This window comes from Ovis canadensis, chromosome 5 (genome assembly GCF_042477335.2).
Source record: "Ovis canadensis isolate MfBH-ARS-UI-01 breed Bighorn chromosome 5, ARS-UI_OviCan_v2, whole genome shotgun sequence".
Lineage (NCBI taxonomy): Eukaryota > Metazoa > Chordata > Mammalia > Artiodactyla > Bovidae > Ovis > Ovis canadensis.
In genome coordinates, this window is record NC_091249.1 from 108,927,357 (window position 1) to 108,979,495 (window position 52,139).

Below are 52,139 nucleotides of genomic sequence, written 5' to 3' on the forward strand. Positions count from 1 at the left end.
GCTGGGACAGTTGCGGCCCTGAACGCCTTTGAGCGCATCTTTCGGGGATGGCTGCCTGCACTTACCTGAAAACGGTCTTTTATCCATTTTGGCGGGCGGGGGTGAGGTGGTGTTTAAAGTGAGAGGATAAATCCCCGCCCCTACTCGTTAATGGCCAGAGTAGAAATTCTCACAGACCTTTAAGTCTTCTAAGTAATGGGAAGCCAAGCAATACTCATTTACTTCAATTCGTTGGTTTTATCATTTGGAAGCACAAAATCTTCCTTTCAGAATAAGGTATATAACAAGCTCAGAATCACTGGCTTCTTTTGCAACAATGTTTCTTGTTTGAAAGTGTGTCATCAGTTATTTAGATAATCTTTCCCTGGAAAATGCCAGAAGCACCAAAAATTTTCACTTGGCTATTAAAAGTTCGAAATGTGGGTAGAGTCACCCATCGGCACACCTGGGGCTTTGGTTCCAGGAGCCCCACAAACACCAAGACCCTGCAGTGCTCAAGTCCCTGCTATGAAATGGTATCACAAAGACCACAGTCAGCCCCCAGGAGCTGCAGGCTTCGTGTCCATGCATTCACCCACCTGTGTATCATTCGTGATTCAAAGTCAGGTTTGCTTAATTTGTGTCCTACTTCAGCAATGCAAGACTGTTTTTACTGCTGCAGCCTTCTGTTGTTACTCTTAGTAAATGTTGTGTAAGACTTACTAAAGCTCTAAATTTTTGAAAATGCGTCTATCAGTTACTGACTTAAAATTCTACCATTATGCTCATTTAATTTTCTGCTGAAGCTGAATTTTTGAAAAACTATAAAATGCTTTCATGATAAAATGTACCACCTTGTATTTTGCATAGACCCTGGGTCTTTGTGGTATTAGAAACCTTTTTTTTCTTTGTTTAGATTTTTAAACCCATGTTATAGATTCTGACATCATTTTATTTGAAGTTGTACAGAGACAGAATAATTCCATGAAGTGCTTTCAACAGAATTTTAGAGATCCTTTTGAAAAGAAGTGAGAGGCAGAGAAGAGGAAGTGGTTTTAAGCCCGGAAGTTGGCAGGTGTTCAGCGTGATACCATCTAGCCTGGACAAATGCAGAGCTGTGTTCAGGGGAGGAAATTCAACGGCAGAAAGCGAGGAGGAGATTCAGGGACATCGCATTTGTCAGGAGGCCATTTATCATTTCATTTATCCTGAATTCTCCCCACCTGCAACACAGGCAGCACTAGAAAATAATTTTTAAGGCATCTGGGTGTTTGAAATAGTGTCCAGCTAGCTTCATTTGCTGAGTTTTCACCTTGTGGCCCTGTAGAAGGGACAGTCTGGACACAGGTCTAGGGAGAAAGCTGAGGATGTCTGAAGGTAACAACAAAAGGCAAATAAAAATTTGATGATAATGTGGGACCTGGAATAAACGTTGCATAATATCCTTAACAATTCAGCAACATGGGAGCATTTGTTACCTTTCATTTGCCTCAAGGGCAGCACTTTACTATAACCCAACAGAATCACTGATTATTGTTATTAAGGTAGCTGATACATGTCAACAAGTTTAAAGTTTATTTTATAAAACATTTATAAACTGTCTTCCACATTACCTCAAATTGATTCCAGTAGACAATGTATGCTTGCATGCTAAGTCGCTTCAGTCGTGTCTGATTCTGTGCAACCCCATGGACAGCAAGCAGCCCACCAGGCTCCTCTGTCCACAGGATTCCCCAGGCAAGAATACTGGAGTGGGTTGCCATTTCCTTCTCCAAAGAGACAATAATCCTGTGTAATAATTAGTAAAGTATTCATGCCTCTAATTTGGAAAAGAAATGATTTATTTTCAGAAGATGGCTTTAAGTCCAATTCTCTTGATTCTAGGTCCAGTTTGTAATTAAAAACTTGGGTCACTATGATTCTAAATCTATTGGGGATACCCTAAGGGGATAGAAATAGCTGTGATTTTCATGAGAAAGATTTCCGTTAAAATTAATTTAAAAAAAAAACTTTGAGCATTTTGAAAAATAAGTGTTTCACCTTTTTGGAAACTTCGACTCACTCACTCTTGCCCGTTTGTTGAGGGCCTCCGCGGTGCGCGATGCTCTGAGAGGTGCTGGAGAAGGGTGCAGGCATAGTGCTTGGCCCCAGGCTTCTTCAGGAGTTGATAGTTTAAGGAAGGACGTGAAGAACAAGCGTCAGAGTGTGAAGTAAGGGCCAATGGAACTGACTCAAGAGGTGCCTGCAGTTAGGGACTGGAATGGAAGGGGGGTGTCACTTCCAAGGTGACTTCCTGGAGGAGGCATTTGCCTGACAGTGAGAAGTTTACACAGGGGACATTGAGAAAGACGAATTGCTCACAGTGGCAGCCTCAGTAAAGGTGAGGGAACACTGGGTTCGCACAGAAATGGAAAGTTCCCTGGTTTGCCTGAAACAAGGGGCACACATAGGGCAATCTAGAAAGAAAAAACAAAAAGTATTGCAAATGCGCTCACCTGTCCAGCAGATATTTATATGTGTTTCCTGAAGGTCTCATACACCAGGCTCTGCTCTAGGCTCCAGGTGTTAGGAGGCAAGCAGAGCAGACAAACTCCCTGCCAGCAAGGAGCGCTTGTTCTAGAGGCATGCTGCGGCCAAGCTGTGCTCCATCGTGTCTGACTCTTTGCGACTCCTCTGTCCATGGGATTTACCAGGGAAGAATTCTGGAGTGGGGTGCATTTCCTCCTCCAGGGGATCTTACTGACCCGGGGACTGAACCAAGGTCTCCCGCGTCTCTGGCATTGGAGGTGGATTCTTTCCCCCTGAGCCACCTGGGGAGCCCAAGTTCTAGTGGGGAGACAAATAAAACGAATAAATCAATACATAGTTACTCAGGAATTGATAAATGCTAAGGAATAAAAGAGCAAGCTGATGGATACATGCTGGATGGCGGCAGGGGTGGACTGAAGACTGCTACTCTGTTTGGAGCCAAAAAGGAGAGTCTCTGAGCAAGAGACAGATCAGAAGACCAGAAGGAAGTGGCATGTGAATTCTGTGCAGCAAACACCCAAAGCTTATTCCCTTATCAGGAAATAAAAGGATTAGAAACCCTTTTTGGTGAGAAATAGTTTTAAATGGCAACCCACTCCAGTGTTCTTGCCTGGAGAATCCCAGGGACAGAGGGGCCTGGTGGGCTGCCATCTATGGGGTCGCACAGAGTCGGACACGACTGAAGCAACTTAGCAGCAGTAGCAGCAGTAGTTTTAAATAATACACTATGAAGTCACCTGGACCCTACTCATCTTCCTCTTCTGGAACTCAGTAGCTCAATCTGACAGCCTCTTCTCTCCATTCTCAGTCATCACTTCCATTCTCACGGGTAGGGGGTAGTTCTGAGTGCACACAGACACACATGACTGGGCTGGCTCTTGTATAAAGTCACAGAACCACTCCCAGCTTGCTACACTTCCTCATTCCCCCCACCGCTCCCCCACTGCAAAATGAAATTTCCAAGAACTGGCACCAAGGGCCAGTTTACCCCAGTCTTCCCTGTGGTTCAGATGGTAAAGAATTTGCCTGCAATGAAGGAGACCCAGGTTCGATCCCTGGGTCGGGAAGATCCCCTGGAGCAGGGAATGGCAACCCATTCCAGTAATCTTGCCTGGAGAATCCCACAGACAAAGGAGCCTGGTGGGCTACAGTCCATGGGGTCGCAGAGTCAGGCACGACTCAGTGACTAACACTTACCCCAGTCACCTGTTTCCATCCTCTGCCCTGCCCCGCGGTACCCCTTTAACCACAGGAAATTCCACTCTGAGGGATTCCATTCAGGCCTGCGCCTCTGGCCCTAAGTATAGGCCACCTCCTTGGTTTTGCTCTTTCTGCTTTATTAGGGTTGGAATGATAAAATATAAAAAGAGGAAAGAAATGAAGGCTTGAGAGCTAAGTAGGATTTAACTATGGCAGGATGTGAACGTCAAACCAAAGCACAGGTTACATATAGGGATGCACCTCAGAGAAGGCATGAAAACCAGTGTGTGAAGGAGGCCTAAGGACAACAGGAGCCAAGCCGGTTACATTTCACGTGAGAAAACGTGTGTGTGTGTGTGTGTGTGTGTGTGTGTGTGTGTGTGGCCCTCTAACGTACTAGGATCTAAACAAAATCCCAGACGAGCCTTGTACGAGGTCCTGCGGCCTTTAGGCTGCCAGTGGGTCACGCACGGTCTCTACATGGGAACTGCCTCTGTGTGTAAACAGGGGAAGAAACCATGGAAAGGTTTGGAGCAGGGGCATGGCGTGATCAAGTGAGTGCGTGAGTGTGAGTGAGTGAGGGTTGCTCAGCCATGTCCAGCTTTTTGTGACCCCAAGGATGGGAGCCCACCTGGCTCCTCTGTCCATGGAATTCTCCAGGCAAGAAGACTGGAGTGGGTTGCCATTTCCTTCTCCACATGGCATGATCAAGCAGTGTCTGAAATAATCTGCTGCCGGGCACCGTATGGGTGGACTGCAAGGACATGTCTCTAGAAGCAGCAAATCTTGTTTGAAGGCCGTGGTGAGGAGTGATGAAGACATGATCTGCTTTCACGATTGTGGAGAACAATTTTTTTATGTTGGATACAAACAGATTAAGAAGGAAGAATCAACAGAACTTGGTAGCAAACCAAAGCGAAGCTGAATCAAAACAGCGATGTGGTCCAAATCATGGACAGCAGCGGAAGACGTGAAGCAGATGAAGCTGAAGCTAAATCAAAAGGCTCCGGTCCTTTTACTTTGGCAAAAGAAAACAACGTGTGAGTTGTTCGCAGAACATCCGTGCCAAGGCCGTCCATCGGGCTGCTGGAATTACAGCAGCAGAGGAGAGACTGGGAGAGAGAAAGGTGGGATGGCTGAGGCTAAGTGAGAAAACTCCTTAATGAACATATTCTCTTAGGGAAAGAGTAAAGTGGGACAAGAGCAGAGAACAGAGGCTTTTTCTCTGTGGAAGGCCCATACACAGGGTGGAAAGGAAGAGAAGTGAAAGATGGAGAGACGTAAAGGTGGGACACAGACCCTTTATGCCCAGGAGGCAGGCAGTTTACAGACGGAGGGAACGGGGTCTAGCACCTCTGTTAAAGGCCATTAAACCTGGCTGGGAGCTATCCTTTCCAAGTGGCTGGACCAAAGTCAGATTTGTTATCTTTTCCAAGTGGGTGGACAAAGGTCAGAGTTCACGGTAATATGGTATGGAGAAATTAACTGAGAACACAGAGTGAGTCCGGCTCTCCTGCCCCACACTCTCACAGCCTCATACGTTATGTTCTGTAAATAGCAATATTGCTGACCTTGGTAGCAATGGGCCTGCGTGCCCCTTCGGCCACGGGCCCCTTTTGTCTCTCTTAGTATATCAACGTTCTTTGAAGACTCGCTGTTGCTGCTGCTACTGCTGCTGCCCGGAGAAAATAAACATGTGTGCAGACCCCACAGCTCCCGAGTCTTCTTCCAACTTCCCCGTCACGCCTTATCTACCCTGGGTTCAGTGAACAGTGGAAGTGGCAAGACATATGGACACACCACGGGGAGGAATTCAATATCGTGTCTTAAAATAACCCAGCATCAAAACAAAACAAAACTAGGTTCTGAAGGTTTTTTACCTGGGGACACGGGGGTGGGGAAGATGAAACAGCAGGAGCCGCAGCCACTGGGATATTGGAGTCCTACCTGGCCTTGCCTGGTCTGGCTTTTACTTTGAAGCTGCTTGTTCATTGCAGTTATGCAAATTTCGGAATCCTGCCTGAACAGAAAGTGAAAGCAGAAATAAGGTCCCCTCCATTCAAATTTGCAACGACGTGGATTGAGGTAACACAGCAACATTTCTCTTGAATCTGTCGTAAAAATCCTCATTTTTCAGTGAGAATAATGACCTGCACTGAAGGTATGAAACTTCTGTGTTGAGGAGCTCTTGTAATCTAAGCCAGGGATCTGGGGAACGTGGGTGTATCTGGTACTACTGTTTTAGGACGATTGTGCAGTTAGGATGAGATTTAAGAATCCATTTGACTGACTCACTCTCTTTTGGAGAGTCTCTTAGCTTTTCCCAAATGTTTGCTGCAGTTCTTGGATCTTCTACCTCCATGTATTTTGTTCAGCGCAGCAAAGCGCCATATAAGGAAAGCTTCACTGACAAATGGGCCAAGAGCTATATTTCAGCCCTGATTCTGCTTCAGACTTCCTGTTTGATTCTGGCAGACACACTCACTCTCAGTTACTTTATCTCACTGAGAACTCGTGCTAGCCAGCCTTTAAGATTCTTACCAGTTCTAAAGTTAAAGGCCACATCAATAATTATTGAGGCCTTTCTCTCTTCTCTTACCAAAAAAGAAATATATGTATATATATATACTTTTCCTTTGGTGTGTCTGCTACACGCTGGGGAGAGGCTCCATAATTTAGACCAGAGAATGTGCTCTAATAGTCACAATAATTTAATGTCTAACATTCATTACATGCTTTCTGCACGCTAGTTGCTGTGCTGTACCCAATTCTTCATGTGAATTATTTCACTTAATTCTTCCAATGTTAGTGTAAGTCATTACACTGTTTTATAGGTGAGGAAATTGATGCTAAAAAAATCAGAAAATTTGCCCAAGATCATTCAGCATAAGCACGATGACCCTAGAATTGGAACCCTTGCACTCTGATTCCCAGGCCTGGGACCTAACAAACAAGTTATTTCATTTTTCAAATCATCAGAAATTCAAGCTAATTGACCAGTTATGGTTTTATGTATCAGAGGCCCTTGGAACATCGGGATTTGGTAGCAATAATTTAATGCTTGTCTAAAAAAAGAGGGGAGAAGTGTTCTTATTCAACCATATTTAACCATTATTTTCTTTGCTTCTTCAATAATATTTGTTGATCTGGATTAATATTGCAAATTGCAGTAACTCTTTAGACAATTAATTCAAGAGAATATGTTACTGATTTGAAAAAAGGAAATGGAAAGAGAGCCATTCTTGGATTTAAGGTGAAGTGGGGAGGAGGTAAACAGAGGCCAATGTTTTTAACGTTTGCCCACATCATTTCATGAGCGTGTCTGGACATCTGAAAGTAAGCTGCACAGGTGTCTCTATTTCATCTTAATAAGTCACGAAGAATGTTCAATATTCTTGGGATACTAGATATTAATATCTAGATACTACACATGGGGGAGAAGTTCCACAATTTAGGCCAGAGAATGTGAGTTATAATAATCACAATAATTTAATGTTTAACATTCATTACATGCTGGGCGTAATGAAGTAAATACCTAAATTATTTAGCGGTGGGTGTCAGAACTGAATACCTAAACTACAACGTACATTGTTTGTCCTTATTTTATATGTTTTGTAGTGTTACCCTTCTAATGAGAAGAAATCGCCTTAGTTTTATTTACAGAGGCAGTGAGTTCAATTTGATTTGTGTTTTCAAAGGTAGCCTGTGATGAAGACCAAAGTAACTTAACATTAGTTAATAATCTAATAATTACTTAATAATAACTTAATAATCAGTTTGAATATTATAAATCAAAGCTTATTTCCTTGGTTTTTGATACATTGGAAATAAACTGAAATAAAAACCTAGCTTGAACAGTGTTCTGTACACCAGTAACTTCACTCGCTCAGTCGTGTCCGACTCTTTGCAACCCCGTGGACTGTAGCCTGCCAGGCTCCTCTGTCCATGAGATTCTCCAGGCAGGAACACTGGAGTGGGTTGCCATTTCCTTCTCCAGGGGGTCTTCCCTGACCTGGGATCGAACCCAGGTCTCCCATATTGCAGGCAGACGCTTTAACCTCTGTGCCACCAGGGAAGTCCCAATAGAACAGGGCCATTCAGCCAACTTTATTTATCAAAAGAGGTGAAATCCAATGCCGTTAATAATAGTAATATCTAATATCCCAAGAATATTGACTATTCTTTGTGAATTATTAAGACAAAGTAGAGGCAGCTGTGCAGTTTACTCTCAGATGACCAGACGCGCTCATGAAATGATGTGGGCAAATGTTAACGTTGAGCATGCAATGAATTTACGCACCTACCATCTCTTCATTGCACAGAAATGCAGAGGGGATTCCACAGATGCAATTTTAAGGCAGAATCCTTTCATTTGAGTTCTAAAAGTGTTTATTTGTAATAACCAGATGATAGCTCACTTTCTACTTGATTTCGTGGAGATTTGGCCTCATTATGACAAAGTAGATTTTCCCCTTTCACATATATCCTTTTGTTGTTTTAAAGTTTTATTTATGAATTGAAATGTCTTTATTTTCATGCTATACATGTTTTTTTTTTTTCTTTCTAGATTAAATCTGTTTATTGAAACATATTGTTCGGATCCTGAGTGGCCTAACTGGAGCCAACACGGGGCTATGGAGGACTATGAGATTTAGCCTGAACATTTGTCTTCCGGAAAATTGATTGAGTATTCTATCCCTCTATCATGGCTAATTCATGCAGAAAATTAATATTTAATATATACATCGTATTTTACTGCTCAGCAGTCATCATGCCCCACATATGTATTTGTTCTCAGTTCACAAGTTCACCTATTGATCAGTTCAATAAGGACCCCAAGGCTTCTCCAATAGCCACCAATGGGGAAATATTTCCTTGGCATGAGCTAAGGCTCCCCACTGTGATCATTCCCCTCCACTATGACCTTCTCATTCACCCAAATCTCACCTCCCTGGACTTCGTTGCATCTGAGAAGATCGAAGTCTTGGTTCGAGATGCTACCCAGTTCATCGTCTTGCACAGCAAAGATCTTGAAATCTTAAATGCCTCTCTTCAGTCAGAGGAGGATGTGAGATACAGGAAACCAGGGGAAAGCCTAACTGTTTTGAGTTATCCTGCTCATCAGCAAATTGCCCTGCTGGTTCCAGAGAAACTTAGGGCTGACCTGAGATACTCCGTGGCTATTGACTTCCAGGCCAAGCTAGCTGATGGTTTTGAAGGCTTTTATAAAAGCACGTACAGAACTCTTGGTGGTGAAACAAGGTAAGAGGCAGCTCCAATTGTTCACTGTCTTTTGTAATACTTTCCTCATGGGTTATGTCTCTACCAGGAGCAGGCTTCAGTAGCCATTTATGAAAAGTCCAAAAAAAACCTGGAAAACTCAGAAGGAGAAGCTCTGCCATTCCTAAAGTAAGTCACAATAAAGGTGAAAAGACAGAAAGCAGAGGCATAAATTGCTAGAGGAAAAATAACCAAGAGGAGAGGCCAGTATTTGACTATGACAAGACTGACACGCTTATCTGCTAGGGGAAATGATCTGTGCAGAGAGAGCTAAAGTATGGAAGGCTTCTCAAAGGGGGTGAGCCTTGATCTGAGACCAAAAGGAAATGTGCATAAGATTTGAGTTGGAAGGGAGGAAGTGAGATCATGTACTTTGCCCAGAAACAATATAACTCAGATCCAGGAGGCAGGAACAAGTCAGTCTGGAGAAATAAGAAATATAGTCTATTCCATCAGGTCATACTGAACACATGCTATGTGCCAGGCACCATTCCAGGCACTGAGTATATAGCAGTGAGATATAGACGAGGAGTTTGGAATAATTTAGCTGAGTGGTCAGAGAAGTTCTTGCTATGGAGGAAGTATACTTAAACTGAGATCTGAACTTTTTTTTTTTTAAAGGAGACAATCCTGAAGACACCTAAGTGCACAGCGTTCCCAGGAAAGGCATCAGCAAGTGCCAAGTCTGTAAAGCAGGAGTAACTGAGAGATGAAGGCCAGCGTGAGTGAGGGAGAGATGTAGAGGAGAGAGAGGTCAGATCGTGCAGAGACTTAGAGCCTGTTGTGTTAGGCTTTGACTCAGGGACCATGGGAAGTCATTGGAGAGTTCTGATGTGACGTATGCTTTATAAAGATAACATATATGTTGATGGTAGATTATAGAGAGGAAAAGGAAGAAGCAAACTGGTCTTTCAGGAGGTCGTTGCAGTTGTTCTTGTTCGGGTCAGAAAGGATGTTGGTTTGGACTGGCTGGTAGTGCTTCCTATGAAATGATTGAATTCGGCATTTGTTCCAAAGAAGGGTAAAACAGAATTTGCTGACACTGGTTATGTAAGGCAAGAGGAATCAAGGATGCTTCACAGGGAGGGATGACTGACTTGGCTGTCCAGGGCCAGGGTCCATCTCAGGGGTGAAAAGGAATCTGGCTTTGGTGTTCTCCTCTTTTTTTCAATTGCCAATTTGAGAAACCCCAGTACGATGGCTTTGGCATACAGGGGGAAGCGGGTGTCTTTCTCATGCAACAAGAAATCCAGAAGCAGAGCCTCCCAGGTTTTCTCCAGAGTTCACTAATATTATCCAAGACCTAGACTCCTTTTAACTTTCTGCTTAGCCATCTTTGGTAGATGACTTTCCTCTTAATACAAGATGATTCCTGAACCTCTAGGCATCAAGTTCACATTCCAGGCAGGAAAAGAGGGAAATGGGAAAGAGAAAAATGCTAAAAGAAACATCCAGTTGAGTCTGACACCTTTTCCCAAGCTTTCTCATCCAATAATTTCAACTAGATCAGAACGAGTCATGTGCTCACCAAGCTGCAAGAGAATCTGGAGAAATGATTCTTTTATCCAGAGGCTTTGCCTTCCTTGGAGAAGGAAATGGCAACCCACTCCAGTACTTTTGCCTGGAAAATCCCATGGATGGCGGAGGTTGGTGCAGGCCACTGTCCATGGGGTCGCAAAGAGTCGGGCACGACTGAGCAACTTCACTCACTCACTCGTTGCCTTCCTGAACAGAATCAGGATTCTGCTGAAACTGAAGAAGGGGAATGGGTATTGGTAGGTGATTTTAGCAGCTCAGTGTCTCCTGCCAGAGTGTCTCCTCTCCCCTTCCCCCCCCCCCCCCCCCCCGCCGCCCAGGGGCTCCCTGCCTTCTGGGACTCACGCACGCACCCCACAGCCCCCAGCACTCCACTGAGGACAGCCCTTCCCCAGCCCATTCTTGCCCTCCCCTTGGGAATGTGTTCCCCTCATCATATCCTCGGTTCTCAGAGGCCTGCTCCCAGGTCTGGCACGGTATTGGATAGGAAAATTATCAACTCCTCACTGAGGCGCCACAGGACTAGTGATGATTTATTTCACTTTCTCAACTGACAAAACCTTCACTTAAAGGAAATACATTTTAAGGATATCATTTAGGGAGACGAGGGAGACCAGTTCGTTCAGTTGCTCAGTCATGTCCAACTTTGTGACCCCATGGACTGCAGCATGCCAGGCCTCCCTGTCCATCACCAGCTCCCAGAGTTTACCCAAATTCATGGCCATTGTGTTGGTGATGCCATCCAACCATCTCATCCTCTGTCATCCCCTTTTCCTCCCGCCTTCAATCTTTCCCAGCATCAGGGTCTTTCCCAGTGAGTCAGCTCTTCGCATGAGGTGGCCAAGTATTGGAGTTTCAGCTTCAACATCAGTCCTTCCAGTGAACACTCAGGACTGATCTCCTTTAGGATGGACTAGTTGGATCTCCTTGCAGTCCAAGGATCTCTCAAGAGTTTGTTCCAGCACCATGGTTCAAAAGCATCAATTCTTTGGCACTCAGCTTTTTTTATAGTCCAACTCTCACATCCATACATGACTACTGGAAAAACCATAACCTTGACTAGACGGACCTTTGTTGGCAGAGAGGGTTGTTTTTTAGAGTATCAGATTGAAAAGTAACTACGTTCCAGCGTGTCTCTCATAATTACCCGAAGGCTATTTCCAACTCGTCCCATGATTAATTTGTCAGCTTTCTTCATATTCACTTACCTAGTAGGTCTTAACGTGTAGGATGATTTGCAGGACAATGTCAATGGAATTTTATGACCTCTCTGTCTTTTTCTTATTTACACACGCATGTGCACACACACAACTTAAAATGCAAAAATAATTCAGTCAACAATAATTCTTTGAGAAGCAGGGAGTCACTACTTTACATGCTGCTGCTGCTGCTAAGTCGCTTCAGTCGTGTCGAACTCTGTGCGACCCTATAGACGGCAGCCCACCAGGCTCCTCTGTCCCTGGGGTTCTCCAGGCAAGAACACTGGGGTGGGTTGCCATTGCCTTCTCCATGCAGCACTTTACATACTTTACATGCAGCACTAAAGTTGATTGTGTAAATAGCAAAGAAAATCTTAAACTTTTGACTTTTTCAGTGTTAGGCTTTCTAAACCAAAATTTCACATTAAAAATTATTCCAGGTACTTGGGATTCCTTTAAATGTGTAGGACCTGCTACCAAATCCAAGTAACATCAAGGCCCCAGATAAGACAGTTAGATCCCCAGCCTGATTTTTCTGGTCTGAAGCAGTGAATTAAACTGAGGCAAAAAATATCCTAGCAGCTTCTTTTTATTCCCCTCCTGGTCCTTCTCACCTTTCTCTGTCCCTTGAGATTTTCTATTATGCCCTCCTCCTCCAGTGGAAGTATGCTCTCTAGGTTTGCTTCCTAATTAAAGTCTTCAGGTCCAAAGAATACATTTGTAATTATACCATTTCAAACATCTTCAAGGTGATGGGGTATAGAGGTTTGCCAGGATATCTACCTACCTGTTATAGTCTGAAAACTGGAGCTGCTTTGCTTGCAAGTGGAGAGAGCTAGAAATGTCTAAGCGGAGCTTGGGTCCTCCAGGAAGAACCTTAGCCCAGCTCCTGCCTCTAGTAGGAGGGAAGCTGAAGATGTAGTTTCCATGCAGAGCTGCCCAGGGATGAAGCTAAAGCTGGCACCTGGCCTGACTTCTTCCTCTTCCCTGTCCTGCTTCTTGCCTCTTTGGCAGCACGTTCTCGTAAATCAGGGTCTGCTTCCTGGGAACACAACCTAAGACATCACTCATCTCGCAAATATGCAAAGGGCTGATTGAGACCTGCTCGGGCTTATTGATGATGCTAAACTACTAACTTCTAGTCAATTTTGAAGTCCAGTTGGGCATATCTATTGAGAGGGAAATAGGCAGGAAGGTCAGGAGTCTCCAAATGGAGGAGATAGGCTTCAAGTGTCAGACTTTTTTTATCTCTCTCTTAAGCAGCAGGAGGAAACAAACTACAAGTGTTAGGTTTTTTTTTTTTTTTTTCCATCTCATACAAATTTAAAAGGAGGTTTCTTTTAAAATTCTGTGTTGCCATAATGACACCTGGTTCCACCTGAACTTAACTTTTCTCACGCCTTGAGCTAACCAATGCATTTTTCTCACGGAAATGTTTTTCCTAAGCTGTGTTAATGAACTATGTATTTACCCTAGCCTCTGTCTTCAAGTTGGTTCTACCTAAGACTCCGAACCAACTTGACAAACCAGTTAAGTTTTACTCATACAATTGCTCTCCTAATCTATGTCAGTGAAACCATGTATTTGCTTGGAAACCTGCCTTTCAAGATTTCATGGCCTAGGATGACTCACCTTGTGCCAATGTTATCTCCAAAATGCATGTTGTGGGTGAGGGGCCTGGAGTCACTCTGAGTTTTGACACATTTCCTTTCTCTGATTAACAGACTGCTAGTAGCCTGGTGGCCTGCCGTCTATGGGGTCGCACAGAGTCGGACACGACTAAAGCGACTTAGCAGCAGCAGCAGCAGTAGCTATATAACATCCAGCTAGAGACTAGCAGGGGGGGCACTCTTTCCGCCCCCTTCTGATGTCTATGTCAGAAGCTTTCTCTACCTCTTTTACACTTCAATAAAACTTTATTACGCAAAAACTCTGAGCATTCAAGCCTCTTCACTGGGCACAGTTTGAATTCCTCTCCTCCAGTAGGCAAGAATCCCAGCGTCTTTCACAGCTCAGCAACAACCTTTCACTATCTCAGCAATTTGTCAATACTAAGTAAAGTGAAAGAAAGTGAAGTCACTCAGTCGTGTCCGACTCTTTGTGACCCAGTAGTCTGTAGCCTACCAGGCTCCTCAGTCCATGGGATCTTCCAGGCAAGAATCCTGGAGTGGGTTGCCATTTCCTTCTCCAGGAGATCTTCCCGACCCAGGGATCAAACCTGGGTCTCCAGCATTGCAGACAGACGCTTTACCCTCTGAGCCAAAGGTAAAGTCACCTAAGTTCTCAGAGCCTCAATATCCTTATCTGCCGTAAATATGGAGACAACCATGTTGATAGAGTGCCCGGCACAGTGCGTTGTTATGATTGGCAGCTGCTAAACAAATTGTACCTTCATTTTCTTCAAAAACTAAGGGTCACGAAGGTTACAGTTTGAGAAATCAAACAGATCACTTCCAGGTTTGATAAGCTGTGTTCTGAAGATAAAATTCTTTCCCTTTCTTTTATGATTTCACTTGTGTATTCTGAGTGGAATGTGCTTCTTTTCATAGAACAATTGCAGTAACGGATTTTGAGCCAACCGAGGCACGAATGGCTTTCCCTTGCTTTGATGAACCATTGTTCAAAGCCAACTTTTCAATCAAGATAAGAAGAGAGAGCAGACATATTGCCCTCTCCAACATGCCAAAGGTATTGCCACTTTCAGAAACTTTGGGAAATTGTTCTCAAAATGAACTTTGGTTTTTGTTGTGTTTTAATATTTGCTTTCTTTTGCAGGACTTAAGCCATTAATTTGTCCTTACTCCATCTACATATTGTATAATAACTCCAATCCGTCTATATTTTAAAATCATTCTGTTTGGGCATTGTTACATAAGAAACTTTTTGTTTTAAAGAAAGTGATTTATATTTCACTTGTGTTTATATGGAAGCAGTGTTCTTTTAAATCAGTGTTACTTGGCCAGCGATGAAATTCAGAATCACCCAGAGCAGCACTTCTCAAACTTTAATGTTCAGATGAATCATCTGAAGATCTTGTTAAAATTCAGGTTCTGATTCAGTTGGCCTTGCTGTGAGGCTCAAAATTCTGCCTTCTTATTAATAGCAAGCTCCCAGGTGGTACCACTGCTGCTGATCCAGGCACCACATTTGGAGTAGTAAGGATCTAGAGAATGCTCCATTGGCCCATCCTGCAAATTCTGATCTAGGGGTCTGTGATAGAACTTAGAAATCTTTTTAAGTTCCATGAGTAGTCCTTAAAATTATTTATGAAAATTATTTGAAAATCATATGAAAAGCTACAAACTTTTTAATTGAAAGAGACCTCTGCACACTTTTATTTGGCTCACATTTATGCTCAAAATGCAGAGACTCTGAATGACACAGTACACCCTTGAGTCTTATTTGATATTTCCTCATTAATGATGTACTTGCCTTTTTGCTGTTGAACGAAATGTAAAATATTTCTCCATTGCTACCTAGAAAGTTGGATAAAAATAGAGGCCCTCCTGACAGTGCTTCAGGAGGATGAGCTCAGAAGCAGCCAGATCATCATAACCCAGCCAGTGACTCCAGCCCGTTTTCCTCTCTGCTCTCTTCAGTGACTGTCTTCTGAGGATAAAGCAGGAAATGAGTCCATAAGCTAGAAACTGAATTTCCCCCAGATTTCTGTTTAACACTGGAAAAGTTTTTGCTTTGAAATGCTTGCAGAGCAGATCAAGGGGGAAAGTAACATACTCCACATGACATATATCCCACCGTTTTTTTCATGTTCGTGCAGACAGCACTTTAATTAGCCTACTCCCTTTCAGGTAAAAAGGATTTGCTGCTTAACTCCAAGTCTTCTTTTTAATGGAATGTTCATTTAAGGGCTGTTCAGTCTGTTTCCTGGCAGCTTTTTATTACTATAATTTTTCACATGAATCATCATGGAGGATAAAGTAAAAATACAAATAGTAATGCCTTTTAATTAAAATGTGATGCAAACATAAATTGTCATTTTGTTATATTAGAATTTCAGCTTTCTGGAATGTTCAGAAATATTCAGTGTCTCATATTTAAGAAAAATAAGTGAAAAATTTTGAAATATTTTATATAATCCTTGAACTTTGCATTGCTTCAGTTGACTGGGCCAGTTTTCTGGATCATGGCTTTTTCAGGAAACACTGGCTTAACTTTCTGCTCCATACTGACGTGCCCTACCCAGGTTTCCATGGTTACCCCCCCAAAAAAGGGGTGGGGCAGGGAGAGAGAGCTGAAGTAATGCTATGATCATACTCTTCGGATAATACCTGTGGCACTTAAGATGGGTTGTGGACTGGTGAGAAGCAACACATAATAAGTTCTCAGTTGGTTTATTTCTATAAGAAAAGAATACAAGTTAAGAATACGAGAAAGTGAGGCAGTCAGCCAAGTGCTAGGAGAGGCAGTGTATATCTCTGGGGCATTCCTTTGTCCCCTTCAGTCTTTAAGGGGACAAACACCTGCGGGTGACACTTGCTATGTAAGTAGTCCTGCCAAACTTGAGAAAACCACTAAACCCTTCTCTAGCAACACGTGTGTTATACCTGGAGCTTACATCACCATCCTGGAAGAACTTACGCCAACACCGCAAACACTTCTGTTAAAGGCAATGCTGATCTACACGAGTGACTCCAGGTTCCTGAACCAAATTCAGCTTCCATGGGCTACATCTTTACCTGGGAGGAAGAGATAAATCAGAGGGAATGCCCACCTGTGTCCTCACCAGCCCTGCCACAGACCCACTTCTCCATGGCCCCACAATCTTTCCTCTTCCTCTCAGCCATCTACACTCTTGACTAAATTGTTTTGCTGCTGAGCTTGGTCAGAGGACCACAATAATAGTGTCCCCTCCTCAGGCCCTACCATAACCTCTCCTCTGCTAGGGGTATGTACCCATAGAACTGTGGTTCAATCAGACTCCTTACAAAGGAGATTGTTTTTGGACAAAATTACCTTTCAGAAAGAGGTGAAACTTAAAGCCCTATATATACTGCCACCTGTTTAGGGTACTTGGTCAGTGTTTCCTACTTTATTGGAACTTAGGAATTGAATTTTTGATAGAATTCTGTAGAATCAAATTCTGTACAATTTAATAGCACAAACATTTGTCACTGACATAGGCTAGCCAGTTTGTGATAATCCTTCAGGCTATTTTTTCTCGCCAAAGCAAACTGCAATCTTATAGAAACACACAAAATATGCTTAATAATCTGTGGTTAGCACTGCCACAACCCTGATGCCTTAAAAGGGGTTTGGAGAGGATGAGCAACAAGCCAGTTGAAAACGTTACCAATTTGAAGAAAGTGGTATTTTCAGATAACGGGATCTGTGTCCTTTCAGAATTCAGGGACATTGTACCATGGTGAAGACCATCTTTGGAACCAGCTATCCGGAGCAAATAAAGATAGAATTCAGTAATTACTCAGTGATGGATGCAGCTGACCAGTCTATAGACTTAAAACTTGCTACTTCCTCAGTAGATAGGCAGAAGCTTAAATTACTAATGACCTCCTTGGCCTGACTGCTTTCATGGCTGAATCAATGAAGCAAAGATAAAATAAGACTATGACTCAAGCTGTCACACAGCAAGGGCCAGAATGAGCAATGTCTTTGGAGTCACCCAGCCACATCGACATCTTGGTCCTACCGTGAAACTAGCCGTGTGATCTTGGGCAATCAGTTAACATTTCTGAGACTCTGTTTCTTCACCTATGAAATTATACCTGCCTCATACACACATAATAGGAGGTTTAAAAGATGATGCAAGACATCCAGCACAGTTCTGCTTCCCATTTCCTTCCACAACAGAGATTTTATTTATTATATAACAAAGGGAAGGGGACTAGTCTCTGGCACTTTTGCTTAGAAGTACAAATGTTGGATTGATGCCAGTGTTGGAGATGATTGCATTTCAAGAAAATGGAACCATCTAAGATACTTCTATGCTTTCAAGCAACAAAATAGGCATCATTTTCAGATCCCTAAAGTAGCACATTGTGTCTTTGAGGCAGTCTAGAGATAAAAGAAATAGAGGGAGGAGAAGCCACAGAATGTTGTGAAGAGTCCTCTAATCTATATGGACATCACACATCCTTCAGAGCATCAAGCTCTCCTCTAACTTACATTAGCCTACATTGTAGGCATTCTTGTAAATTACTTGTTTTCAAATACTGATTTTTTCCCTTCCTGTAGGTTAAGACAATTGAACTTGAAGGAGGCCTCTTGGAAGATCATTTTGAAACTACTGTAAAAATGAGTACCTACCTTGTAGCCTACATAGTTTGTGATTTCACCTCTGTGAGTGGTACAGCCTCATCAGGGGTCAAGGTGAGTTTGAGTTCTCATTTCATACACAGTGCAGAATAGTGTCCTGAAGGCAATGAGCTGTTCTTTAAAATTCCCCCCCTTATTATCAAAATATCATGTATACATATTATTTACAAAAATGGAGAGAGATAAAAAGTAAAATAACCTGTGAGCACTACAGGGGCTTGTCCTGGTATATTCCAAGTATTTTCTGTAAGTCTGTCAGTATACGATTGTATATAATAACAATATATACTGTATAAATCTATATATACTTTTACAAATAATATGCAATTATTTTAGCTCACCGTAATATGCTATAAAATTAAATGGCATTAAGTATTTTTCTATAATATTAATGATTGCATAGTATTGTACTCTAATGCTTAGAGGTACCATACGGATTTTTTAATCAGCATCTTATTCTAGGATATTTACATTGTTTCCAATTGTTTTCTATAATTTTATTTCCCTAATGAAAGGAGGTCTTCATTATTTTTAGAGCATTCGTTGTTTACAAAAGGTTACAATACCCAATAATTGGGGCTTCCCAGGTGGTGCAGCAGTAAAGAATCCACCTGCCAGTGCAGGAGACGCAAGAGACACGGGCTCAACTCCTGGGTTGGCAACACCCCCTGGAGGAGGAAATGGCAACCCACTCCAGTATTCTTGCCTGGAGAAGTCCATGGACAAAGGAGTCCGGCAGGGATCACAAAGAGTCAGACAGGACTGAGTGACTGAACACAAACACACACAATAATTATCTGATAAAGTTTTGTGAATATCAATGAATACATCAAAAATAAAAAAGAACTCCTTACCCTGAGGAATTGTTGCTGCTAAGTCACTTCAGTCGTGTCCAGCTCTGTGCGACCCCATAGACGGCAGCCCACCAGGCTCCTCTGTCCCTGGGATTCTCCAGGCAAGAATACTGGAGTGGTTTGCCATTTCCTTCTCCAATGCATTACAGACACAAAAATATATTCAAAGAGCCATAAAATAGTGCTTATGAAAAATAGCAATAAAACGTCGATTATAATTTCCATACATACTAACCATGGATACGCAGATATATATTATCAGCAATGTGTCTACATACATTGCTGCACACAGATATATATGTAGATAGATAGAGGTGTGTGTGAGGTCAGATTGCACTTTACTTTAGGGGACAGGGTCCTCTCAGTTTCCTTGGATTCATGCCCCAGCTCTACAATTTTCCATCTGTGAGACTTAAAGCGAGTTATTTAATCTCCATGTGTTTTCATTGCTTCATTCCTGACATGAAGAAAATAGCTTCTATTTCAGGAGGTGGTTGAGAGGACTAAGTTAGAGTTTACAAGTTTTACAAATGCACATTTAGCACAGTGCCTGGTAAGGTACTGTGGGCACTAACTTATCTTGCTTATAACATTTCTGAGGGATTTCAGTAAAATCAGAGCATGAAAGCAGATTATGAAATGAAAGCACTACTGTACTTGAAACCCAAGAAAACTGGAATCTAACTTTATTTTTTCCACTGGCTAGTAGTTACTGTGCAGGGAGAGAGTGAACCTATCTGGGCGCTGAGTTTAAAGAAAACACAGCAGAGGGTGGTTCCAACAAGTCCATGAAGGCTTTTCCGCCTAATACAACTGTGTTTTATTGAAACTCTTTTGGCGGTCATCATTTTGGAAAGCTAATTCTCAAGTGCTAGAACACGTGATCGCGATGAACTGAAGTGAGGTCTCATGATGTAAAGGGTTTATATAGCTGGAAATGTACAGACTCGCTGTGACAGAAAGTACTGGATACTGTAGTTTTCAAGAGGCACTTTTTCTTTAATACTTTACAGAACACCTTACCCCCTATTGATGACATGTTTAACGGTATCTCAATACTTTCTTGAAAAATATAGTCTCCATTTTGGGGTGAAGGTTGTTAGGAGTGGAATCATACCAAGGAGCTTGTCATTCAAAGATCATTCTTCTCCCCAAAATTCCCAGGTGTCCATCTATGCATCTCCAGACAAATGGAGTCAAACACATTATGCTTTGGAAGCATCACTGAAGCTGCTGGACTGTTATGAAAATTACTTTGATATCCACTATCCACTCCCCAAACTGGGTAGGTTCAAATTCTAGATCATTGTCTTTATTTTTAGAACTTGCTTTGATTTCATCTCTCTTTATATGTGATTAAAATGAGCACTGAGGAACTTCAGTTAGCCCAGAAAGCAGTAATTTATACCTGAGAGATGTCTTTGAGTGTAGAAAATAAAGTATTTATGAGAAGCCCAAGTACTTGGGTTCATTTTTCTATTCTTTTATCAGGTTTAATATTAAAATATCTGCATTTTATATTAGATTTAAATGGATGAATTTCTGGAGCATGTATTTCCTTCTATATCATATTCATATAAGACTAGCAATCTTTTATGAAAGTTGCCAAAGGTTTATGTAAATAGCTGAAAACTGTCCCTCCATCTGTTATCTACAGAGTGTTTGAGGCTGGAAGATAAGACTGCGGCACAGACATTTTTTAAAAAAGAGAGAGATTTGAAGGAAATAGATAATTTGAATGTGGTAGTAGTTGATCTTTATGAGAGGATACAAATAGCCCATCTTTGTTGGTTTCCATTTTCTATCTTAAAAAATAAAAATTGTGATTTCTATGATGTTGCAGAATATATAAAAACACTGACAAATTTTACAAATTATGTAGATTAATTTTTAGAGTTTCGGACAGTGACAAAACATTGCTTTCCTTTGGAACTTTACAACCCACACTTTAACCTGTCCTTCTTCCCCTTTCCTGACCAACTTCGTGCAGTTTTTCTTAGAGAATTAAAGGACTATCAGAAGACATCTCCAGGGGCTTATTCCCATAGTTCTTGAGTCTCGTGGTATCATTACAGTGCAGGTTCTATACACCCTTTAGCACAGACATGCTAAATCAGGTTACCACAGTCCATTGCTGTCCTCTACGTCAAAAATCAAGGAAAGATCAAGTAACAGCCATCAACAATCCTAAGTTGTTCTTGAAAAATGCAACCTCAAAGACCATATGAAATGAATGCATTTAAAATAAAGTTCACTGAAAGGCAGCATGCAGATTAAGAAAAAGTAGACCAGATATATTTAGCAAACAGAATTCAGCAACACATCAAAAAGCTCATACACCATGATCAAGTTGGGTTAATTCCAGGGATGCAAGGATTCTTCAATATACACAAATCAATCAATGTGATATGCCATATTAACACATTGGAAGATAAAAGCCATATGATCATCTCAATAGATGCAGAAAAGGCCTTTGACAAAATTCGACATCAATTTATGATTAAAACTCTTCAAAAAATGAGCATAGAAGGAACCTACCTCAACATAGTAAAGACCATATATGATAAGCCTACAGCAAACATTATTCTCAATGGTGAAAACCTGAAAGCACTCCCCCTAAGATCAGGAACAAGACAAGGGTGTCCACTTTTGCCACTATTATTCAACGTCATTCTGGAAGTCCTAGCTACAGCAATCAGAGAAGAAAAAGAAACAAAAGGAATCCAGATCAGAAAAGAAGAAGTAAAGCTCTCACTGTTTGCAGATGACATGATGCTGTACATAGAAAACCCTAAAGATAGCATCAGAAAACTACTAGAGCTAATCAGTGAATTTAGCAAAGTTGCAGGATACAAAATCAATACACAGAAATCACTTGTATTTCTATATACTAACAATAAAAAAGAACAGTTAAGGAATCAATCCCATTCACCATTGCAACAAAAAGAATTAAATATCTAGGAATAAACTGACCTAAGGAGATGAAAGAACTGTACACAGAAAGTTAGAAGACACTAATGAAAGAAATCAAAGGTGACATAAACAGACGGAGAGGCATTCCATGTTCCTGGGTAGGAAGAATCTATATTGTGAAAATGACGATACAACCAAATTACAGATTCAATGCAATCCCTATCAAATTACCAATGGTGTTTTCCATAGAACTAGAACAAAAATTTCACAATTCATATGGAAACTCAAAAGACCCCCAATAGCCAAAGCAATCTTGAGAAAGAAGAATGGAGCTGGGGGAATCAAGCTTCCTGACTTTAGGTTATACTACAAAACTACAGTCATTGAGACAGTATGGTACTGGCACAAAGACAGAAATATAGACCAATGGAACAAGATAGGAAGCCCAGAAATAAACCCATGCACCTATGGGTACCCTATTTTTGACAAAGGAGGCAAGAATATACAATGGGGCAAAGACAGCCTCTTCAATAAATGGTGCTGGGAAACTGGACAGCTACATGTAAAAGAATGAAATTAGAACACTTCCTAACACCATACACAAAGACAAATTCAAAATGCATTAAAGACCTAAGTGTAAGACCAGAAACTATAAAACTCTTAGAGGAAAACATAGTCAGAACACTCGATGACATAAATCAAAGCAAGATCCTCTATGACCCACCTCCTGCTGCTGCTGCCGCTAAGTCACTTCAGTCGTGTCTGACTCTGTGCAACCCCCTAGACAGCAGCCCACCAGGCTCCCCCGTCCCTGGGATTCTCCAGGCAAGAACACTGGAGTGGGTTGCCATTTCCTTCTCCAATGCACGAAAGTGAAAAGTCAAAGTGAAGTTGCTCAGTCGTGTCTGACCCTCAGCGACCCCATGGACTGCAGCCTACCAGGCTTCTCCATCCGTGGGATTTTCCAGGCAAGAGTACTGGAGTGGGGTGCCATTGCCTTCTCCGACCCACCTCCTAGAGTAATAGAAATAAAAACAAAAGTAAACAAGTGGGACTTGATTAAACTTAAAAGCTTTTGCACAGCAAATGAAACTATAAGCAAGGTGAAAAGAAAACCCTCAGAATGGGAAAAAATAGTAGCAAATGAAATAACTGACAAAGGATTAATTTCCAAAACATACAAGCAGCTCATACAACTAAAAACCAGAAAAACAAACAACCCAATCAAAAAGTGGGGTAAAGACCTAAACAGACACTTCTCCAAAGAACACAGACAGATGGCTAACAAACACATGAAAAGATGCTCAACATCGCTCATTATTAGAGAAATGCAAATCAAAACTACAATGAGAAAGCACCTCATACTGGTCAGAATGGCCCTCATCAAAAAGTCTACAAGCAATTAATGCTGGAAAGGGTGTGAAGAAAAGGGAGCACTCTCTCACTGTTAGTGGGAATGTAAATTGATACAGCCACTGTGGAAGACAGTATGGAGATTCCTTTAAAAACTAGGAATAAAACCACCGCATGACCCAGCAATCCCACTCCTAGGCATATACCCTGAGGAAACCAAAATTGAAAAAGACACACGGCCATTGTTCACTGCAGCATTGTTTACAATAGCTAGAACATGGAAACAACCTGGATGTCCATTGACAGATGAATGGAAAAAGAAGTTGTAATACACACAATGGAATATTACTCAGCCATAAAAACGGAACACATTTGAGTCCGTTCTAATGAGGTGGATGAACCTGGAACCCATTATACAGAGTTAAGTGAGTCAGAAAGAGAAAGATAAATACCGTATTCTAACACATTTATATGGAATCTAGAAAAATGGTACTGAAGAACTTATTTACAGGGCAACAATGGAGAAACAGACATAGAGAACAGACTTATGGACATGGGGAGAGGGGAAGAGAGGGTGAGATGTATGGAAAGAGTAACATGGAAACTTATATCGCCGTATGTAAAATAGATAGCCAACAGGAATTTGCCATATGTATCAGGAAACTCAAACAGGGGCTCTGTATCAACCTAGAGGGGTGGGATGGGGCGGGAGAGGGGAAGGAGGTTCAAGAGGGGGGGATACATGTATACCTATGGCTGATTCATGTTAAAGTTTGACAGAAAACAGCAAAATTCTGTAAAGCAATTTTCCTTCAATAAAAAATAAATTAAAAAAAAAGAAAGAGTAGAACAGATATAAGCATTTCTAATGGCTTTGGGAAATAATATAACTAATATAAAATCATTGATGCAAGTTAGAAAAGGAATCATTCCCATATTTGAAGTGCTAATGAATATTAATCTTGATTAGTGCTAGTTTACTTTTTGATTGCAATATACACATTTGCTTTTATCCACTAGAATTAAACAATACTAATTCGAGACAATGAAATGTCAAGCCAAGTGATTTGATTTATTTCAAATTATTATTATTTTTTTAAATTACCTGGCTTTTCATCCAAAGAACAGTATTTTTTCCAATATGACCTGGCAGAATAAAAAGAAGTCTAAGATTAAATATTAGCCAGAAGTTTTCTAATCAACATGAATTCATCGGCGAAGGGTATATATATATATATATATATATATGAATATATACACTCTCACACAGACATGATATAAATTAATATACATTAATTAAGCTCCAGGGGTCAGTGATGGAAATGGAAGCCTGGTGTGCTGCAGTCCATGTGGTCGCAAAGAATCGGACATGACTGAGCAACTGAACAGAACTGAACTGAACTGAATATACATTATACCTGAGGGGCTAAAAGATGATTAAATTTTACATTTTTTCTCTAAAATTTTGTCAAGAAGTAGAGGAAATATTAACAGTGAAAAGGAAATTGAAGTCAGAAAGAATTTATGCCTACAGTTTTTTCCCTTTACTGCCTTAGAAGGACACTTCGAGGCTGTATGTGCTTGAAATATTGACTATAGAGATGCTTCAAACGGTGTTCTCCTGAAATTCAAAGTCCCTTATTTTCTCTTTTTTATAGAAATGAGTTCATTATATGTTTTGTTGAATCCAAATATTTTAGAGATCATTTGATACCTTATATTTTCAAATTCTTTCTGTAATACTAATATAAAATACAATATGAATGTTTTTAAATGAATGATTTTCTCAGCAGTAATGCACGTAAGGTGATTTCACAGTTTAGCATTAGGAAACAATGGTTATGTCACTAGGCTACTTCACCTAGAAATGAAACTTTACCAGTAAAATTTATTCTGCTTGATGATGGATACTGATTATTTTCCACAACTACAAGACACCATATCAATGTTATGAAAAAGAGATAGTGTTTTTAGAATGTCTGCTTATATATACTGAAAGGATCGTAGCATAGTGAAGAAGGAAGCAAATCCCACTTCTGGTGTAGGAGCCGTAATGATTAAGCGTTGCTCTTATTCCTTAGATCTCGTTGCCATTCCTGACTTTGCAAGTGGAGCCATGGAAAACTGGGGCCTCGTCACGTACAGAGAGACGTCGCTGCTCTTTGACCCCAAGACATCCTCTATATCCGATAAGCTGTGGGTCACCAAGGTCATAGCCCATGAACTAGCACACCAGGTACCTGGCTCTCACGGCATTCCCTTGGTGTCGGTTCCAAAGAGCATCATGCAGAACACCCCCAGGATTCCCCAAACAATGGAAAATCATGTCATTTTATTTCCTGGGGGCACCTTAGGGATCATCAAACCGAATATTGCATGTCGAGTAGCAGAATGTTCAATCTCTAGACTATGGGTCTCATACAAGAATTTTATCACACGAGAACTGGCCACTATGTCCTCTAAAACCTTTCAAGGCACAAAGCCTCCAAATGTCTTTTAGTAAAGAAGGGTAGAGATCATACAGGTACATAGAGCACAGTACTAGAAACCCCTACAAATAGAGACTTTTATTTCCCCATACACCCTCTAGCACAGTGGCATTCCAGTCTAGGACAAAATCAAGCTCCCTTCAATTGGAGTTTGTCATTATTTGGCCATAATGAAGTATTTCAAGTCCTTGTACTCCCAGGCTACTGACCCTGAATGCACTACCTACCTCTCTAAACTTCAGTGTCCTCATCTATAAAATTATGTTCATAATAGCTCCTGCTTCCTGAATCTGTTGTGAGGATTACAGATAAGTGTGTCTGTCACACACTAGGTACCTAGTAACTGTTAGCTGGTCACAGTAGTGGCAGTGACCGCCACTGCTACCATTTCTTACAGAAGAAGATTTCCAAGGCCTGTCCATCAACCCGGTATTACATACAATTACGAAACAGTAAAATCAGCTCTTCAGATACCAGAGACTTTTTTCATTCTGTTTTATTTCTGCAAGTTCCCTGACATGCAGGGAATTATTAAAGACACCGGAAATTCTCTTTTACCATATAGGCACATATCATTCAACTGTAGAAACTGGTAAGATCTCTTATTTTTTAATTTTTAACTTTACCCTTTATCATGACCATAGTAATAAGAGGGGTTGTTTGTTTGTTTTAAGCAGCAGATGAAGAACCCGGAGCCATGCTCAGCGCCATACTTTGAGAGCATATGAACAGCTTCCTCTGGTTTAGCATCTCCCCGCTGGTTCATCTTAGGAGTTTGGATTATTAGTCACTGGAAGCTCTAAAGCACTTAACTGAGTCTGGGGATTCCTAATTTTCTACCCAGTGTTCATAGGGAAATAAGCAGAGAGCTCTCCTTTTGAGGCTCCATGCTGCCTTAAGACCTTCCTTTGAAAGCTTCTCTTTCATTAAAACGCAGAGTCCAGGGCTGAAGCAGCAGGCCCCACTGGAGTTTCTGCCTTGACTATTTTGTCTTCCCATTCACATCCATCTGGCATGTCAGTCCTCGGCGTAAAGCCCTGGCAAAGACTCTCAGTGCTCGGTTAGTCAAGGATACACAGTGTGTCATATAAGGCCCAGATAACCCTGCTCCCCGCCACCTCTCCGGTCTCTTCTCTGAATGACACCTTCAGCGTCAGCCATCCCAATCTACCTGCCATTATCTCGACAGGCCCAGGTCGTATCACATCTCTGTGCTTTTGTTCCTGCTACCTGATCGGCTTAGAGCACACTCCACTTCCAACGTTCCTGGGGACCGCTTGTAAGACTCAGGAAATGAATCACTTCCCAGTTATCCTACACACTCTCTCAGCGAAACTGACTTTTTCCTTCTGGAATCCCCTCTGCCTCTTGTACAGATATAAATCACGGGGCCAGTAACATTTTAGTGCCTGTATGTGTCCACTGGTTGACCTCTACCATCTGCATTAAGGTAGTAGCTCTATTACATACATCTTTGTATTTCTTCTATATAACAAGGTCTTTTGTTTGCTGCTTTAAAAAAAATAACCCTCTTATTACTATGGCCATTAAAAATTAAGAGATTTTGCCATGGCATAGTGCCAGGAACATAGTAGATTCTCAATAGATATTCACTGACTGAATGAATGAATAAAATACTCTTCCTGACTTGGTGAAATGACCACCATAACCAGCTTGAACTTCCTGTGTTCATCACTTCTCAAATTGAGGAAACACCCACCATTCTTTCTCACAGATGTCCTTTGGAAGATTGGCGCGCATTTTCAGTGTGATCTGAAAGCTGTAAGAAAAGGTATAGAGCTTGAGCAGTTTCTAGTAGCTATGGACCTAGTGATTTCTGTTCTATAACTATAACAAGGCTCTTCTGAATCTTAAAATCTTATTATTTAAGCTTCCAGTCCAACTGGAGACTGCACTCTTAAAATAGATAAACTAGAGGCACATTAAAACAACAAAGGCCAAATAGGTAAAATATAATAATATATAAAAAAATAATATTTAAAATGTGTTACAGATCAAATATAGGTCAAGGATAAATTTCTATTTAGCTTATCTTTTCACATTCTTTATTTATATATATTTAAAATCTCAGAATTTTATTCTCATTAGTGGCCAAATTGATCCCTAGAAGTAAACTGGGACAGAGGTCAACAACTACATTTGCTCATTAGTAATATTATGTAACAATCTGAAAGTCCTAAATGAATTCTTATCCTTTTAAGTACCTGCTACTTAATACAAAAGATGACTTCATCAAGAATATTCTGGCTTATATTTCTCCTTAGACCCTCACTGTGAGTCAGTGACAAGGTGAGATTATACTAATTGTGCAAGATGTCTGAAATAAAATGTCTCATTCTCTCCCTTAATATTAAGTCTAATATCTAGGAAATAAAGGGAGAATATAATGGAAGGTAGGGCATTGGAGGCAATGTGGACACAAAAGAAATAAGTGAAACAAGCAAAAATGTGGTGGTGAGGGGAGAAGGCAGGGAAACCAGCAGAAAGATGCTGTGCAGAGAGAAAAGGGTAGCAATGACAGAGAAGAGGCCTCAACTTCTAAAAAAGAAGTTACCATCCATCGTATTTTTTTTGCTGCAGTTAATAATTGTTTATATTTGTTTAACATTGAGTTTTTGCCTCCCAGTGGTTTGGTAACCTGGTTACAATGGAATGGTGGAATGATATTTGGCTCAATGAAGGTTTTGCAACATACATGGAACTTATCTCTCTCAATATCACATATCCAGAGCTACAGTTTGTAAGTCACAACTTTGTATCTCATACTATATGTCCTAAGAAATCATTAATTTACTATTATAATTTTTAGAAAATGCCAAAGAGAACACGGCATTGCTTTTTTGAATCTGTGGTATTTTCTTTTGTATAAACAGATTGTATTGGTTTGCTAGCATTGCCATCCACAGACTGGGTGGCTTAAGCCAGTTTATTTTCTCACTGATCTGGAGGTTGTCAAAATACTCCAAATTGCCAAAAAGAAAATGAAAATTTCAGGCATTATTCTATATTTATCTAAGAGTCTATAAGCAATATGTCTGTTAACCTAATGAATTCTAAGATGGTGCTTCCCTGGTGGCTCAAATGGTGAAGAATCCGCCTGCAATGCAGGAGACCAGGGTTGTATCGCTGGGTTGCGAAGATCCCCTGGAGAAGGGAATGGCAACCCACTGCAGTATTCTTGCCTGATGAATCCCATGGACAGGGGAGCCTGATGGGCTACGGTTCATAGGGTCGAAAAGTGTCCGACATGACTGAAGCCACTTAGCAAGCACGAGGGGGGTCTGAACAGCACATAGCAAGGTAGTGCTAACTAGTAATGGATAACGCGCTTTTTGGGGTAAATATTTGGTCCAGTACAGTTGTGGACAGACATGGATTCAAAGTCAGTGTCTCTTTTTTTTTTTTTTTGCTATGTGCTGAGTCTGTGGTTTAATCCAAAAGCTTCATGCATTCTCACTTGTAAAATGTGTACAATGCCTCTTCCTTGCAGAGTGTTGAAAGGACTGCAGCTGAGGGAACCTTTGTTTTATTTCTGTGTCCAAGGGCCTTGCTCGTGGTAAACATTCAGGCAGTGTCTGAGGAAATATCACATTGAATTGGTGAAAGGGGGCTATATAAGGGGAAAGAAACATTTTGTAAGAAATATTGTTTGAATACTTACTTCTGAGACTATCTTACTAAACCTAGCATCTTTGCTATTGCTTTGAGAGTCAAATGGCAATTGAAAAAACAAATGTTCTCTCCTGTTTAGGATGACGATTTTTCAAATACATGTTTTGAAGTAATTAAAAGAGATTCATTAAATTCATCCCATCCTATCTCCAATCAAGCAAAAACTGCTATTCAAATAAAGGAAATGTTTGATGCCGTTTCCTACAACAAGGTAGGGGATACTGTGGACCAGGTGGTAAATGCTCTGCCCTGGGAGAAATATAATGAGGCCAGTACATCAACAGTTGAAGTTGTTGGTGCCAGATTACTTCTGTGTCTCTTTTTGTTTTGTTTGTGGTTCATTTATCAGACATCACACATGTTCCACAGCATGTAAGCTTCCTTTAAAAACATATGCTACCCTTTACCTTCTTTTTCTTTGTGTTTTTATTTAGGGAGCTTGTATTTTGAATATGCTCAAGGATTTTCTGAGCGAGGACACATTCAGGAAAGGAATTATTCACTACTTAAAGAAGTTCAGCTATAGAAATGCAAAGAATGATGATTTGTGGCACAGCCTGTCAAATGTAAGTCATCAGCTGAGTTACAGGAGACTGCTGGTAAGCCTAAACAGTGACAAGCTAATTAGGAAGGCTTATAAATAGTTATAGTGTCACGCAACAGATGTTTATTACACTTGCCACACTGCCAGGGTTTAGCAGGTAGCACCTGTCTATTTCCCCTGGCACCTTGCTAACCCAAGATGCTGCACTAGCTTAGCCCCGGGGGTTCAGCATTTGACCCGCTTCTCTTTGATGTCCCTCTTCTGGTTCACCCTACATTTTGCCTTCTGTTTCCAAACCTTTCGTGACTTCGTAATTCCTTCATGTGACTCCTAATCTTCTCTTCCCAAATTTGTTTAAACTCTACTTGCTCAGTTTTATGTCCCAACCCATATTCGGTTGAGTGAGACCCTCCTTCTCCCTCGTGCAAGAAATCCTGCTCATCCCTGTCATCACGCCTTTGTTTCCGGAGCACTTGCTGCCTGAAGTGTTCTTTCTTCTTTTCAAAAACTCAGGTGCTATGCATGCTTTGCGATCCAGCTGAGGGGTCACCTCCTCCTCATAGCCAACTCCAGCACTCTTTGCCTTTCTGCTGAGTACCTAGAAGGGCACTCATGAATCTGCTCCAGTGAGTGACTTTCTCTTTTATTGGTTTCCACTGATTTAATGATAACAGTGATAATAATGAACAAAATTTGCTTAAGAGAAAGAATCATGTCAGGCCCCTAGTATTCTATTGACCCTATAATCATGGTTCAGTTCAGTTCAGTCATTCAGCCATGTCCAACTCTTTGCAACCTGTTGGATTATACAGTCGATGGAATTCTCCAGGCCAGGAGTGGGTAGGCCTTTCCCTTCTCCAGGGGATCTTCACAACCCAGGGATCAAACCCAGGTCTCCCGCGTTGCAGGTGGATTCTTTACCAGCTGAGCCACAAGGGAAGCCCTTTGTACACAAAAGTGAAGTGAAGTTGCTCAATCCTATCCAACTCTTTGGGATCCCATGGACTGTAGTCTACCAGGCTTCTCTGTCCATGGGATTTTCCAGGCAAGAATACTGGAGTGGGTTGCCATTTCCTTCTCCAGGGGATCTTCCTGACCCAGGGATCAAACCCAGGTCTCCTGCATTGTAGGCAGACGCTTTACCCTCTGAGCCACCAGGGAAGTCCCTCCTGTACACAAAAGAGGTCCTCTATTCTTTGTAAGCACTTTTGTCCCAGGGGTAATAAAAATATTATTCAATATTTGTACAGCACGTCATAGTTTTTAAAAATTCATGCACATTATCTTACTTGATTTTTCTGTGCCCTTATTAAGTCCGGATCCTTAAGGTTTAACTTAAGGTGTGATTAACTTAAGGTGTGATTTTGTGGTCAAAGAAGCAAGTGCAAGTAATTAAAATTTTACAGTAGCTCAAAACTTTTACTGATATTTCTCGAAAACCCTAAAAGGGATCAAATATAGCATCCTTCATAATACTTATAAAGAAGGTTCTTTCTTGGGGCTTCCCTGGTGCTCAATGGTAAAGCATACACCTGCCAACGCAGGAGACACAGCGTTGATCCCTGATCTGGGAAGATCCCATAAGCTGCGGAGCAACCAAGCCCACGTACCGCAATGACCGGGTGTGTACTCTCAAGCCAGGGAGCTGCAGCTGCTGCAGCCCGAGTCCCCAGAGCCTGTGTCCTGAAGCAAGAGAAGCCACCGGGGCGAGAAGCCCGCCCGCTGCAGCTCCAGAGTCGCCCCTGCTCACTGCAGCCAGGGAAAAGCCCACACAGCAGGGCAGACCCAGGGCGGCCAAGGAACAAAATTAAACTTTCAAAAAAGTCTCAAGAAAACGCTCTTTCTCCATCACCTCCTGTAGGTGATCCAGTTGCTCTCGAGCCGGTTCCCTCCCAGGTTCTCAACAAGCTTTACATTGCTGTTCTCTCCCATCCTTTTCCTTCCCTCCTCCTTTAAGGATGTGTACTTGTGTGTGTGTGTCTGTGTAGACCTTGCCTGAGCCTTTTTTTCCAAGAGGAAGAATCCATCTTTTGTGCGGTTAGTGAGTGGAAAGGGGATTAAAGGAGAGATTTGGCCAAGAATTACAGGACTGTGAACAATCCTATATTAATTTTTGTCACTTTGTGCTTACTACCATCTCAAGAAAGTAAGGTAGGCAGTCTTAACCCATTTTTTTCCAATGGATTTCCCCATTTTTTAAATGGGAAAACTAATGCTAATGGAGAGATTCGTTAAAGATCTTGTACAAGTGAGTGATGGAGCTGTTACTTAAAATCTGTCTTCTGTTCAGTCTAGTACTCGCTCTCTCAATGATATCACAACTTCTTCCCAGTTACTGTAGGAATCTCCCATCTAACCTTCCCCTAAAGGTCCTAACTTCTTAGTTGACCCCCTTCTGATGTCAAACGAAATGGTGGCACAAAAATGATAAATTTCCCCAAAAACCTAACTCAGCACAGTGTCACATAATATCAATTAAATATTTAAAAGAGTAACTTTTATGCAGTTTTAATGAATTGCTATGCTCATTATCATGTCTAGATGAATTACATTTTCATACATTTATGTTAATAAATGTTTTCACTCATGTCAAATGTTTTCACTCATTTTAAGCCAACTCTCAGAGGCCAAATGGCAGCGCTCTTTTATTTTTGTTTTCTAGAATTGTTTAGAAAGCGATTCCGCATCGGGTGGATTTTGTTATTCTGATTCCAAGAAGACAAGCAACACAGTAAGTAATAAGAGACTTGGAGGGTGAAAGAGATTTGGCTTATCTCCAGACGTGGAGTGAGTCTGTAAAGTTGTCCAGCTGTCCCTTTAAATAACTGGAGAGAAGAAAAAACTCCACAATTTTCCTTGAAACAAAGTTGACTGAAGAAGGAATGCTCAGCCCATTAAGGGGAGGGTGCTGCTCTTACTACTATATTTTTGTTGTTATAATTCAGCTTTCCCACAATCCCACCAATGGCTAAAAATATCTCAGCTCCAAATTCCTCTGAGTGGTTATTGCTGCACTGGTATCCTCAGGGCTCTGCAAAATGCCAAACCAAATATGTTAGGTTTGGAAATAGTATGAATGGCTTTCTTGAGGCCTCGTCTTTTTGTTTACTTCTGGGAAGTTATTGGAACATTTTAGGAGAGAGAGAAAAAAAATTATCATAAAAAAAAAGAAAAGGCAAACTTTTAAAAAAGCGTCACGGTAATCCCGTCAAGTACGGTTTTAAAGGAAGATTCGGCATCAGGCAGTGATCAGAAACCCGTACTAGACGCTGTTAATAAAAAGCTAGAGGTTTTGTCCTCCACTACATATACCTCTATTGATATAATACTGTTCTATTGGAATTTTTAAAAGAGACGTTTCTTCCTAAACCTCTGGATTCCATCGTTAATGAAATGGAGGGGCATTTTTGTTTTGTTTTGGGAGGCCCTTTTTTTCTTCTGTTTTGAAAGGGAGCAGAGAGGGGCCCCAGTCTCAAGCCCTTCTTCTTGGCCTTTCTTGCCCTGTATTAACCCTCAAGCTCCCAGACATGTCCCTCCTTCAGGCAACTTTCCAGGAACCCGTGGATGGGGAGGGAAGGGGCAGGTCCAGCCCAGGTTCTACATGGCCCCGCTGGGAGACTGCAGTCGGAGTTCACTCTTCCTGCCCAAGCCATGTCCCTAGCATCTGAGGAGGTCTAAGTATCTGATCTCTCTCTGGTTTCTCTCCTGTGTCTCCAGTTACCAAAGTCGCTTGTCGTTTCAGCTCGCATTTCTGCGGAAAAATGTAGAGCTCAAGGAGATGATGGCTACATGGACTCTGCAGAAGGGCATCCCCCTCGTGGTGGTTAAACGAGAAGGGCGTTCCCTCAGACTGCAGCAAGAGCGCTTCTTGTCCGGGGTTTCCAAAGAGGACCCCGAATGGGGGACTCTGCAGGAAAGGTGGTTGCTTTTTTTCCTGTCGGTCTAGATTACTTCATCTCAGTTTACTGACAGTTGCATTAGCTTTCTTTCAGCTTCTCTGGCAATTTTATGGGATGCTATTTCTGCTGCTGCTGCTGCTGCTAAGTTGTTTCAGTCATGTCCGACTCTGTGCGACCCCATAGACGGCAGCCCACCAGGCTCCCCCATCCCTGGGATTCTCCAGGCAAGAACACTAGAGCGGGCTGCCATTTCCTTCTCCAATGCTATTTCTACATAGGACTTAATAGGCTAAACCAACCTCAATAGCAGCTTTTAAGAGCTTCAGGTGACCCAGACTGCGTTGGTGAGCAGCATATTCTTGGTAATACTGCGGCCACCCTTAGGACCTCAGTTCTGATGCAGAAGGCTGTTAGTTATATTTCTAATATAATATTCCCTGACTGTATCCTAGCCTTCTTTATGCTGTGTGTGCTCAATTGCTCAGTTGTGTCCAACTCTTCACAATCCCATGGACTGTAGCCCTCCAGGCTTCTCTGTCCCTGGAATTTTCCAGGCAAGAGTACTGGGCACTAATAAGTTATGAGACGGTAGATTAGACTTCCCTGCCGCCTCAGACAGTAAAGCGTCTGCCTGCAATGCGGGAGATCCAGGTTCAGTCCCTGGGTTGGGAAGGTCTCCTGGAGAAGGAAATGGTAACCCACTCCAGTACTCTTTCTGGAAAATCCCATGGACGGAGGAGCCTGTAGGCTACAGTCCATGGCGTCGCAAAGAGTTGGACACGACTGAGTGACTTCACTTCAAGTTATGAGACTGACCCATACCTAGGAAGATAAGATATATGACAGCTATACATCTTATTAGAAAAGGCATTCCCTGTGTGTTAAGTCGGAGAAGGCAATGGCAACCCACTCCAGTACTCTTGCCTGGAAAATCCCATGGACGGAAGAGCCTGTAGGCTACAGTCCATGGCGTCACAAAGACTTGGATATGACTGAGCAACTTCACTTCACTTCAAGTTATGAGACTGACCCATACCTAGGAAGATAAGATGTATAACAGCTATACATCTTATCAGAAAAGGCATTCCCTATGTGTTAAGTCATGGGCTTCCCAGGTGGTGCAGTGGTAAAGAATCTGCCTGCCAGTGCAAGAGATGCAGGTTTGATCCCTAGATTGGGAAGATCCCCTGGAGTAGGAAATGGCAACTCACTCTGGTATTCTTACCTGGAAAATTTCATGAACAGAAGAGCCTGGTGAGTTACAGTCCATGGGATCACACAGAAGAGCCTGGCAAGCTATAGTCCATGGTGTTGCAAAGAGTCAGACATGGCTGAGCACACACACACACACACACACACACATGCACACACGCACACACACATGCACACACACGTGTTAAATTAAATAAGACCTTCAGCTCTCTTTTATTTTTCAGTAAGAGACTGTAAATATAATGTCTTAAAACATGATGTTCTTGGTAACAATAAAAGCAAATCCAATTACCCACTCTGTTATCTTGCTCACAAGCCTGTCCTAAGAAAACTTGTTAAAGGTTTTACTAAAATCAAGAAATACAACACTGTCCACCTCCCTCTGATCTCATTCAATAAGATGAATGAGATTAATTTGAAAAGAAATAATCCATGTGAATCAGTGCTGGCTCTTATGATTATTACCTTTTCTAAAATCTAACTGTCTAAAAACGGTTTTAGAATTTTTTCTGAGAGAAGCAAACTCAAGGCCTTTAACACATAGAGTATAACATTTTCCATTTTGATCTCATCAGATGTCTATTTCCATCCAACAGCAGCCCTTATGCCATTTATCTATGTACACATCCATCCATTTCTCTGTCTGCCCTTTTGAAGTCCAAACCTCAGAGAGCTTAAACAATTTGAAGCTTGGCAACACAGGCTGGAAAATTTAATGTTTGATTTATTATTGGGAAAGCAGGACTCACAATGCTGCAACTTATCAAAATGTCACAAGAGAGTTCAGTAGTGTGGATGGCTTAGAATAACAAGCATCTATCTGAAGCAGGATTGGGATTTCTCTTCTAAAACTATTGCCCTCTGATCCATGCTTATCCAAACTTATGAACTGCTACTCTTTCTCTCTTTACTCCCAGGTGGGTTTATCTGGAAAAATCTCTGTCCTTCTAGAGCCAAAATCTATCCATGAATCTTGATCCATTACATCTTAGTGATATCTGTGTGTCTCTTTTTACCTTTTTGTGCAAATATTTTAACTGCTTTGTTAATTATCGGTACTCTGGGTTGGCAGGTAGATTATTTCTTCTGACCTTTTATTAAATTGAGTCTGTGTCTGTTGTCTCTTTTACTATTTTAGGTTTTTCTAAGGACTAATGGGCATATCCTCAGTTACTATTCTTTCTCTTTTATACCTATTGGTATTTTCAAGCATCTGATTTTATAGGATTACTATAGCTAATATGGCTTACTATGTTAGAGGAAATGAGCTCTAGAGGCAGGTAGAAATTAGTCAGGAAAAAAATAGCTAATAGTTATTTACCATAGGAAGGCCCTTACCAAGTGACTGAGGCCTTTTCCTTCATTCCGTTCTGCTTCTCTGCTTTCTGGACTTGGCCAATGAGCAGCTCCTGACTTATTGCTGCTTGCTGACCACTTAGCAGGCGGGGGTTGAATGCAGATAGCTTCACTGAACAAAAGGATAAGTGGGAGAATCATGCTAGAGGAAGATCTTCACCTTTGGGGTTTTTTTTCTACAGCTTTGATTTAGTTATTTGAATTACTATCAGACAGTGAGAATTTTTGGAAATGTGAAACGAAGATTGTTTTTTTTTTCCTTTTACTTAGAAGAAAACAATCAGCAGGAATTGTGGTTGTATAAAATTTGGACTGTAAATGTCCCAGGTAATTGTGACAGAGTTCAACTAGGTATATATTATTGCTCCTTCATAATCATTAAAGAATTTTTGCACACCCAAGGAACCATTAGTCTTATCCTATAAAATTTATAAGGCCAGTGATGGTGTGAAGGACGGGCGATTAGGTATCTTTTATAGCCTCTCTGAATCTGACAATGTGGACATTGAAACGGCTGCTGATTTGGTCTGTAACAGTCTTTACTTTCTAACGTAGGTACCTTTGGCATATCCCAGTGACCTACTCCACGAGTTCCTCTCATGCGATTCACAGACACATTCTGAAACTGAAGACAGGTAAAATGAACTAGTTAGCCAAAAAACCTTTTAATTCTGAAATTAAATGTGTTCTGAGCTACAGGGAGGACAGTTACTGTAGGTCAATCTGACAATGAAAGGTATATGTTTGAGGAAATTCTCATTTATCTATACCTATGTGTTACTAAAAGAACCCTTTAGCTAAAAAGTCTCGGTATTTAATTCAGGAGAAAGTTCTCTTGTGTTTTTAGCACTTAGAGATGGGTTTCAAGAATTGATGGAGTCTGATCTTATGTCTTTTAATGCCTACTAATTCAGTGGGAAAAGGTATTCACTTTAGAACTGATTGGCCCTGGATTCAAATCCTGATTCTGTCACCTATTGGATGTATGGCCTTAAGACAATTTTTTAACTCCTGAGCTTCAATTTTCTCATTTATTTTGAATGAGGACTGAGCCTCAGAGTTTTTGGGAGTATATAGTAATGTTATTTTACCACCTACTACAATGTCTGAAATATTAAAAGTAATATAATTTTAATTTCTCCTTTAAACACGTCACTGAAATTTTAAAATGTTTCCCTCATAATCTCATAGTCAACCTGCCGTCCTTATTTTGCCCCAGATAAGAACTGGACAAATGGATCACCTACTTGCAAATACATATTTCAACATGCAGCAACTAAACCCTGAGACAAGGCTACTAGTCATGCCTTTTAGACCGGCATAGGCTGCTTTTGAGAACACATTCATCAGCCCGTTTCCTAGGAATTAGTTTATTTATTAATTTAATAAAATCATCATTGCCAAAATAAGCCATCCAGCAGACTATGAAAATAAATATCATCATGAGTCTTCCAGAACTTTTTCTCCACTGATTTATTACTAATGATATGAAGAAGGCTACTTCTGGAGATATTCATGATGTGTTCTTTGATGAGGAAATACCCATACCACTTTTCTCCTCCTAGGTACTCTGGATTTATCTGAGAAGACCGATTGGGTGAAATTCAACGTGGACTCCAATGGTTACTACATCGTTCATTATGAGGGACAAGGATGGGACGAGCTCATTACGCTGTTGAATCAGAACCACACACTTCTCAGGCCAAAGGACAGACTAGGTCTGATTCATGATGCGTTTCAGCTAGTAAGGTAATGCAAACCTTCAACTGATTTCACAGGAAATCACTGCTCCCTAACCAGATATGTTAGATTTCAAATCAAACGTTCAGTATTAATCATTCATATGATATGGGTTCTAATGGAGGTCAAATACTGGCCATGAGGTCAAAGCCTACCCACTGATAGAATATTTTTACTCACCTAATGTTTAAACATTTAATTCAACATTTCAAAATGTGGAGAAATGTATGTAAAAACCCTGACTTCTGGAATCCCTTAAATAATGAGAAGATTTGGCAACTGCGGTCTTCGTTCCCACAGGGCAGCCACAGAGGAGGGCACCGTAGGCAGATCCTCCTTTAAGCCAGGTCTGCATCCCCTCGGTGACCAAATCCTAAATGACACACGTGGGGGTGCACTTCACTCCCTTATGGTAGCCTCCAGGCATTTATGCTTGTGACCTCAAGTTTTAAATTGTTTAGGGCAGGAGCTTGCTGTTTCGCTAAATACTGACATAATCTATTAGACAAAAGGTTATAATCTTCATAATTTTAAAATCTGGTGCACAAGCCATTCCTTACTTTGCTCACATCAGGGAGATCAATATGAAATTGGTAGAAAAATTAAGGAAGAATTGGCTACTTCTGTTTATTCCTCTTTAGACTTTCCTGGAAAGATAGTGTTTTCTTTTTTCCTACTTGTCATCAACAGAATAAAAGGTAGAATAAATCAAGTCACCAGGTCACTGGTGGAAAAAAGTTGGGGCTCCCGTGACATATCAGGCTCTGTAAACTTTTCCTATTCTGAGAACTACGGTAATGCACTGATTTTATTCAGTGTGACATATTATTTTCTTTCACATGCTTATTTCGGTCAAATTTAGTAAAAGTAACCAGCAAAACATCTCTCAAGCAGAGCTTCTCTGTGCAACCGAATTCTCCAGTTAGAAAAGGGAGAGGACTGGGAGCTTAACCCCCAGCCCCAGAGGTCTCAGGACTACCATGAGCCATCCTGCTTCTGACTGGATGCATGTGAGACCAGCTGAGGAGCGGACTATGGTTAGTTAAGGGAGGTTTGTCTGCTCAAAGGAGAAACTCTGAGAAGACTGCAAAGAAAACAGATTAAAAATTTAAAACTAAGAAGAATGAAGAATGTTGACAACTCAGAATATGAAAGCCAATCTTTCCAGTAGCTGAAAGTCTTTTCTGCTGTTTCTAGCCTATATATTTATGGGTACTCTCAATTTAGCAGCAGGAACCCTGCAGTTATTGATGTATCAGTGGAAAAGCAATCACCATTTCTTTACCAACTAGATAGGTTAATGAAGTTCTGAGTACAAATTTTGGCTTAAAACAGGTCAACAATCAATATGTACTACCTGATCACTTATTGTTTGACTTTTGACAAGCTTTTTAACCTTTTTAAACCTAAATTTTCTAGTCTTCAAAATTTTTTTAGTCTTTAAAACTCCAGTAATAATAGTGTCTATCATACAAGGTTGTTTTCAGGGTTGCATAAGGTAATGTAGATACAGCCCTAAGTACGGTAATAAATGCTCAATAAATGGTAGCTGTTAGCGTTAGTAGTCTTATCTAACATAAATTGTTTAAAAGATCACGTATTGAATAGGAAGATGAGGTCACAACATAGAAAAATGCATTTCAAATAATGTGAAAGTGAAAATAAAAAGCAGAATGTAAGCTTAGGTTAGCAACTACATGAAAAAAAATGAGCTAATGGTGAAAAAAACAAAAGCAGAAAGAAATAGTCCAAAGCGCTATTACTGAATATGTAGGGATAATGAAATTATGTGTTTTTCCCCTTCTTTAATTTCTAGTTGTCTTGTAATTTGTTTATGCTACTTTTATAGGAAAAGTAATTGTATAAGAAAACAATTTTAAAGTCTCATAATAGGTCTAAATTTTTTTTTCTTATTCCTCTGCTTTGGTGATATGTATTTTTTCCTTCCCTGCTTTGTGAAATATCTACTTAAGAGTTTCAGGATATAATCTGTGATTGCATTGAGTTTAGAGACAAAATTTGACCCAGGAATGCATATTCATTTTAACTGAGTTTTTGTACTTGTTATTAAATATTTAATACTTGAATCTCTTCTGAGTTGAGTGGAATTAAGATGACAACCGTAATTTCCTTACAGGTAAACTAGTTATTTTTTTATTCCAATACCCTAGAAAGAAGTCCCAGATTGTTTCCTCAGGGATATAGTTTATTTCACAAAGGTACCATTTAGCTGAAACCTTTTACAAATAAGTAGATATGGATTTTTTTTGTTGGGCTAAAATATATGCTTATACATAGGTTTAGTCTTTAAGGTAAACAGACATTCAGATAACATTTTGTGCATTAATTGAAGCAGAAGGCAGGTGGTGAGGGGCTGGATTTTTATTAAATAATAACTGTGAGAATGATTCCCTCTTTGATGAGTGTTCAGATTAAAGTGTTTTAAGTAAGTAAGTATAAGTAAATAATGGCATTTGTCTTAGTAAAATATAAATTAGGCTGAGCCAAAAAGAAAAAAAAAAGATTAATATAAACATGTGTTAAACATTCTTTTCAGAATTTTGACCCTAGAATATAATACCTAGTTTTGTCCTGTTGCTTATCTTTATAGTACCGGTAAAGAAAAAATATGTCACACTGAATAAAGTGAGTACTTTGCAGTAATTCTCAGAATAGGAAATGTTTCCAATGCATAATACTCCACCTGATCCTTAATATTTTTTCTGTTGGTGACCTTGTGACCTGATTTATTCTATATATTATTCTGTTGATGGTAAATAGAAGGAAAGAGCTTGTCTTTCCAGGCAAGTCTAAACATAAGCAGCCAATTCCTCCTTAATTTCTCTACCAGTTTCATATTGATTTCCCCAGTGTGAGCAATGTAATGAATGGATTGTGTACGAGAGTTAACATTTAAAATTGTAAAGGTTGTGACTATATTTATGCTTAGCTCACGTGTGGAAGGAATAGTGACATTTTGTGGGTTTGTATTTTTAAAAATACAGCAGACTATAAAATCATAGTGCATATGGTCCAGCCCTCTGTCTTCAGATGAAATTTTTAGAAAATTTCCTGTGGGTCTGTTTTAAAGCACTATGTCATTGTGACTGAGAAGAGTATAGTCACAACACAAGTTGGTTCTTTTTGATGCCACTTCTTTCTAGTTTCAGTTCCCTTGTTTCAGATGAGCATTTAAAATTTTAAAAATCTCAATGGAGATAGGGCATTATATTAATGAAAAATTCAACACAGGTATCTTTGTTCCGGAATCTGTTTCCATATCAAACTATTAGGCTTAATTTGGGAGTTGGATGCTGGCAAGAATGGGTTATAGACGCTGCAGGGACACAGGTCTTCTCAGAAACATAAGTGAGCAACCACTTTATGAAGGTGACAATATAAAAACTTACTTCCTTTATAAAAGAGACACTGAAGTTTTATACTCAGAATAATAGTTTTGTTGTTTGTTTGCATTAAAGGGAAATATAAAGAAGACATCACTTTAGAATCTAAATAGATTCGTTAAAAACAAAGAAAATCTTTGTTTTGTCCTATTCAGAATAACTGTGGCTTCTCTGTTAGGTTCTAGGAAGGGACATAAAAAAAAAAAAAAAAAAAGATATGGCACCTGTCCTCAAAATTTCCAAATACACACAGAGGAACAATTCAACACCACAAATTAAGCAATTAGAGAATGACTAATACATGAAAAGTTTGATATTATTTGGCACAAGATATTAATATTAGCTGTTTATTTCATTTAGAAAACTCTTATCTATGTTTAGGCAATTATTCTAAGCACTTTACCTATAGTAACTCATTTAATCCTCACAACAGAGATTTAAAGTAGATACTAATATTATTCCCATTATATACAGGAGGCAGGTGAAGCTCAGAGGTTAACTTGCCCACATCAGTGGGAGAGCTAGGATTTAAACCAAATGGTTTGAATATAATGAGCTGCTTCTGTTATTGCTCTCTGTATCACATTTGTCTTACTACCTTTAAAATATTGAGAACTGTCAGATATGCACAAACCTCCAACGTTTGTTTTATACCTCAGTGCAGGAAGGCTGACCCTAGACAAAGCCCTTGACCTGACTCGCTACCTCCAACGTGAAACGAGCATTCCCGCGCTTCTCAAAGGTCTGGAATACCTAGAATTGCTTTACCGCATGGTGGAAAGAAGGAACATTTCAGATGTCACTGAAAATCTCAAGGTTTGTGTTCCTTTCAGAAGGTTCATTAAGTAAAAGACACAGCAGCTGGACGATCAGTGAGACTTGTTCTACTTTGTGTGAACTCTTGGGGTTAAAGCTTGGCGAATCTAAGGAAATTGCCTGGGAGCACAGTCACCACTTAGTATCTAATGGTTGGATATCTCCTGGTCGTTGTCACCATCAGCCTAAGAGCGGGGTACCAGGGTCATAAGCAAAGCATCCCTCCTAAGGGGATTTTATCTTACATCAATTGATAGTCCCTTCTCAGATAAGAAATTAAATTGTACTTCTAATGGAGACACGAACTGGGGTGGGCGGAGACCACACACCAGAAAAAGAGAAGCAAAATGTAGGAGTTAGTAGTTCTATGCTTCAGGAAACGTTCATGTAGACTGTTTGGAGTTGAACCCATTAGATGGGTGAGTGAGAGCTGTGTTAAGAACTAAATTTAGCCTCTCTGTAAACCATCCTATGCTTTCTGCAGCATTACCTTCTCCAGTATTTTAAGCCAGTGATTGACACGCAAAGCTGGGTTGACGAGGGCTCCGTCTGGGACAGAATGCTTCGCTCCACTGTCTTGAAGCTGGCCTGTTACCTGAACCATGCTCCTTGCATCCAGAAGGCAACTGAACTCTTCTCTCAGTGGATGGAATCCAGTGGAAAATTAAAGTAAATCTGGACTTCTGTTCTTTGTTCCTTTCACTTTGATGTAAAAGTCTTTGATCATGCGAGACATTAAATCTAAAACCTTTTAGTGAGGATAGGAAAAAAGAAAAACATGCTGGGAATTACATGCCCTTGGTTCATACTCTCACATAGTAAATGCTCAATAGATTTTTGTGGGAAGTGAGGTTTAGTTCCCTGCAGGGAAAAGCTAATAAGCATTAGCATGGTTTCAGAAAGACAGCCAGGGGGTGAAAGTGGGGTAGACTAGAGTGCTGCCCGATCGCCAAGAGTAATGCCTTTTAAAGATAAAAAGCAATGTGAAATGTACATGCAATCGAAACGCCAATGATCAATTGATGAAACAAAAAACGAGGTGGTGGGGAGGGAGCTTTGTTCAGTGTATTTACTTCCTCATTAACCAATACCATACCACATATACCACATACCACATCTTAGTCTCAAGCTTCAGCTTTGATAGGAAACTGATGATTTGGGCCATCTAAAGGGTGTGTACGGTGGCAAAATTGATTCCATTGGTTGTTGTAATCAGGTAGATGCCCAGGGATCAGATCGATTCTGTTGTAGTTCATTCTAGCAGCTTCAACCCATAGTACTAAAAGACTCCACAGTCTTTTCAATGTAAGCCTTAATTTCTGTGCAACACAAGATTTTATATCGTTGCTATTAAAACTCTGACTTTCAAGCTGGATGTTTTGAGAAATCAAATCTGTATGTGAATTAAGGAAAATTCATTTCTTAGAATAGAAAAAAAAAATCACAGCTTAATACCAGGTATCACTGCAGATGGTGATTGCAGCCATGAAATTGAAAGATGCTTATTCCTTGGAAGGAAAGTTATGACCAACCTAGATAGCATATTGAAAAGCAGAGATATTACTTTGCCAACAAAGTCCGTCTAGTCAAGGCTATGGTTTTTCCAGTGGTCATGTATGGATGTGAGAGTTGGACTGTGAAGAAAGCTGAACATCGAAGAATTGATGCTTTTGAACTGTGGTGTTGGAGAAGACTCTTGAGAATCCCTTGGACTGCAAGGAGATCCAACCAGTCCATTCTAAAGGAGATCAGTCCTGGGTGTTCACTGGAAGGACTGATGCTGAAGCTGAAACTCCAATACTTTGGCCACCTCATGCGAAGAGTTGACTCATTGGAAAAGACTCTGATGCTGGGAGGGATTGGGGGCAGGAGGAGAAGGGGACAACAGAGGATGAGATGGCTGGATGGCATCACCGACTTGATGGACATGAGTCTGAGTGAACTCCAGGAGTTGGTGATGGACAGGGAGGCCTGGTGTGCTGTGATTCATGGGGTCAAAAAGAGTCAGACAAGACTGAGCAACTGAACTGAACTGAACTGAACTGAACTGAAAGCAATAGAGTCAATTTTTCCTCTGCCAAACTGTTATGAAATGCTATCACAATTTGTCTCCATATAACTAAATCTCCATGAGCTTTTTGAAATCTTTTCTTGACTTCTTATTTTTTAAAAAAGCAATTTGTTTTCTTCTTTTTGGACTTTTTTACTCTTTAGGATTTAGGCCTAAAATCAGTTTCAGGAAAAAAATCTTTTAGCTGTATTTTTCTCTCTTTTTTTGTTCATGTTTGAATAAACTGTATGAATGAGGCTAAAATATAAACAGTTTGCTGCCCTATAGCACATCAGAATATATTCTGTCTTTATGGTACTTACAAGAGGAATGATCTTACCTGAAGTAACTCAAGTCCAGTAGATATGATGGTTCCACATCCTATAGTATAGGAGGCTATACTATGAACAAATTCTAGGAAAATCTCATTTAAGATTGTAATCAAGAGTACCTAATCAAATACTGTAGGTTTATTTTTTTAAAGTTTAAGACCATCAGTATTAATCCTTTATAGATACTTCCTTTATTCATGAATTCAGAATATAATGCTTTGCCTGCTGCTTCTGTGCCAGGCACCACAGTTAGTGCTAAGAATAAGCTAGTGAAAGAAATAGCTAGGTGTCCTACCTTCAAGGGATTCATGATTCATTTGTTGCCAATTTTTATAAATTTGTATAGTTCAGTTCAATTGCTCAGTCATGTCCAACTCTTTGAGACCCCATGAACCACAGCATGCCAGGCCTCCCTGTCCATCACCAACTCCTGGAGTTTACCCAAACTCATGTCCATTGAGTTGGTGATGCCATCCAACCATCTCATCCTCTGTCATCCCCATCTCCTTCTGCCTTCAATCTTTCCCAGCATCAGGGTCTTTTCAAATGAGTCAGCTCTTCGCATCAGGTGGCCAAAATACTGGAGTTTCAGCTTCAGCATCAGTCCTTCCAATGAACACCCAGGACTGATTTCCTTCAGTAAAACACACTAAAATGAAAAATAATGTGGATTATAATTTGGTTACTTTTAGTTTTATGATTCAAAGGCTCTTGGGATATTTATGTACAGTTTTAGAATCATAGGTCTAAATCCCATCTCGAAAAAGGCTAATACGTCACCTCGGTGCAAGTTACTTAAACTTTCTGGACTTTATTTCCACTTTTAAAAAACTAGGGTAACTTTTACATCTCACTGGGTAGCTTTGGCAGTTAAGTAAGTTGTATAGAGACGAGTACAATGTTATGGACCCTGTATGATAAATGCAAATTTCCTGTCCCATCCCTGCTTCTCTGTACTGTGGGTTTTCCAAGCCATCAATATTGATATTGGCTATTACTGATCAACTATATTTGGAATTAAAAATCATAACTAAATTAAAGTAAAGACTAGTTAGTGTCCTTTAGGACAATAAAACTTGAAAACCATGGTGTCTTCTTTAGGGGGACAGAAAATAATAATATTGCATCTTATCATTTTACAGAATTATAGTATAAATGACTGAACTCTAAACAACTGTGCTAAATTAAATAACTAAGGAAATAACTCAAGGCTGATTCTGTTTTAGAATTTAAAATCGTCATAAGAAAAACTAATTTTTTCTTTCATAGAACTTTTTTTCACTTTTGTGCTTAATATTACAGTATCCCAACAGATGTTTTAAAGGTCGTGTATTCCGTGGGGGCTCAGACAACAGCAGGATGGAATTACCTTTTAGAGCAATATGAACTGTCATTGTCAGGCGCTGAAAAAAACAAAATCCTGTATGCATTGTCAACCAGCAAACATCAGGAAAAGTTAATGAAGTAAGTGAATTTAAGTTGTTAAAAGTAAACTTACGCATATTCAGGAAAGTTACTAAAATTCAGCCATTCATTTCAAAGGCATGTAATAATAACGAAATCAGGATTTGAACCATCTTGAATTTTTTCCAAAAACCATCTATTGACAAAATACACATAGTGAAAACAGATGTTCCTTAATCATGTGATTGATACTAAGCAAATAGCTATGTTTTACTGTCAGAACCTTGGAGGAAAATTATTATTATTAAAAATGCATTTTTGTGTATAAGATGCTAACTGAAGTTTACTGAAATAATAAGTGGATAAAATTACTTCTAGAGAAAAGTAAGCGTTTAACTGGAATATTAAAAATGTTAGCCAGTAGAGAGTTTATTACTGTTTTTGGTACATTACACTTTCGTTGTGCCTCTTTCTCTCTGATGCTTTCAATATACTGATAGCCTGAGTTAATTTCCATTATAGATCATGTCGTGAAAAATTAAGTGATCTTTGCTTCTTCAGGTTAATTGAACTAGGAATGGAAGGAAAGGTTATCAAGACACAGGACTTGGCAGCTCTTCTTTTTGCGATTGCCAGAAATCCAGAGGGGCAGCAACTAGCCTGGAACTTTGTAAAAGAAAATTGGACCCATCTCCTTAAAAAGTTGGTATTTGTTTATATCCTAATAGCTCAGTTGGTCAAGAATCCGCCTACAATGCAGAGACCAGGTTCAATTTCTGGGTTGGGAAGATCCGCTGGAGAAGGGATAGACTACCCACTCCAGTATTCTTGGGCTTACCTGGTGGCTCAGCTGGTAAAGAATCCGCCTGCGAAACGGCAGACCTGGGTTCAATGCCTGGGTTGGGAAGATCACCTGGAGAAGGGAAAGGCTACCCACTCCAGTGTTCTAGCCTGGAGAATTCCATGGACTGTATAGTCCACGTGGTCACAAAGAGTCGAGCACAACTGAGTGACTTTCACAATGTGTATTCTTCCACGCGGATATTTCAGTTGCATAAAACCGAGTGTAATCAGACGTTCCCTAAAGCATATGAATGACACTAATTTTACTCAAATGGTTTGATGAAGTGTGTCGATTTTAAAACTCACTAGCCTGCTGTCCGGGTGTAAGGGAGAGGAATGAAAAAAAGGGGATGGGAAACAGATTTCTGTTACTCATCTCAGGCCATGACGAATTGCTGGGAACAAGTAAGAGCTGAGTTAAATCCAGTCATCAACCCCATGCCCTTTTCCCTTCTTGCTCTCTCCCTAGCCCAGAAGAATGCAATGAAGCCATATATAGTACAGCAAAATATTTCATTTACTTTGTTAATACAGTTTTGTTCTGGGGGAAAAAAAAATTCAGAAATTTTGAAGAGAGCTAATCCCTACCTCCAGTTCCCTTGGAGAGGTAACACAGTGGAGAGCTTGGAGGCAATAGAAGAAATTAATCAGAAGTGCCTGGGGAGCTCCCCTCCAAAAGTAGATAGGTTATGAGTCTTCTCTGGGGTTTCAACTTTTGGGAGAACTATAGCTCACTGCAATATGCTCCTGGCCCTAAGATAGTTCCAGAACAAAAGCAATAAAGATTAGATTTCCTCGGAACATACAGGATGGCATGGCTTTCTCTCACAACAGACCCCCTGCGAAGGTGCTCATCCATTCCTCATCCCAATCCAAAATATCACTTATTAACTCTATGGAAAATACCCTAAATGAAAGAGCTGTGCAATTTGCTTATTTCTGTGTCATTTAGCGTGTCTGATGTCAGTCATCCTCAGTCCCTCATCCCTCTCATTTCTTAGTCATAAAGGACTCAGGGTTCTCACTGATAGCTTTTTGTGAGCAAAAAGCACGTTTCTACCCCTTCCAGACCTTAAAGGGGTTGACATCCACGTGAAACCAAATTAGTTAGAAACTTTTTTTAAAACAAAACAAAAAGCACTTTCCTTAAACACCCTACTGGAACCATTGGTTTTGCGGTTTGCGTGACTCTCCGTTCCCTCCTGGATGATCAGATTTCTCTGCAGTGCTATAGATTTATTTTGTAACTGGAAATTATTCTCCTCTTCGACCGTGTACAGAGCCCAGACTTGGCAGCATGTTTGAGATGTATCTGTGCTCTGCTTTATAGCACGAACCCCTTAGACCTGTGGCCAGATTCTCTATGTAAGACAGGGGGGTAAAGGATGCCATCTGTGGCTTTGAACAAGAGTTCCACCAACAATGCCCCAATAAATACGATGTTTAAACACAGTGATGTCCAAAATGAGTTGGGGAAGTTTGCAAGACAATGCCTTACAGTGCAAGAAGAAAATATTGCCACATGTATCATTTCTTATCTTATTCTTACGTTTTCCTTTTTACCTTTAAGTTAGTATATACATATAATTCATAAATAAAAATGTGCATATTGGGAAATTCTTGGTCAAAAAATTTTGTTGATGGAATGCATGCATAATCAAAAATTGTAGGGTGCTGCTTTAAATATGAACTTAAATTTAAACATAAACATGCATCATATTTCCTATAAAAGCTTTATCTAAATTTTAATCTTATGGTCAAATTTGACAAACTTCATAGCTTTCAGATTTTCCCAGATGCATATGAGCTAATCTTATGGTAATTGATAGCATCCATTGTAATGTACAAGTTTATCATACAGTTACTAATGTTACATAGTTTAAATATATATAGCATGTTATAAACATAAGGTCATTGTTCCTATTACTTACATCTATGAAATTCCTTTTATTTTCAGATTTGATTTGGGCTCATTCCCCATAAGAATGATCGTCTCTGGTACAACATCTCATTTTTCTTCCAAGGATGAGTTGCAGGAGGTTTGTGACTCTCTATTGCCAACAATTTAAAATTAAAAGTTCAAGTTATAGAATTGAAAGTAAATTTAGATGCAATCTGGTTTTAAGTTGTTATTTTATTAAAAGAAAACAAGCTGTTTGTCCAATGTCACCTAGAAAGTAAATGGAAGAGACAGAACTAATGTTCATAGCGTTCAAAATGAAAATTACACTTGAGGGATGAGTCCTTTTGTATTCTTTAATTTGCATTGTATCATCACTTGAGTGATTATATTGACGTTTGAAAGAATGCTTGAAGGTCTTTTTTAACAATATTATCCTTTATGGTAGTTCTACTAACCTCTTTTTAAAAAGCATTCTTGTGTTTTACATTGTCTTTCCACAATAAATCTTGAATTTATTTAATTTTAAAGCAAATTCAGAACTTTAATCCCAGATCACTGCTTACGCGATGAACTTGACTCAATCTCTTACCTTTTTTTACCTACAGAGTGCTTACTTGTAAGATTTGTCATTCCTGTCTTGCTTTACCTATTGTTTGAAGATAAGTGAAATAATTATGCCCCAAAAAGAGATGAAGAAAATAACTTTTTTAGAGGTTGGCAGAAAAACGCTTGCACCTGTGTTTGTATAGTCTGCAAGCTGTTTTGAAGCCCTTTGAAAGAGAAAGTGTTTTATGAACCATATCAGTAATTCTTTTCTGGCTTTACTTTCAGGTGGAACTGTTCTTTGAATCTCTTAAGGCCCAAGGATCACATCTAGATATATTTCAAATTATTCTGGAAACCATATCCAAAAATATTAAGTGGCTGGAGAAGAACCTTCCCACCCTGAGGAAATGGCTACTGATTACTACTTAAATGGTCAATAGAAACAGCACATCAGACGCTGTGTCTGTGGGAAGTGGGCAGAGCTCAAGCCAATGTTTCAGATAGTTTAACCTGTAAGACGGAGAAGGCAATGGAACCCCACTCCAGTACTCTTGCCTGGAAAATCCCATGGACGGAGGAGCCTGGGTAGGCTGCAGTCCATGGGCTCTCAAAGAGTCAGACACGACTGAGCGACTTTACTTTCACTTTTCACTTTCATGCATTGGAGAAGGAAATGGCAACCCACTCCAGTCTTCTTGCCTGGAGAATCCCAGGGACGGGGGAGCCTGGTGGGCTGACGTCTATGGGGTCACACAGAGTCAGACACGACTTAGCAGCAGTGAAGTGACTTAGCAGTAGCAGCAGCAGCAACCTGTAAGAAGCCTCAAGGAATCAGCCTACACAGCTGCCTGTGCTCAGCTATCACTTCTAGCTGACAGACATATGATGCTGGGGTGGAGCCCCAGTAGCCTATTTTAAATTAAACCTCCTGAATAATGGAGATATGTGGAGATATAGACAGAAATAGCTGCCACAACACAGACTGTCTACACTGCCCCACTTGAGGCAACTACTATTTTGCTTCTCTGATGCTTTTTAAGCCTTGCATAGTATCCTGGAGTTTTCCCAACCAGGTTACTTCCAAGGAAACATAACCAGTCTGCAAAAAAAAAAATCTTTCTTTCACATCTTTCCATCTCCTCACCCTTCTGTCTGCTCTCTCAGCTGGCCTGAATAGTTTATTTATTTTTTATCATTCATGTAAAATCTCAATCAAATTATGAAGCATATGAATCAGGAAAACAGACTTATCGCCAAATCTCAGGTTATTACAAACTAGACATCAGGGTTTATCAGGGAAGCGAGGAGGTCCTTCTGGCTTGAGCCTCACGTTAACAAAGAACCTCGAAAACAGACTTCTGATGTCATCTCTAAATGAAGTTAAATCTGAAGTCACAGTGGTACAGGAGAGAAAGATGATATCACCCCACTTTAACCCATGCCCTATTGGATTTGTAATAAATCTTTTGAAAATTGCTGAGTTAGATCATACTATTGGATCTATTTTGGCTTAAATATATTTTGTATACATTTTGGCTTAGTTTGATGTAAATGTTTAAATGTATCACTATATTTTGTAAACCAGTTTTGGCATTTCTTCATATTTTAAGGGAATCTCCATCTTTGAAACTGTTTGACTTAACTGTTTGACTAAGGTAGTAGGAAATAAAACGTTACTCTAAATAAAGGTAGTAAATTTATTAAATTCATGATCCATGTATAAGTCAGTATAAAGTATATTAAGTTCCTGAAAAATTTGAATCAATATACAGATAACTGGCTTATCTTGGTTATCAAAGAAGGCTGGCATTATTTGGGTGGGAGTAGGGTGGCAGGGTATTATCCAATCCCTTTTAAATTATTTCATATCATAAACTCTACTGCCACAGTAAGAGCCAGGATACATTTTGGATGGACATGGGCGTGATCCAGTACATATTTTGTTAAGTTTGTTTTAAAATAATTTATTGGAGTCTTTCAAGCATCTTGGATTCTAGAGTTGGCCTGTTCATGGCTCTACAAGGTTTGTATAACATCTAAGTGATGTCCCTGTACAAGTGTACTTTTGCATAAAGAAACTGAAAGAATAAAGAATACTATTTTTTCCACCAAAATAATATGTAAATTATGCAGTAAAATATATATGAGTTTTGGTTGAATTGTGCCATTAATATTGCCGTTAGTAAGAAAAGTTCTTTCTCTTGTGTAATAACTTATCTGCCATAAGTTTTCAGGTTTTTAATTCTCCTCTTTTTAGTTAATCTCTCAGATTCTTACGAATTGAGTACAGAAAGTGGAAATTTTATTATTTGATGAGATTGAACGTGAGAAGTGCTGTGCCAATGATGTTTTAACGAATAAAGAGTTTTTTTTTTTTTTTAAAGAAACACATTTATTAGTGTGGTATTCAAAACCTTTATGGCGGATGTCAGACCCCTAAAATAAACTAAGGCTTGGCTAATGTTAGTTTTAGTTTCTTTTACCTTGAATGAGGACTTTCCTGGTGGCTCAGAGGGTAAAGTGTCTGCCTACAGTGTGTGAGACCCGGGTTCAAACCCTAGGTCGGGAAGATCTCCTGGAGAAGGAAATGGCAACCCACTCCAGTACTCTTGTCTGGAAAATCTCATGGATGGAGGAGCCTGGTAGACTACAGTCCATGGGGGTCACAAAGAGTTGGATGACTGAGCAACTTCACTTTCACTTTCACCTTGAATGGACAAATAAGTCATGAAAAGGTAATATACAATTCCACGGATAATGATGGTGTGACC

At 40.2% G+C, this 52,139-nt stretch overlaps 1 protein-coding gene and 1 long non-coding RNA gene across 3 annotated transcripts; one reads left to right on the forward strand and one right to left on the reverse strand.

Annotated features, from left to right (window-relative positions):
- Positions 1–913: 913 nt before the first annotated feature.
- LOC138441530 (uncharacterized) lies at positions 914–5,672 on the reverse strand. Its single transcript, XR_011257386.1, has 4 exons — positions 5,589–5,672; positions 2,475–2,805; positions 2,020–2,234; positions 914–1,202 (listed from the first exon to the last, which is right to left on the reverse strand). It is a non-coding gene; the product is annotated as an uncharacterized lncRNA (long non-coding RNA).
- Positions 5,673–5,720: 48 nt separating this feature from the next.
- On the forward strand, positions 5,721–51,829 carry ERAP2 (endoplasmic reticulum aminopeptidase 2). Of its 2 annotated transcripts, none has more exons than XM_069592642.1 (19): positions 5,721–5,793; positions 8,276–8,970; positions 14,273–14,411; positions 17,937–18,071; positions 20,036–20,156; positions 25,219–25,373; positions 28,274–28,387; positions 29,399–29,530; positions 29,754–29,885; positions 32,526–32,594; positions 33,606–33,781; positions 36,886–36,965; positions 37,896–38,079; positions 42,134–42,290; positions 42,775–42,959; positions 45,975–46,136; positions 46,638–46,778; positions 48,877–48,958; positions 49,654–51,829. In XM_069592642.1, the coding sequence occupies exons 2-19, from the start codon at positions 8,414–8,416 to the stop codon at positions 49,795–49,797; spliced, it is 2,865 nt and encodes a 954-aa protein (XP_069448743.1). In that variant the 5' UTR covers positions 5,721–5,793; positions 8,276–8,413; the 3' UTR covers positions 49,798–51,829. The 2 variants fall into 2 exon arrangements, with proteins under 2 accessions (XP_069448743.1, XP_069448744.1); XM_069592643.1 differs by having other exon boundaries at positions 5,729–5,869.
- Positions 51,830–52,139: the final 310 nt, after the last annotated feature.

Coding starts and splice junctions, on each gene's coding strand:
- ERAP2 (XM_069592642.1), top strand. CDS start 8,414: ATGGCTAATTCATGCAGAAAATTAATATTTAATATATACATCGTATTT. Junction 14,412..17,936: donor CCCTCTCCAACATGCCAAAG/GTATTGCCACTT, acceptor CCCTTCCTGTAG/GTTAAGACAATTGAACTTGA. Junction 18,072..20,035: donor CAGCCTCATCAGGGGTCAAG/GTGAGTTTGAGT, acceptor CAAAATTCCCAG/GTGTCCATCTATGCATCTCC.